The following is a 72,089-nucleotide window of genomic DNA, read 5'->3' on the forward strand; positions in this document are numbered from 1 at the left end:
ATGTTTTTGAAGTAGTGTTGGGAACTGAAGCATGAGTTAGTATAATATAATGACACTTGATCAACGTAATTATATTACAGTAAGTCATGCTGAGTTTCTAAATGGAACGTGATGATTCACAGATCATAACGTCATCATGTGCCAGGTTACACGACTCTTGTATTCTATTTAATTTATAAAAATATCAAGAAAATATTTTCTTGATGATTCGGTCTTTTCCGAGGTATTCTGGTAATTTGACAAATCAAGATCGTACCATTACAATTTTCTTCTTAGAACATTAACTATGTTCATTCCGAAATTCATATCTTCGAATTCTGGACCATTACAAGCGGTGCTTAATCGCAAGAAGAGGAAACGAAAGAATGAAACTCCGAAATAGAAATGGGAGTATAAATCACAGCAAATAGAAGAGAGCATTAACTGTGGATGACAATGATCATAGGAAACAAAAGCAGGGACCTCGAAATATAAGGGAAGATATAAAACCCAACAACAACGTAGAAACTACCAACCGTATATATCAATGCATATAGCAACATAAAGACACGGGAGAATAAAAAACACTATAAAACCAAGAGTATAGTAGAAGTAAATAGATTCTTTCGGCGGAAAATGAAAAAGAAGAATGACAGATATAAAGGTTAGGAGTATATCAAGAATCAGAACTGGATAGAGCATATTGACGAATGCTTTAAAGTATGTGTTGAGGGAGAAAGAATAGAAGGTGTAAATTATAAGGAAACGAATGGGGTGGATTTATAGTAAAATATCCGACAGAGCAATCAAAACAGATGATCGCATTGAAAGCGGATCCTAATTCCCTTGATTACCGAAGAATCAAATCTTATTACGAAGATTTTCTCCACATCTCTTGAACTTGGAAATCAATCCTATCTACGTCAACAGATATGACGAATTTACACCTACTCATTTCACTCTCTTATGATAGCTTCACTCGTACTCTTCACAAAATCAAAAGGTTTTACCCATATTACTCAATGATGATAAAACTCTATTTATTAACTCATATTTATCATGAAAACATTCTTATTATTATCCATGACGACCTCGATCAAATTTCGGGGACGAAATTTCTTTAACGGGTAGGTTCTGTGACGACCCGGAAAATTTCGACTAATTTTAAACCAAACTTTCGATACGATTTAATATTTTTGACACGATAAGCAAAGTCTGTTAGGCTGAGCCTCAAAAATTTTGAACTATTTCATATATTCAATTGACCTTCGACTGTTCTAGACGATTCACGAACAACTAATTGTAAATATATATGTGTGTATATGTGTGAGTGTGTGTGTATATATATATATATATATATATATATATATATATATATATATATATATATATATATATATATATATATATATGATAATTATAATTGTCATCGGGGTAACCCTTTACAAAAAAAATGATAATTAGAAATATTATATGTTGTTGTTATTAAAATTAATTATGTAAAATAAAATAAAAATAGGATATTATAATAATTATTATTAAAAACATATCTATAAAATATATTAAAAATACATATTAAATAATATTATTATATTATTACATTATATAGTTATGATCTTCTTGGGTTGAGCATATCTGTGAATTGAAAACATTGATTGAAAATGTCACTGTATTTGATTACCACTGTTTAACAACGAAAACCGAAATAATATCCGTATATATTTATGTCGTCAGATAAATATCTAGAATGATGGCTGCTAATATTTATGCACGTTTATTATAACATTATTAATATATCATATCCATGAATCCATATCCTCACCTTTTACCAACTTGTCACAACACGTTAGATTCGCATATACATGCATGATTCATCTCCACTAAATCACCAATCTCCTTTTTTTTTACCAATTAAAAAAACTCAACTTTTGTTTCTTGTCTTTTCACGAAACCAAAACCACCACGAACCTATTCTTCTTCTGTTTTGTGAATTAAATCATATCAACTAGCACTACCTCTACTATAGGATGCCTTACTATTTAGTTACTGTGTAAGTTAAATTATTACTCCGTATTATATCTTGAACATGATTCCAAATTCATATAGCTTTCTGTTTCCTTTCTTTATCAAACACCCCACCACTTTAATTAATTGATTCTTTCTGATTAAGATTTCAATCATCTGCGCGTTTCATGATATATTATTAATATTATTATATTTATTATTATACTATATATTATTATATATCTATATCTATATATCTATATCTATAAAAATATAGGAATATATGTATGTGATAGATAGAGAGGCTTCTTTACAGCTGCACTAAAATCAATCATCACCAATCATTCCACTCTCCTGTTCGTTTTAACTCGTTCATCATCACCAACATAATTTCCTTTTTCTAATTGTCGAGCCATAAACCACATTGCATCATTTAAACCTCATCACCATCGACTGCTGCTATGAACTTCAGCTACTATTACTACTTCTGTGGGAGTCTGGTCTGCTGCGAAAACCAAACCCAAATACCCTATGTACGCTACTACTACGCTACTTATATATTTCTGTTTGTGTGTTCCTGCCACCAACAAATGAAACACCTTCTTTATTTCGAATACCATCGACAGACACCACACATCACCATCACTTCACATCTGCCGGAATAGTTTCCACTCAAACAAGATCGTTGCTGTTTACTATTCAAACAGGCCATTACTTCGAAGTCTATGTAGCTGCTAATCTTCCTGTATTACAGCTTAAACGCTACCATCGAGCTACAAACACCACCACCTCACAACCATGTTATCAATCGTGAAACCCACCATCACCTCTGATCTTCTTCTTCGTGACAACCCACTTCCATCGACAATCACCATTACTTTTGATGATTCTGATTTCTTGTCTCAGCTGAGATCATCGTAGCCACCACTCTCACCACTTAAACCCACTTGTTAATCGATCACCAGGAAACCAAACCACTTACATTCGATTGCTACTGCGGTACGAGCATCACCAACATTCTTTCATTATTACTGTCATCGACCCCAATCAAAAATTCATCTGAGAGTACTACTCCTGCTATATTTTTTTTCTATTACTCGAAACCCACCTGCAATGATTTACATCGATTGTGAGTGAACTGAAGACTCCACTCATTTTTTTTTCTGTCGTGGATGCTGACCTATTCCTTAATCCATGAAAACAATTAATGGACTTGATAATTATTTGTGGGCCGTGGAACTAATTTAATTATAGGGCCGTTCGAATTGCTTATGTTATTGGGCCATGATATTGGCCAAGATCCAGCTTAAGTGTTGCCGTTGGGCTGTTAGGATTAAGATGAAGTGATCTGTGTTTTTTTTAAATGATGATAAGTAATATCATGAAGATGATACATGATATGGATGATGATGATGATGATCGTGATAACCGGATATGATTATGATTATGTTATGATTATGATATAAGTATGATCGTGTTATAATTACGATTGTGATGTGATTATGATTATGAGTATAGTAATGTTTTGACAAGTAGATGATGATGGTCTCGTATGGAAGTGAAGTAAATGGCGAGATAAATATATAGTTAGAAGATGATGGTGATCGGACTATGTTAATGCCGATGAACGAAGTAATAATAATGATTATGATCATGAATATGATTATGGTATTGTTTATGATGGAGGAGTGATTAAGGATGTTATCGGGTTAGCGGGAGGTCGCGGGTTCAAAACCCGGACTTGAGCATTTTAAAAGGGCTACTTCTTTGAGGTAGTATTACTATTACCATTATTATTATTATTGTTATTATTATTACTATTATTATTATTATTATTATTATTATTATTATTATTATTATTATTATTATTATTATTATTATTATTATTATTATTACTAGAATTATTAATATCATTATTAACATATGACAAATTTTTATCATTATTATTACTATAAGCATTATCATTTTTATTATTATTAGTAAAATTATTATTATTATAGTTATTATAATTATTATTATCACTACAAATAAAAAAGACTAATGTTATTATCAAAATTATTATTATCAATGTCATTATTAGTATTATTATCATTATTTTAGTATTACCATGATCATTATGTTAACAAATAAAAGATATTTATATAAAAATATAATTATTACATATATCATAAGTATATGTAATTTACTATATTAATATAAAAGAAACATATATAGATATATATAACATTTGAAATAGCAAATACATTATAATAAGTAATATATTATATAATTAATAGATATAAGCTGGTTTGATTATTATTACATGATAATTATATGTTTTAATACATATAACTGATATAGGTTCGTGAATCGGAGGCCAATCCTGCATTGTTCAGTTCCGTCGTATGCATATTTTTACTACGAAATATCGTATTGTGAGTTTTCATTTGCTCCCTTTTTAAATGCTTTTGCAATATATATTTTTGGGACTAAGAATACATGCGCTGCTTTTATAAACGTTTTACGAAATAGACACAAGTAATCGAAACTACATTCTATGGTTGGATTATCGAATCGAATATGCCCCTTTTTAGTCTGGTAATCTAAGAATTAGGGAACAGACACCCTAATTGACGCGAATCCTAAAGATAGATTTATTGGGCCCAACAAGCCTCATCCAAAGTACCAGATGCTTTAGTACTTCGAATTTATCATGTCCGAAGGGAGTCCCGGAATGATGGGGATATTCTATATGCATCTTGTTAAGGTCGATTACCAGGTGTTCAATCCATATGAATGATTTTTATCTCTATGTATGGGATGTATATTTATGAGAAATGGAAATGAAAATCTTATGGTCTATTAAAATGATGGAAATGAATATTGATGATAAACTAATGAACTCACCAACCTTTTGGTTGACACTTTAAAGCATGTTTATTCTCAGGATTGAAAGAAATCTTCCGCTGTGCATTTGCTCAGTTTAAAGATATTACTTGGAGTCATTCATGGCATATTTCAAAAGACGTTGCATTCAAGTCGCTGAGTTCAATAACAATTATGATTAAGTAAATGACAGATTAGGTCATTTATAGTTGGATATTATGAAATGGTATGCATGCCTGTCAACTTTCGATGAAATGAAAGTTTGTCTTTTAAAATGAATGCAATGTTTGTAAAATGTATCATATAGAGGTCCAATACCTCGCAATGTAATCATATGTCATTGTATTCGTCCTTATGGATTAGGACGGGTCGTTTCAATATTATAATAATAATAATAATAATAATAATAATAATAATAATAATAATAATAATAATAATAATAATATTAATAATAATTATTATTATTATTAGGTATGACGGTTTTATTAAGCGAGGCTTAGCAAGCGTCGATTGATTGGTGATTTGGCTACCGCTTAGAGCATAAATTGAACTCCAGGCACGATGTAAAACCCATGAAAATTTGATTCTACCATTTTCATGGCGTCTCTGTTTATTTTATTTTATTTTATTTTTTTTTCTTATTTATTATTACTATTTTTTATATATTTATCTATTTATTTCATGCTTTTTTTTCTATTTATTTAATTTATTTTTTTGTTTTTTTTCTCATTTTTTTATGGCCGGAGGTCCCCTCGAAAGCAATCTCTTTACCCGTCGAATAGAGAGAGGGAGGACTTTCTCCGCTCTTGTGAGTGTTTAACTCGAGGTGGATAAATGATTTCTCTTTATTCTAGGATAGAGGAAGGATTGTCTACATCCCACCTCCCCCATACCCCATTCATATGGGATTGGGTATTGTTGTTGTTGTTGTTGTTGTATTATTATTAGGTAATAATTATAACGATGATAATAACGACGATAGTAATAATAATCATTTTTAATATTAATACTAAAATTCGGTTGACCATATCTTTTAATCCGTTCATCGAAATCACACGAGTTCTAAATGAAAAGTTCTTAATTTTTCGCCAGCTTTCCAACGACATGCATATCATATACCTTATCTCAATCGCATATGTATCAAATTCGTGGTTTATCATAAACTATTTAACTACGAAACTAAACATACAAGCATGCATAATCATATATACTCGAGCACTAATCAGGGATACACTATTAATATATAAAAGATAAGTTATGAGTGCTCACGTATCAATATTGAGATTCAATATTGTAGGAAAGGTACGTAGACGCAACGAAGATGATAAACACTAGGTTTGACTCACGAGTAATACCCCCAAACAATACCCATAACTTCCATAGCTATAACCCATAATTTCCTTAGCTTTACCCCGCTAGAAGAACAATTTTAAAATCACTCGGACAGCACTCCGTCGTAATATTTTATGTATAATACTACTAATAATAATACTCCTAACCATAAGATTAATAATAATATTAATCTTAATAATAATAATAATAATAATAATAATAATAATAATAATAATAATAATAATAATTATAATATATATAGAGAGATATATACGAGAGATAGATGGATGAAGTGTTTCACAGAACCAGAAATCGATCGAGCTTTATACACAAATCCTGAAACTGACACCTCCACGATCACGGAGTTTTTGTGCCTATATTCTTCGAGATCGCGGAGCTTCTCTGTCCAGCTCATTCCCAATTATTTCATGGCTCCCGAGGATTTATATAATATATATATATATATATATATATATATATATATATATATATATATATATATATATATATATATATATATATATATATATATATATATATATATATATATATATAAAATATATTTAATTTATATAATTAATTATATATAATATTATATTCATGTGCATAGTTGACTTGTAAAATTAGTTTCGATGACTTGTACGTTGACGTTCGACTTATGTTTCAGTTCCGGTTTCTCGAACGCTATTTCGTACGCTTAGAAAACTAACACTTTACGTTTCGCGACGCGTACCTTTATTAATAAATTAGACTTAATCATAATTAAACTATATCACTCAAGGTATAATTCTTACATTTGAGTGTTGTGGTCATTTGCTTTTATAAATCAATGTCTCATTGTTTATCAAAATATATTATTTTAAATCAAACGTTTTATGACTAAGTTAATATTATATTTTATCACTTTGTAAAATATAAATATATTTTTATTTAAAAATAAATTTGTACATATATTTATTTAATAATATTTATTTTTTCAAAATCAATTATATTTCAAAGTTTATTTTAAAATCATAAATAATAGAAATTATTATAACACATCACGTTTACACTGTAAAGCTTAAATTGATAAAACTCCTTTATGCGCCAATGTTTATTTTAATTTCTCAAATGTTCTAATTAATATATTTAATTATCAGTCGAATCAATAAACAGTGTTACTATCGTTTACTTAACTAATTTGAAATCATATATATTCAATATAATACTCGTTGTGAGTTATTTAAATATCTAATTCCAATAGTTAATATCATAACTTATTGTATATATTCAAATTAAGTTATTCAAACAAAAACATTTTAATAATCAATTCCTATTGTATCGAAAAACGCACGTTTGAAAATAGATCAATCAAATATTATGAAATTCAATTCTCCACTAACGTTTGTCTAACTTTCGTTACTTGACACTTTGTGCCTACTCGTAGATCACTTTACCAATTATTCCGAATACCGTTAAAAAAAGAAAGGTTTCCTAAATCAAAGTGGACCTCTCAACAGAGACCCGTAATCATATTACAATGTATCTGATAATTCAACCATTTGATATAATCTTTTTAATTCCGTCGATAAATATATTAAACACATATTGAAACAAATACGTTTTTATAAAGTATTATATATCTAATACTTTGTTAACGTTTTCAATTAATATAACTATGTATATATATAAACATATCTATTTACACACAAATGTTTGTGAATCGTCGAGCACAGTCAAAGGGTAATTGATTACATGAACACAGTTCAAAGTTTTTGAGATTTCAACAATACAGACTTTGCTTATCGTGTCGGAACATATAAAGATTAAGTTTAAATTCAGTCAGAAATTTCCGGGTTGTCACATAATGTTATTTCTTATAGCCGTATATTCATAAGCAATACAATAACTTGGTTGCACAACTTGGACAACATCAACACTATCACCAATAGGCGACAACAGTTAACTCCAAAAATTAATGAACCACAACAATAAAAATCATAAAAACGCACCTTAACTTCGACATGAAGCTTCTTCTCCCATTCATATAGTATATCTGGGTCGAGTTCTAGGAGCATAAAAACAGGTTCAAAGACATCCTATAATCATTTAGTTTACCTAGTATCATGATTCCACAACATCAATTACAGCCTCAAGTTTCATATATAATAAAATTTACACTTTTGTAAGTAAATTTAAACAGTGTTAAATTAGATACATTCCACTGAAATTGCTTCAACAATCATTGATTGTCTACAAAAAATTAAATCAAAATAAAAGAAAATAATCATTATACAAATTGAAAAAACTGTTATTCATAAACGTTAACAGATAAATTCATTAGAATAATATAATTAGAAAAACGAACCTGTTTTCGCGTTGAACCCTAGATGCCAATCTGAAATATTAACCACCAGAAATCCCTTGATTTTTGGCAATCAAAAACATCGATCATGTTTCCATCAATACCATTGAGTGATTGTAACATTGGAGAACCATTTCAACTACGAAAATGACGGTCACGGCATAAACCGCCACATCGACGACCATAGAAGGTACGGTGTCATAGCCATCGTCGTCACCGACGTTGAATCAAAAAAGAAATTAGGGCAAAAAAATCAGATACAAAATTTATACCATTAGGTACGTAAAATTGTAACGGGTAAATTAGTAGTGGTGGCGTGGTCGATTGCGGCCGTATGCGGCCATAAACTCGAGCAAAAAGGGTTAGGGTTATTGAGTTTAGGAGAGAGATGAGTGTTCTGATGTACGGTTACAATTTTGAAGAGAGAGGTAAATGAGCGACGGTTGTGATACTCCGTATTAGTTTATTTTGAACTTGACTGGGACACGTGTAATTTTGTGATAATTAGTAATAATTAATTCAGATTAATGAGGAGATTAACAAGTGGAGGTGAGTAATTTGGGTTATTTTCGAGGTGACACGTCGGATGTATTCTTTACGCTCTATAAATTGTAGAGATAAGACCTAAGACGGCTTTATAAATACATAAATCAATTTTTTTCGAGCTAGATTTCATTTTATGTCATTAATCAACATACAAGATGTGAAAGTTACAAATTGATTCAACAGAGCAATAGGCAATGAAAACTGTAAAGGAAAGTGCCTTTGCCACTTTGCATAAGACCAATCCCACCGGAAAGTTATGGGATATGTCATCAACAAGCTTCCTCGAGGGCGCCGATGGCATTCTCGCCGCCATCCTCCTCCCTCGGCCGCCCTCGAGTCCGTCGCCCTCGCCATTTTCATTTCTAAGCATATTTGAGCACGGGCTTGTGTTTGTTTGTTTGAATATTTCGACCGTTAGACCAACAAAGCCGTTGGCTTTTATTTTATTTTATTTTTTTTATTACTTTTACAATATATAACTAATACACTCCAAACACACACAACACTCCCAAAAATTCTAACATAACACTCCCAACACTTTCATCCAACAAACATTTCATCAAAATAAATCATCTTCAAAACAAAAAAAAACCAAAAAAAACCGATCGGGCAAGTTGTCGATACTCAATGAAGTAACGATTGTTTTCAAACACTACTCGACTCCCAAATGTTAAACTCACCTTCCGGGGCATCTTCCAACCCGGCCATGTGCACCCGACTTGACGGAGGTACAACGCGCTTTGGTATTGAGAGCCCGAACAAAAATCACCAAGAAATACCAAAAAGCGTTTGAGTTATCCGATGACGACGAGTAGTTTTTAATGTTTTATGTACTTGTATTTGTTTTCAATTAAGTCGTTTTTTAAATGTATCTGTATGATTGTTATTTAATAAATGTGATGTTCAAAAACCAATATTTATTTGTTAGTTAATAATAATAATAATAATAATAATAATAATAATAATAATAATAATAATAATAATAATAATAATAATAATAATAATAATAAAATTTGAGAAAATATGTCATGGTTGGCAATGGTGTGTTATGTGAGTGTTATATGAGGAAGTGGTGAGAAAGGAAAAGAGAGAAAGCTAACGTGGTGTTGAAAAAGTGTTGAGCAAAGGCGTCATGGTTGTGATTGGTGTAATATTGTTTCAAAACATGTGTATCGGCAGGGACATGTTAGCCATGTGTTGACTTTGTCAACCCATCCAGCGGTCCCCGGTAGCCCACTGGAGTCTGGCGAAACACCATCACCCATTTCCCCACAGCATGCCAGGCCCGATAAACGAACCTGCATTGTCATTGTTTCAATCTTCGCAGACGTGGGAACAAGGGATCATTTGGGCCCGGTAAGAATGGTTTTTGATCCAATTATTTGAAAAATCTTCACCTAGTGGGAATCGAACCCTCACATCCCATAAGGAAGAGTGAGTCATTCACCACTAAGCTATTGGCCCATTCTTGTGATTGGTGTAATATGTCTATCAAATTTCATAACTTCGGCATTATATTTGAATATGTACTACTACTATTTGGATATTTGAATCTTATATGTATTAATGAATATAAATATAATATAAATAGTTATAGAAATCAAATTAATTGAAGCCCCTTCTATTCAACCTCATACCTGTCGTTTTACATTCCTTTATTATTAGTATCCTAATATAATATAATTAATTCTATTCCATTTAAATCCAATATTGATTGATTGGGGTATATATAAATATATATTATCTATATTATTACTACATATATCACAATTAAAATATTTTTTTTCTTTCTACCAACTTCACAACTTTACCAAAATCCTAATATTCGTGATCTTGAGTTTATCTGTCCAACTTAAACGATAAGAGTAATAGTTTATCTGTCCAACTTGACACGTTTATGTTGTAGCCTTTTAAGCTTCATATTCTTTAATTCTTTAAATTATAATAAGATAGCATGTCACCAACTTAAACGATAAGAGTAATAGTTATTGCAAATTCTTTGTATGTATCCGGTATCTCACCTAGTTAAGAGTATATAGGTCCTCAATTCCTTTCTTTTCCTTTCCTTTTCTTTCTTCTTTCTTTTCTTTTATTAAAAAAAAGTTATATATATTATTATTATTTATTATATAATAATAATAATAATAATAATAATAATAATAATAATAATAATAATAATAATAATTGATAGAAAAATGATAAACATAACTTACGTTTAAACATATCATATATAATCTAATTCTATATTTATCAAATCCGCCATAAATAATATTGTTACCAAAATTATTTACCAAAGTTGATAATAAAAAATGAATATTTATATTTTATAATTAATTAAATATAGTTTGTAAATTTAAATTGGTATTACACGTAGCTCTAAGAACTGCGTTTAATTAGAATTCTCCATAATAATATTATATTGCGGAGTATAATTTTTCAGTATCACCAACAAGTTCAATTAATTTTCATTATCCAAAAATGGTTGGAGTAGTTTTATACAACTTGGTGTGACAACTATCTGGAAAAAATAGTTTCTTCATAGACTCCGTATAAATATTTAAGTAACCTGAGGTTCTATTTATCTATTTTTTTTTTTTTTTTTTGAGAAATAAACAAAGGCAGAAAGCCGATACTAATTTTTCTTTTATATATATATATATATATATATATATATATATATATATATATATATATATATATATATATATATATATATATATATATATATATATAGTAAAAAGTTGATGTGAATGAAGAATCTTGTATTCTTGTACTAGAAAATTTGGAACAGCATATGGATCGGGCCGGCCCAACGTGCAATATTTGTATAATTGGACTGGACTTTACGTATAGACCTATTTATGAATTGTTCTTACTTAATTTTTTTTTTTTTTTTTTTTTTTACAAAAGTCTACGTCAGGGGTGTTCAATATTTGATTTAAAACTGTTTAAACCGAATATCGAATCGAAATCAAATATAAAAAAAAAATCAAACCAAATTTGAAAAATGGTTTTCGGATCGAGCAAAACCGAAACCGAATTAGAATCCAGTTTTTCGGTTAGGTTTTGAAATTCTGAACTTGGTTAACCGAATATACCCAAATATGCCTTACGTAAAGTTGTCATAGTACGATTAACCTTTGGATTTGTAATCACTGCTTATATACTCGGTATTCACCATAATTCACAAGAACATTCTGTAGTCTTATAAATGGGAAATGCCCTACCTTTGAGTGCGGTTTAAACTATTTTTTTACGTAATTGAAAGTAACCAATTAATAAATATATTAAGTTATTAATATTATTGTATAGATATACGAGTTATGACTTGAATAGATATTTTAACTTTTAAAGTCAAATTATGTTTACATGCATTTGAAATCATATTTGAATCGTTAATTTCATATACTTCCTAAGTTTATTCACTACACATTTGAAATCGTAACCAATTCAAGTAGATTTTTAATGTTCAAGTCAATATATTGGTATGGTATGTACTATGTATGTTGAATCAATAAAAGTTATGTACAATATTATTGAAAAAATATACAATATGACTAAGACGGAGATACTTTTGGTTTTTCTAGTGGTTATTGATTTTGTTTATTTTTTGATATAATATGTATTGTATTTTGATATTATATAAACTTATTATATTTTGTAAATTTGTATATATGTTTAATTATATACTAGTTTAGTGTAATACTTTACATAGTTAATAATATAATGTTTGTTTATCTAGTGGGGAAAAAGTGAAGTCGAATTCGATTATAACCGAAATTGAACCGAATTCGGTTTTGGTTTCGGTTCGGTTTTGATATATGAATTTGGTTTCAGTTCGTTTTTCGGTTTTGATTTTTGAAGTTTCAATAACGAGGAAACCGAACCGAATAAACCGACAAACCAAATCAATGAACACCCATACTCTACGCCTAAAATATATAAATAAATTAAATATTAATAATCTTTCGCTAGTTGGGTAGATTGGTCATTTTCTTTCGTGACCAGTAGCAAAACAAGAAATTTTTTCACTGGGGCAAAAATATTTTTTAAAGCATTCACACCTTTTTAGGTCGTGGATTTTTGGGATGGGGGCAAAAAATCTAGAGGCTTTTGGACAAAATACGAATGCTTTTGGAAGTAAAATCAAATTTTAAACTTAAATATTTCAAATTCACTTTGTGCAATATCAAAAAAAAAAAAAAAAAAAAAAAAAAAAAAAAAAAAAAATTCTAATTATACACTGAAAAATTCAAATCTAATGGGGGTGAGGTACCCCTTCCCCCTACGTAGTTTTGCTAGTGTGACTTGTAGTTTAGTTGTTTTTGTTCTTGTTACTTTGTTTTCTTTATCTTGTCGTGAGCTTTAGTTGTGGTTGTATTTTTAGTTTAACTCGAAAGTTGTATCGTTTTGAAAGTTCTGGGAATTTCATTTTTTTACTATAAAAATTTATCTGTTTTTCTGCTGAAAATAAATAAATAAATAAATAAAATATTTATTCTGTAATAATATATGGCTTAGATTTTGAGATGCGGAAATGATAATGAAGGTGAGTTTTTGGAAGGTAACGTAGAATTTCAACTAAAAAGGCCATTAAATTTTGAGGAACACATGACTTGATAATGACAACATCAAAATGAAATTTGTTGCTCCTTTTTCTTCATCTTCTTCTTTGATCTTTGCATCTTCTTCACCAATTGATATCAAAGTATTCAAATCAACAAATCTAAACAAACAATTCAATCTCACCCTCACTTCAAGAAACCTCAAACCAGTGAAGATATTCTGTAAAACAACACAGAATGATGTAAATGAACCCCCTCAAATTGAAAACTCAACAAGTCATAAAATGGAAGATTACAATACTGCTATGAAGAGAATGATGAGAAACCCTTATGAGTATCACCATGATCTTGGTTTGTATTTCTCTCTTTCTTCTAAATTTTAGATTTAATTAATTAATTATTTATTCAAGTAATGTAATGTGATGATTTGTGGCTATTATTGAATGTCCTTTTTTAGTTAAATTAACAGTGAATACCTTTGATAATAAAATCTGAACTCAAATTCTTATAGTATATATTTTTGGATATTTATTTATAAAGTTTGTGTTTGCCTTTTGCATAGGCTATTTGTAATCAGCAGTATATATAAAGTGCATTGGCTTTCTAGCATAAAGCTTTACCTTTGTTTATTGACTACCATAAGTCAACTGTCTTACTGATGTATAATTGAAAACTAGGAACTTCAATATTAAGATGTGGCTCTAGTTATTGTGTCGACAACAAGGGTCGATTTATTGGCGACTTAACTGACTCTTAGAGCCTAAAGTAAATTTCAGGCAGGATTTAAAACCCATGAAAATTTGATTTTATCATTTTCATGGCGTCTCAATTTTATTTTAAATTTATTAAAAAAAATTTCCTACTTATTGGCCGGAGGTCCACTCGGAAGCAATCTCTCTATCCGTCGAATAGAAAAATGGATGACTTTCTCTACTTTTTAGAGTGTTTTCACTCTGGGTTGAGAAATGACTTGTCTTTATTCTCGGATAGGGGAAGGATTATCTACATCTCACCTCCCCATACTTGTCTTTGTTGTTGTTGTTCAATATTAACAAGACTGATTGGGTCATTTCAGGCATGAACTATAATCTGATAACTGAAAACCTGATTGTTGGCTCTCAGCCTCAAAAACCTGAAGATATCGACCATCTTAAAGAAGAACAAAATGTTGCATATATTCTTAACTTGCAGCAGGACGGAGACGTTGCTTATTGGGGAATAGATTTGGAGTCTATAATCGAAAGATGTAAACAACTTGGAATACGCCACATGAGAAGGCCTGTGAGTAAACTTCTTCAATCTTCAACAATTAAATAACTGTCGATTGTTATTCTTTGATCAGTGAAGTTTCTGAAAATGTATCAAACTTTATCCAAAATTCTATGGTGATTCGGACAGGCAAGAGACTTTGATGGGGATTCTTTAAGGAGTATGTTACCGAAAGCTGTATCTTCACTAGAATGGGCAATTTCAGAAGGAAAAGTAAGAGTGTATGTACATTGCACGGCCGGATTAGGCCGGGCCCCAGCTGTAGCCATTGCTTACATGTTCTGGTTTTGTAATATGGATGTGAGTTACCTTTACTACCTTTGCATATTATCGCCATTGTCGTTGAATTTATAACAGTAATGCATTATATTAACACTTTCTCAAACCCTTGTGATGTGAAGCTGAATACAGCGTATGAAACGCTTACAGCAAAAAGACCGTGTGGGCCAAATAAAAAGGCGATAAGAGGGGCTACTTATGATTTGGCTAAAAACGACCCAGGAAAAGAACCTTTTGAAAGTCTTCCTGAAAACGCGTTTGGTGATGTTGCTGATTGGGAGAGGACACTGATTCAAGACCGAGTTCGCCATCTTCGTGGAACATGAAAGTTACGATCCTTGACAGATACATAAAATATGGCGAATATAGATTATTGATAAATAAGAGAAGTTGGCTTTTGTCATGAATAAATGTTATATTTTTGCAACCTGTCTCCGTTTCGTTCCAAAAAAATTAAATTATGTATTGACTTTTGAAAATCTGTGAACTCAAAACATAATAAAGATTATTCTAGGAGAACATATCTTCCATATATTGATAATATTGCATCTTTTTTTTTTGAACGGCGAATTTGAATCAGCGGATCATTTATTTAAACGACCCTCATCATTTTCACCCACACACGCTAGAAGAAAACTCCTACTCCTACCCATCATAGCATGAATAAACTCGAGTTTTACACCATACTTTTATGATTATGCATTAACAAATGGTACTATAATCCGGTAACCTTTCCAATCAAAAGGTTGTGGGTTCAAATCTAGGGGATGACATTTGTATACATTTAAGAGAACTGCTGGTGTAAATATCATTACCGAAAAAGAAAACTGATCACCTAAAGTTAATTGCCAATATAAGAAATAATAATATAATGAAATATTACAATTACAAGTCTTCAAAATGCTCATAAGCTTACCAAGTATTCTGCTACGTTAGAACAAAATGAGCTGGTGGAAAAGAGAGGTGTTTTCTTTTTAAATGGTATGTAAGATAATTGTCTGTGCAGTCGAACAAAGTGTACATTAAAAAGGTACAAAATGATGTTATAAGTAGAATTTACACCTAAGTGCTATTTGCATATTCACTTGTTTCGTTGGCAACTGTTCCCCACACGCTAGCCATCTTCTCTGCATATCCTGCCTGTAAACATAAGCACAATGCATATGTTTCAGATGTTTACACTCATGGACATAATACTTTTATGGGACGGATTTCTACCAAGTTGTACGTAAAATATGAATACCATTCCTATATTATAACAATTTTTATATGATTGTTCGCATCAGATGTCTTTTAGGGTGGTATGCATTTATAAACAATCTGATTGGATTTCAACCTGTCTTGTCTATTTCACCCGTTCCTTATTAGCTACCGTAAACGGGTAAACAGAAGCGCATACTTTTATTGACATGTATGCGGCCTAACCGGGTTATCCCATGACCGTTTCGGATCCTTTCCCTAATAGCTACTGTATTTTACTTTAAACATGACAAAATCAGCACACTCATAAGTACATGAATTGAATCATCACATTTACTAAGATTACTTGCTGAAGGTGAAAAAATGTACCTGGTTAACAACGAAACCTTTCAACATTCCAAAGAAATCATCATGCCTTTCTTTGTCCAGTCTCTCAAGCTCGCTCTTATTATTCTCCTGCATAACCATTCATTATTACATAATTCTCTAACTATTAAGTGACGATTGATAACAAAATCATAATTACAGATAAAATAATATCAAAACTATTTAACAGATGCTTACCTTAATGCGTTCATATTCTCTAACTGCACAGTTTTTAGCTTCATCGGTAACTCTCATTGTTTCTTTTAGCTCCTCAATTTTCTGAACTCTAGATCAGTGGCGGATCCAGGAATCGTAATCACTGGTAGCACATAATATTAAATAATTAGTTATTAATAATATAATAATAATAACAACAACAACAACAATGAGGGTTGGGGTTGCCCCGCGTTGCTTGGGCGAATCGTGATTGTTTTACGTGTGTTGTTTCGGGCAGTCTTTTACGTATAATTAAAATAACCAAAAAATGTAAAGAAAACACATAAGGTGCAGTGCAACTAAGTCTGCATATGTAGCCATCCAACTTTGTTCGGGTCTAAATAAGCAAGTGGGTATAAAGAGGCCGACCCATAAACTTATCTATTCATGGCCAACCTGTTTAAACATCAAAATTACAGGTATCTTTCTTCTCTACAATTTACAAAGCGCATGGGTTACTGCTGACATGTCACCTCGATATTCACCCTAATTACTCACCTCCATGTGTTAATCTCCTCATTAATCCGGATTAATTATTGCTAATTACTACAAAAATACACGTGTCCCAATCAGGCTTCAAAATAAACTATCACATTTACTGAAACGAATTGTAAGACCTAATCAAACACAACCGTCGCTCACTTACCCTCTCTCTTCAAAAATTGTAACCACCACAATCAGCACCGGCGATTATGGCCTCCGGCTCCCTTAATAAATATCGCCGCCGCCACCACATCATTAATCGCCACAACTGTACGAACATAACGGTACTACCTTTGTATAATTTGAAGACAGTCGTATTTCTGCATCTACAGATCTGATTAGATTAATTTCACCTTTCTTCAGGAAGCAATCATGGTTATTGTGTTTAAACAACCACAATCTGTTAATACATATGTGGTTTTTTGCTGCAATCCTGACGCGTAAGCTTAATCAAGGTATGTCACTTACAAAAGCATATGGTTTTGATTTGAATCCGATTAATCAACATAACAATGAAGTTTATTTCAATTTAAAGTCTTGAGATTTTCATGAATGAATTTGAAAATCTTAAGAGATTTTCATGACTCATTGAGATTTTCATGAATGAATATATCTATTTTCATGAATGAATTTCATTGAATCTGTAAGTCAAAAATAATAATATTATATAATATGATTCATTTATGTTTTGTGCTAATGTTGATGAAACCAGTTGCAATTTGGCTTCTTATTCAAATTAACTGAATTTATTATAAAATCCTGCACACCGGGTGTTAGATGTTTTGTCTCAATGAATTTATTGAATTATAAATGATAGGTTTATGCATATCTGTTTATGTTAGATACTGAGCTTATCAAAGGACCTTCTTAGTTCTTATTCACTTATTGTTTTCAACATTATTAATTTTTCATTGAAAATATCTTTAATCTTTTGTATGCATTTAAACAACTTAAGGTCATCAATGGTCAATTTTCCAATGGGCTGCACCATGATTGATAAGATATGTACTGTCAAGTAGCTACATTTGTATTTTTATGCCAAAATTTGATTTAGTTTATTAACCCATTAAGATAGATATTATATCTGCAGTTGGCTGGCACAAATGATAGTGTTGCAGTCCCAAACTCAAGTTTTATTCTTGAAAAACAGCTTGCAAAGATAGTGAATTCAAGATGGATGAACAACAATAAAAATTCCTAACACTTGCAATCGATCGATTTTTAACAAAGATAGTTTACACTGATTATCTACGTTGTTTACTAATATATCTTTATTGTCTTTTACGCTATATAACTTTCAGGTTCGTCAATTGGCAATGGAAGTTCGTCTCATGGTTTCTTCAACAGACATAACCATTCAGAATGTCGGTTCTGGTGGTATGTGCCTACTGTCTTTGCGTGTGTTTAGCATATATCAGTAGGTTTTCATTATATTATCATGCTTATATATGTAAATATGTACAGGTAATAGGTACCATAATTTTGAATTTGTAAATGCCATATAGTTTGGTGGACGGTCAATGATGCAATTATCTGACGTTCATGAAGGTATTTTGTTTATTGCTTTTCTTTTAGGTAATGTGTATTGTTGACTTTTACGATGGAGTAATGGCATACGTACAACTAGGAAGAGAATGGTACTAGTGAACGTGCAATGAGTGCCGAAAGAAAGTCATCCCGATTGGTTCAACGCTTCAGTGTGTAGACCACAGAGAGCAAACCAACTACAGACTCAGGTTCCAAATTTACACTGCACAACTCAGAATTTAATTTAATACTTACACACGTTTACAACAATTCTGTCAGGCCAAAAAACAATACCAACAGCTTATGATGTTTTCGTTTTGATTTCATTTTTCTGTATGCTGCAGTAGCTAACTTAAAGTTGTTGGTGTTTCGTTTTCGTTCCTTAGGGCATTTTTTTAATTTTTTTTCCATGTTGGACAGATATCTATATTTCTGTCTTTCGTAAGTGTTTAAATGCTTATTGTTAACTATTGGTGTTTGTTGGTGTAGGTGAGTCGGGTTTTTCATTGCCACAACTTTCAAGAGTATGTTATCTAAACTTTTCTAATATTTTTGGAATTTAACAAATTCATTCTTTGTTCTATATTATTATCTTCTCATGGCGACTAAGTATGGTATGCGAATGTTTATGGGGTTAATTGGTTTGAATTGCATTTAGTTATGTTGTTACATCGTAGGGTAAATTTAGTTAGTTTTTGTTAGAAATTCGAGATCAAAAAAGATTATTTATGAAAGATTGATAGAAAGTGAACATATATGGTTGATTAAGATAGATAGTTATGTGTATTTAGATTAATGTACAAGATGGGTACATAATGTGTTTTTGTGTTTAATACGATGATGCTAATACTTAGATAGAATCACACGTATCAACCTATATGAATTTTTTTGTATTAGTCTGGAAATGTACACAGTGATATGTGAGAATCAATTATACAAAATTATAAATTTGTTTCGACCTGTTTGGCCTCCTTGACTTTGCATACAACTTGGGTGTTGTCTCGACCAATTCTTTAGTGCTTATTTTGCAAACGCTATAAAAGATACAAGTACTTCTCTTATTTAATATGGAAAGAGGCCAAAAAACAAACAGTCTATGGTGGAGGAAATTGATAAGATAGTAGTTTAATTATTTTCTTAGATATTGTAGTGTTTCAATTTCATTATAGAATCATCTTTAAGGCCGTGTACTGATAATATATTGTTTGATAGGTGAATTTATAGTTTAATCATTTCATGTTAAATTTATAGTTTGATTTATAATGTGATTTTGATGGTTTATGTTAATGATTTTGAAGATCTTCATAGATGGCACCACTAGATAGAAATTCAGGATGGCTGAGGGGGAAGTAGATGTTGTTTGATTTTAAGATTCACCAAAGCCGAAATTCCACCGAATAAAACTGTCATTTTGGCTAATCTTTCGGATTCTAGATTAGTATGTTTACTTCAACATACAACTCCGTAAATTTCCTTATGATTATCATTAATTGAATATATGAAGTGGTGGCTCAAATTTCAGTATTTTATACGTATGCTTGCAGAGGTGGCAGGATAACCCCTTTTCATGGGATAGCAGAGAAGTTTTACTGTCATCCCATTGGTTTCTGTCGCTTAGTATTATAAATCTCATTACTTTATCTAATATTATCCATTTGATTATGATTATACCATCCCAAATTACTCTCAAGACCTTTACTGTTTTTTCATCGGTACAACCAATGTTGGGAATGAGGCTGTCTCCAATATGTACTTCCAGGGTAAGATTCCTAATGCTGAAATATTTGTTATATAGTTACATGTTGCACCGATTAACTCCCCAAAATATATCGATTCGTTGATTGTATGTGTGTTTGTTATTGGCAAATGCTTAAGTGAGTTTATTTAATTAGTAGGTATGATTCTTTCTTATTTTAGCAAAAACACATCATGATGATTCAATAATCAAAATTATTGAATTATACACAAATACAAGGTATGATTGTGATTAAATAAAGCACAAGGCTACATTTAGTGGCTTTTTTGTTTCAACATCGAACACGTGTATGATCCTGTTCACCTGGATGTAATCCAGAATCAAGTGAGAAACACCATCGAAAGGTATTGATATTTTGCTCCAATCACCAATAGTGTTTTACACGTCTTGGATGCCTAGGTGTTCGAATTAATGTTTATGTTTGTAGTGTCTAAAGTTTTTCAGGGTGGAATACATCCACATGGATTTGAATCGAAATCTCACAATTCATTCAATTTTCCTTTATTCTAGCAAGATGACAAGTTTCATGTGTGAACTTTTAAATTACCGTTTTTAAACAGAGATGGAAATCAATTTCAAAAGTTGTCAAGAATTCATACTACCAAACTCGCTTGTCACGATTTATACACTCTAAAACACATGATTGAAGCTTTTAGAATACAATACTGTTTCTTTTCAACTATAATTATAGATTATAATTACTAAATATTTTGTATAAAAGCAGCGAGTGTGTTTGACACAAACTGGATGGCCGTAGTAAACACACAAAATGTCGATTACATGCCAATACGCAGTGGGATCCTTGTGTAAGAGCCCGTGCAACAACTTGTGTTTCAAATTAAACATGGGTAATGGGTCAAGTTGTGTTTGGGTCACACAGTTTTTATGGTGAGTCAACATTTCACATCAAAATGTTCAGACATTATTAGATGGGTCATGACCCAGTTTTACCTTATACTTTTATGTCTTTCGCTTGGTTGTCATTTGTCAAATAATAAATTTTCATGCTATTCTTTCAACCTTTTACTTTTATGTTAATGTTTTAGGTTTTGTGATATGCCAAGATGCATAAGTGGCGAACCATGTTCTTTAATTCAGGATCTTAGTTAATGTTAGTGTCTAACTCATGTTTGTTCTTTTTGGTGCTGCAATGAAATTTAATATATTTCACTCATGCAAGCTAACTCTGTGAACTTTGCGTAGGACCGAGTACATGCTTTCCCATCAGATACTTCTGTTTCAATTATGAAAAACCTAACCAAATTATGTTTATTTCATCTACAACAATACTTGTGATACTCTCTTTATCATACCGTTAATTGATACCATAAACATTTACAGTTTGTTTGATTAAGAGTCGCCGTGCAACGCACGGGCTCTTAAAGGCTAGTAAATATATAATTCGACCCGTTAACCCATTTAAGAGTTGCGAAAACTAACATTTAAGAGGTATTGTGAAATAATTACGAACTGACATATTGTTTACTTGTTAGAAACAAATTTTATAGTGCCATTTCTTCTCTTTGCTTTCTTTAAATTAACAAACATGATAGCTTTGGGATTGGGCCTTTGGCAACTAATTACTTTACTAATAACAATAACAGTAATAACTAATACGGAGTAGTAATAATAATAATAATTAGTTATAACCCCCAATAAATAAGTTTTGACAAAATAATACTCCGTAAACCCTAAATTTATTGGGGATTAGAAATTTAAAACCTAACAATCCTCAAATGGTAAATTACAATTATAAGAATATAAGATATGATAGTATACCTGAAAGTTGTTCACTTGTTTGAGAGTTAAATTGTTGAAATTGAACGAACTGATGAGTTTGACGAGTGACGATACGTTAGATTCTTGTAATTGAACGAATTGTTGTAATTTGTCAACTGATGAGTTGAATTCTTCGCTTCTTTCTTAGTTTGTTTAGAGACTTATATTGGGCTTTTCAAAACTAGGTTTAGAGGTTGCACACACAAAAATTCAATGGTTGCACTACTTAAAGTACTAAAGAAATTTACACTAAATGGGCTCATTTGACCGGTAGCATGTGCTACCAGTCCATTAGCAATACATCCGCCCCTGCTCTAGACCTGTCACCACCAAATATCTTGGATGCAGCTGCTTCAAGCTTCTCAATCCTATTACTAAGATTTGACAGCTCATATACAAGAGTCTGTACGGTCAATAAAGCATTTGACCGATCTGCATACGCATTATTGACAGCTAACATCACTCCAAGATATTCATGAAGCTTATCCTGCAGTAAGTTAAGCAAGAAACAGATTATAAAACTCACAAAGGCTTAAAGAAACATATTAATACTGCAATAAGCATGTGAGAAGCACAATAGATTACCAAATGTCTAACAGTTTGCGCATTTAACCCCGGATACAATCTGCTGGCTTTAACAGCAGAAGTAGCCACATTTTTCATATCTTCAGCTCTTACTCTTTGAGAGTCAAACAAAGCTTACTCTGACTCAAACTTGGTTAGTTTGACAAATGCCAATCCCAACTGTCCCAATGTCTCTCCAACGTCTTGCTGACCTTTAACAAGAGATTCAGCCTGCAAAATAGTATTAGCCAGTAATCAATTATACGAATTTCGTAAGCAATAAACAACAAACTTTAAAAATTTTAAAAAAATAAACAACAAACCTGCTGAGACACATTACTCAACTCCAGCTCAAAATCCTGCAACTTCTTCCTCTTCTCTAAAAACTCCTTATCCTCTTCCATAACTGCAGGTTTCGTTCCACCCCAATCATTCGTAACTGACTGTCTCAATTCCTTAAATATCCTCAACAGATCCCTCCCACCTTTCGCCGGCTGTGACACATCGTTTGGATCATCAGCAGCGGACACCACAGACTCCTTAAACAACTGCTTAGGCAACCTCACAGCTCCATCGAGCATTCTCGACGCAACGTCATTCGTCTTCATCAAAGGCAATTTACCTTGCACCTGCAAAAACACTCTCAATTCCTCACTTCTTCTAATCACGGGATGCATAGCTAACTTCCATAAATACTGCTCTAAAGCCATTCATCTATGTTCAACAAACTCTTGTTTTTGCATCACTTGACTCTCAAGTCTCAACTAAACTCTTATCAGGCCTTAACGGAATAAAATAACCACGATATGAATCCGATAACCGGTACGATAAAGTGACCACGTCTTTAAACCGTCTCCGGACGCTAAATTCCGTTCCGTTAAACTCCGGTAAGTTTGTTCATGTCGTAATCAAGTACGTCACAAATGTATTTCCACCAGGCACAAGCGAATTGTTTAGATCTTGGTCTTTCTGCGAATCTGTAATAGAAATCTTAAGGTAATCGGAACTGGACGACGTAGATGAAGTGGACACACCACCGTGACCGTTAATTTACTTGCCGTGATCACCATCGAATGATCTGAATACTACATCAGCACGGTGGTTCAAGAAACGAATTGAACGAGTTAGGGTTTCGGTGAGGTGACGATGAAGATAACAGTGAACCGTCATCTTCAGTTGTCGGGATTTCTGCAAACGGCGACGGTGAAGATAACGGATGGTGATAGATCTAGACGAAGGAATGTTATCGTGGCCGTTACTGTTATTATCGTCATCGTTAAGAACAAGTAATTCCATTTCTTCGGGAGATGTATATAATCAGGCTTCTTCAATGCTCTGATTCTCAAATTCCATCATCGATTAATATACTTGTTTAATCGATTTGATATAATTAAATAAGTGTTACCAAGCTCACCTTCGAGTCTGTGGTCCTACACTTTGCTACTGGCAGGTGCAGGTATATAATAAAATCGATCCGGTTTACGTAAGTGCGAAGATTCGAGAGCGGGTTCCTTCTAACGTGTGTGGGGTGACTAACTATCTAACCGGCCGTTAAAAAAAAAAGGGCACGAGATTTAAATAGAGTATTGAGTGAATTAAGGATCGCATGTGAATTTGAGATTTTAGTTTGGATTAGAGTTCGCCGGTGACGGAGAACAGTAAAGGAGGAGGTGGTGGTTGTTCACGTAGTTCACTTTACGTGGTAAGGATGGCCGATGGGGGTGTTCGTTACTTGACTTGTACATGTGTCAAGTAGATTAGTAAAGACGGACCCACTCATCCTGTGTTGTGCAGGTGACCACCAACACCCGTGCTAGTAGTACATGTGAAGCTCCAAATAGGACTGGATTCAGAGCAAGCATGAATAATGAATCTTTCGTGCTCCTATCAAACTTCTCTGTGTTGCAACTCACTTGCAAGCTCATCACCATGGTGTCCCTGGATATTCACTACGTAGCTAAGCCTACAGTAGCCTTTGATTACACTGGTAACGTAATAAACCGGTTTATATGGCAATCTATTTGTGGCACCAACAATGAAGATTCCAGAGTTAAAATGCAATGGGGTCTCGAATTTTTTTAACTTCTAATTATATTTTAATGCTATTTTAGAGGTAATTTACTTTTAAAAAACTACAAACTCGGAAAATATATAAAATTTTATGTTGTCGGAGTAGTGAAATTTAGTGGTGTTCTAAACAATTTAAAAGAAAACTATAAATTTATAAAATATATGGGGTCATACGGTTAAATTTAGTAGTGTCCTATAAAATTTAAATAGTATTTTCTACTAAAAATTTTCAAACGAGTGGTGTCACGTGACCCTACTGATATACACTTAAGAGTCTGGGCACCAAGGTCTACAACCTGAATACGGAATGAAGGTGCATATACTACTTCAAGGTACAAGCATCTTCACAACTGAAAATCACCAAATACATCTTAATGGATAGGATTTCTACGTATACTTGCAGAAGGATTTGGAAACTTTAATATACTAACACGTCGAAATTCAACCTCGTGGATCCACCACTAAGAAACACTGCCAGTTTACCTGTTAATGGGTGAGCCGTCATCAGATTTGTTGCTGACTAATTTGACGTCACTTTTCGCCCTCAGGTGCCTAAATTATGCAATATCACTTGGACATTCTTTTGTTTTGCTTTTCTGATATCCGTTTAACTAAAGCAGGTGAAAAGCTTGGAAAATCAAACAAATTTTGTACTTTAGTTTCAACGAAAAACCATATTTTTTGAGCTGATTCGTTTCTAATCTAATGCAATAAAAAGATCATATTAATTTTGGCATTATATTTTTATAATCAATTTCAATTGATAAAATGAGTAATAAAAATACTTTATGTTAGAAGCTTTGACGAGCCCAACACACCCAATATAGAGGACCTAGATTATTCTACACTCACTACACCAACACTTTGACGTTGATTAGCTTTTAATTTTATGAATCCTTAGTGCACAATAATACTTAGGCGTCAGTGTCGACCATATATCATTCAAGTGGTATAACCGACCATATATCACTTAGGCGGCAGAGCCAACCATATGATAGATACAATAGAAGTGCACTAAGAACTTAAACACAAACTGAGGCTTAACCGAAAAACTTAACAAAGAACACTTTTATTAATACAAGGAAACAATTACAATATTATGAACACAACTCACACTCTTCTTTACTTCTTCACAACTTCTTCTTTAACTCTGCTTCACTTCTTACTTCTTCTCTACTTCTTCTTCTAACTCTTCTTCACCCCTCTCAAATGAAAACTCCACCCATATTTATATTACTCCGTGGAACTTTCTAGACACTAGATATTTTCATGGATATATAAATATCTAGATATTTCCTACACATGAAAATATCTAGATTTTTCTACCATATACAACTATCTAGATTTTTCTTTTACATTATAATATCTAGAATTTTCTTTTATATATTTAATAATTCTATATTATTAAATTTGCATTGTATTTTAACACTCCCCCTCAATGTAAATTTTCTTCCATCGGTGACTTGCAGACCATTCGAAGTGTTTCTCTAAATTTTACAAACTTTGGTTTACTTAAACTCTTGGTAAATATATCTGCAACTGGTTCATCTGTCTTTGTTGGCACCATCTTGATTTTTCCTCAAGGACCTTCTCGCGGACATAGTGATAATGCACTTCTATATGTTTTGTTCTTGCATGAAAGACTGGATTCTCTGCTAGTTGTATAGCTGACAGGTTATCGCAAAGAAGATTTACTTGATAATCTGTTGATTGATGAAGATCTTCCATTAGTTGCTTCAACCAAGTAATTTCTTGTGTTGTTGATGTTGTCGATCGATATTCTGCTTCAGTGCTTGATAAGGATACAGTTGGTTGTCTCTTGCTGCACCATGATATTACTCCTGATCCAATACTAAACATGTATCCAGTTGTTGATCGTCGTGTATCATAGTCTCCAGCACAATCGGCATCACAATATGTGACGACCCGAAAATTTCCAACCAAATTTAAACTTGATCTTTATAAGATTCTGATACGATAAGCAAAGTTTATTAAATCGAGTCTCAAATGTTTGAACTATTTTTCATGAATGCATTTGACCTTGACTATTCCCGACGATTCACGAACCTTTGATCGTAAAGTTAAATGTATATATAAATAATTATATATTAAATATAGTAATAATCTACAATGTAATTTAGTAACATAACTAAAACTTGCTATTTAGATATATACAGTAAATTGAATATGAATAATTTCGAACATAAATTGTTTCAACGATAACAAAGTATTAAATATATAAAGTTATAATTTGAGTTTAATTGTTTTGATTTATATAAGTAATGCATAATTAATGAAATGTAAGGTTAATATATTATATGTGATTACAAATAAAAATATAAATGTTATATTAATGTTATGATTATTACATTCATTAATATTATTAATATTATTATTAAAATAAATATTTGTATTATCAATATTATTATTTCAAATATATATATATATATATATATATATATATATATATATATATATATATGTATATGTATATATATATATATATATATATATATATATATATATAATTAGATATGTATAATTAATTATATTATTGTTATTAACATTATTATTATAATTGATAATATTAATATCATTATAACCAACAAGATTAGTATTATTACTCTTATTTATTATTTTAATATTATCGTTAGTATTATTATTAGAAATCCCATATTATCATTATTAATAAATTATTGTATTAACAATAACATTATCAATATTAAAATTTATGAATTTATATATATAGATATAATCAAATATATAAACAGATATATATATAAATACATATATAAATATATTATTATACAGAAATATATATAAAGAAATACATATACAGATTATATATATATATATATATATATATATATATATATATATATATATATATATATATATATATATATATATATATATATATATATATATATATATATATATATATATATAAACATAAATATATGATTAATCATATATATATTATATACAAGAAATCAAATAACTGAATCTGAATCAGTTTCATATAGCTTTCATACTATGTTTGATTGTTCTTTTACATCTAGCTAGTACCAATCACGAATCCAAATCAGTAGAATAATCCAAAAACCGTTAGCCATCTATTTCACTTTTATTTTTTTATTTAATTCTGTCCTGAAGAATAATCTTCCTGTCGACTTAATTTAGTTATATAATCAGTCGAGATACACCCTTATATTGTGGAGGTACTCATTATACATCTGCTTTTTCATTTAAAAACCCTTCACAGCTTTTATTTCTGTTTAAATTTAATGAAATTAGATGAATAACCCAAGAACTGCTATGTTCTTCATTCTTTAGCCAAGTCTAAAAATCAAATCGATTTTAAAAAAACTAACAATGCAGTTCTGTTTAAAACCCTTCATTCAAACTTTCTGGAAGATTTCAAATCCCAATTTTTACTATCGAGCAAGAATTTTCGAGTCAAAGTTTTTAAATAAAAAAAGTCAACATTAGTTCTTTAATCAAATTCGAGTTTTATGTTATGTTTTAAGTATAATTGACAACCCAGAAAGTTTCTAAGAGGCATTTACAACTTAATTTGTGTTGTAATCATGAGCTAAAACATTTTTAAATCCGAGATGTGAATCTGAGTTTATACGCGTGTTCTTGCAGCAGACTTTTTAATTTATTTTCTTTTATGTTATGTTTAATCAAAACCACTAATACAGGTCAATTAAGTTTCGTTTACAAGTCGTAATTAAAATCTTTAAATCACTGGAAATAGGTGTTGTTTGATTTGGCCGATTAAATTTAAGAAGAAGGAAGAAGATGAATAATAGTAAACGGGTTATATTTATTTGGGCATATTATAAATCAGAAAACTAGAAATGGAGTATTGGTTAGGAGTGTTTCGGTTTATCGAGAAGTCTCAGGTTCGAGTCCCACTTGGGGCATTTTTTTAAGAGAAGTCTCTAAGGTAGTTTTTATTATTAATTTTATTATTATTATTGTTATTATTAGTATTATTATATTATTATTATTATTATTATTATTATTGTTGTTGTTATTATTACTATTATTATTAATTATTGTTATTTTTACAAGTATTAGAATTGTTATTATTATTATTATCACAATTATAAGTATCATATCTATTATTATTATACGTATTAATTATGATATTACTGTTAAACTTAAAACTTTAATATTATTATCATGAACATGTTTATTATTATTATTATTATTATTATTATTATTATTATTATTATTATTATTATTATTATTATTATTATTATTATTATTATTATTATTATTATTATTATTATGAAAGTAATATAAATCATTATCATTTTCGTAAATATTAGTATTAATATCTTTTAATAAATAATAGAATTATTAATATTGACATAAGTAATATTATTATCACGAGTATTATTATTATGTAATTACTAAAATCAGTATCATGACTATCATTAACAGTAAAATCAATATTGTTACAAGTATTATTATTAACATCACTATTGTTATTACTATGATTTTTATTATAATTATAAGTAATATTATTATTACAATTAATATTATGATTATCATTAATATCATTATTATTATCACTAATAGAATTATTAACGTTATTACTTTTCTTAGAAATCTTAAGTATTATAATTATCATAATATTATTTTTACTATCTTCATTAACAAACAAATTATATATATATATATATATATATATATATATATATATATATATATATATATATATATATATATATATATATATATATATATATATATATATATATATATATATATTTAGTACATATAACATGACAAAAATTAATATTTTTATATACAAAATGAATATATGAAACACATATATATTACTAATATGGATATGATATAACTAATAAATGCACATATAAATAATTGTTCGATTACAAATATGTGTATTAATATATATACAAATGATATAGGTTCGTGAATTCGAGGCCAACCATGCATTGTTCAATATCGTCATATGTATTTTTACTACAAAATACAGTATTGTGAGTTTCATTTGCTCCCTTTTTAAATGCTTTTGCAATATATATTTTTGGAAATGAGAATACATGCGTTGCTTTTATAACTGTTTTACGAAATAGACACAAGTAAATGAAACTACATTCTATGGCTGGATTATTAAACCGAATATGCCCCTTTTTAGTCTGGTAATCTAAGAATTAGGGAACAGACACCCTAATTGACGCAAATCCTAAAGATAGATCTATTGGGCCCAACAAGCCCCATCCAAAGTACCGGATGCTTTAGTACTTTGAATTTATCATGTCCGAAGGGAGTCCCGGAATGATGGTGATATTCTATATGCATCTTGTGAATGTCGATTACCAGGTGTTCAATCCATATGAATGATTTTTGTCTCTATGTATGGGACGTATATTTATGAGAAATGGAAATGAAAATCTTGTGGTCTATTAAAATGATGGAAATGATCGATTATGATAAACTAATGAACTCTCCAATCTTTTGGTTGACACTTTAAAGCATGTTTATTCTCAGGTATGAAAGAAATCTTCCGCTGTGCATTTGCTTATTTTAGAGATATTACTTGGAGTCATTCATGACATATTTCAAAAGACGTTGCATTCGAGTCGTTGAGTTCATCAAGAATATTTTTAAGTCAATTATAGTTGGATATATTATTAAATGGTATGCATGCTGTCAACTTTCGATGAAATGAAAGTTTATCTTTCAAAAGCGAATGCAATATTTGTAAAATGTATCATATAGAGGTCAAGTACCTCGCGATGTAACCAAATGTAATGTATTCGTCCAGATGGATTCGGACGGGTCATTATACAATATCTATTCACATGACATTCTTTTGTTTTCTTGTATAAAAGGCCAAAGTTAATTATGCCTTTAACATACCTTAAGATGCGTCAAACAGCATCAAGGTGAGGCTTCTTTGGATTGCTCATGTACCGACTAGCCACTCCAGCTGCATAAGATATGTCTGGTCTTCTTAGTGTGAGATAAATAAGACTTCTGACCAACTTTCGATACATGGTAACATCTTCTAGACATTTTCCTTCATCTGCTCGTAGATTTGTATTCGGATCCATAGGAGTTGAGATAGGTTTGCAATTAAGTATCATGTACTTTTGTAAAAGATCTTGCGCATATTTTTGTTGTCCAAGAAATAATCCTTCTCTTTTCGGCTCTATTTCGAGTCCAAGAAAAAATTTGAGTTCTTCAAGCTCCTTCATATGAAATCTGATAGAAATATTATTCCTTGTGCTTTGGATCTCCTCTTAATGATCTCCCGTGATGATTAAGTCATCCACATATACTAGCACTATAGCTAGTTTTCCTTGTTCTTGTTTTACAAATAAACTAGAGTCTGAAGGAGCAACTGTGAAACAACTTTGTACTAATAACTCGCCAATCTTCCCGTACCAAGCTCTTGGAGCCTGCTTCAAGTCATATAGTGCCTTCTTTAATGAGGTATATAACGAGGATATATAAATCTACATATAAAGCTTATAAATTTTATGTAGATATTAAAATAAACTAATATGTTATTATGTTGTTGAAGTTTCTTTGGCTTCTGTAAAGAACAATTATCAACCGTCTACCCGCTGAGTGTAGAGCTGATGTTAACTTGTGGACATACCGTGGCGCTATTCTATTTTGGGCTATGATTGAGATGCATCTCCCAGATCGGGTATGCAGACAGTTCGGATGGATTCAGGATATTTCGCCGTCGGACTTGTTGTTCAAACCGCAACAGCATCATGCCATACACGGCACAACCCTACGGTCAAGAGCAAACGCGAATATAAGGCTAACTAACCCGCAAGTTGACTACATAGGCCAGTGGTATGAACGAGCTCAGAGGGGCTGTATTCCTACGGCGGGGGTGGGCACGGGCACGACTGCTCGTTACTTTTCGTGGACTACGCACGTACACTAGTTACTATACGTGATATTAGGAAACCACAACCCGCCAACTAGGGATGGAAATGGCCACCCTATCCGATGGATATCCACCCGATCCACCCGCTTCTTGATGGATATGGATGAACCTAAATGGATATGAATACGGATATGGATATGGATATGGATGAAAAGTTTCATCCATGTATATATCTATTACCACCAGAAATACATATACAAATATATATATATATATATATATATATATATATATATATATATATATATATATATATATAGAGAGAGAGAGAGAGAGAGAGAGAGAGAGATAGAGAGAGATTTAATCAAGAGGGAAGCACTTTTTTAGGGGGGAGTGGGGGGAAGTAATTTTTTTTTCATTTTTTAAAAAAACTTTGTTCACGAACATTATAGATTAGATGAAAATATGAACATTTAAAAAAGACACTTTATGATGAATGTCATTATTTTGGCGGGAAAACGCTCGAAGAAAAAAATAAAAACATTCAATGCTTTGAATGTTTTGCTGCTGAGTTTTTCTTAAGGGGTTAGAAATTAGGGGGTTATAAATTAGGGTTTAGCTATTAGGGTTTAGAAATTAGGGTTTTGGGTTTAGAAATTAGGGTTTAGATTGAATATTTTAACACGAACGGTTTAGAGTTTAGGGTTTAGGGTTTAGAGTTTAGGGTTTTGGGTTGAGGGTTTACGGAGTAAACCCGAAAAACCTAAACCCTAAACTTTAAATCGGGCTAAATTAAAAAAAAAAAACATTCATAAACATTCATTGCATTGAATGTTTTTATTTTTTTCTTCGAGCGTTTTCCCTCCAAAATAATGACATTCATCACAAAGTATCTTTTTTAAATGTTCATATTTTTATCTAATCTATAATGTTCGTGAACAAAGTTTTTTTAAAAAACGAAAAAAAAAATTTGCTTCCCCCTTCCCCCCTAAAAAGTGCTTCTCTCTTGATTATGACCCTATATATATATATATATATATATATATATATATATATATATATATATATATATATATATATATATATATATATATATATATATATATATATATTGTTGGTTGAATGTGGGTTAATACACTAAACGATAAACTTAAGTATGATTAACTAAAGTGTAATTAACCAAAGAATATGTTTTGATGATAACACACACACATACACATAAGTGATGACTGACATCTTAACATAAAACACGCAAGGTCATAAATCCATACTTTATCTTGCAAACGACCAAGTCAAACATAGGTTAAAGAATGAAATTAAAAGTTCAGGCAAACACACGATCGAGGTACGGTCGACCGCATAGTCAACCGTGAAACCCCAAACTGAATTGCAACGAAGTTTTGTGAAAACAAGTTGCACGGTCGCCACCACGGTCAACCGCAGTGCGACCGCAGTTTCTTCTCTCTCAAATTTTGACCAAATAAAGTTTGACTAGTTTTCGACATCTATAATTCATGAAACCTTTCTAAACATACTTAGGATAGATGCTCTCTACATACTCAATTGAGTCTTGGTCATAAAAACACTAATTGTGATTAATTACACCTAATGACATCTTAATGACAAGTTAACCAAGATTAGGCATAACACATAAGTATTAATCAACAACTTGTGATCTTAATTCTTATCTAGATATTTTTATTATGATCATCAAGTATCAACACACGCAAGTCAATATCACTAGAACAATGATTGTTATTAAAAAGGACTTAGTGATTAATTAAGGCTAAATGAAGAACAATGATCTCAAGGTTAAACTAGAAATGACTTGTAATCCTAAAACACACTTAGATACATTTAGGATGGTCACCAAGTCCCAACTATAGATTGCTCTTCCCTTGTACATGTGTTGGATATTAATGTGTGCTTACACATTAATCATGAAATGTGTTATATTGCACATTATACTTATTAAGTGCTTGAATTATAAGTTATACAAGTATCTATATGATTGATCTTAGAATAACTATCTCTTGCTATGTGAGTATTACTTACTACTTGCTAATATGCTTAATACTCATAAACTTGTCAACTTAATATGTTTGCCATGTGCTCATTAGTTAGAATTTAAGTAACTAACTTACTCCAATAGATTAAGTGTAAAATGGTTCACAATAGTTAATTGTCTATTTGGTCTAGTCTAAGTAACTAAGTATGATTGCTTGTTCAATAATAACTTAATCTTAATGTCTCTACATACTTCATGATTATCCTATAGAGACATTATTCAATTAATCCCTAACTAAACTCAAATAAAACATGACTTGAGATTAATTGGAACTAGGAAGTTAATGATATAGTGACTAGCCTTTAGAATTGAACCAAGAGCATTAAAGTGACTAACTAAGCCTTGACCAATCTGAAATTTCCCTAAATATCAATCAAGACTCTTCAAGAATGTTGGGTTTGCCACTTTTGGAATGATTAGTCACTTTCATGCAATAAGACCAAATCTCACACACTTAATGCATATAGTACTTGTATAGGTGTTTGGTTTCTTTTGCAGGTGCTAGAAGGAGTAAAGGTGCCAAAAAATGGTGTTCAAATCTGAGTCAAACGGCTATACAACGGATACCAATTTTGGACTGAAGCACGCACGGTCGCACCACGGTCGACCGTGCTGGGAACCGTGTGTCAACGGCTATTTTTTGAATCTCACTATAAAAGGCAAACATTTGAGTTCATTTGAAGTAGACCCTCTTGCACATTTAAAAGGCATATCTCTAGTGATCACAAGTGCATCAATTACTACTCAAATGTGATCAAGCAAGAGAAGATTCTATGATCTTATAGATATAGAATTGGGTTGTTGTAAACTTACTAATCAAATTTATTTATCTTGTGATTTTACTTAATGTAATGTATGTCCTAGTATTGTGTTAGGATCATCATTGCAGAGTGTATAGGTCTTGTAACTTCAATTAGTGGAAGCATAGGCTAGCTTAGTGATCTACTTCCTTAAAGGGACTTAGGAAGTTGATTAATCTTATTTGGAGATTAATACTTGTCCAAGGTGAAGACAAGTTGATCTAGGTTAGAGTTGATCTTTCGAAGGGATAGAAATATTAGGTTTGTTGTCTACTAAAGAAGATTGAAGACTTGTAAATCGGATCTCCACCGGGTTTGGAGAAAAGTGCTTAGTGAAGCAACAAATCCCGATTAGTGTAATCGGGGAGTGAATTAAGGTGGATTAGTTAACATCCACCCGAACCATTATAAATCCTTGTGTCTATGTTCTTTACATTACTTCATTTATTATTTTGAACATATACACCACAAACATCAAGTTTGAGTTGAATTGGTTGATCAAAGTAAAATTGAATTTGGTGATCAATCGAAAAATTGTCAAAAACGTATTAAGTAACTATTCACCCCCTCTAGTTACTTACAATTGGTATCAGAGCTGTTGCTCAAATCATTGCGCTACAAACGATCGCAAAAGCATCACAATTCGTTTCGTGCAAAAACTTGAGTCAACGATTCTCGGATCAACTCAAACGATGGGATACTTGGAAGAATTGGTGAAAGAAGCACCAATCTTTGATAAATATTGATGTGTGGAAATCAAGATTTGAGTCTTACCTCAAATCTAAGGATTACTACTTGTAGAGAATAATCAAAGTATGAGACTTTGTACCACAAGCTAGTTCAAGACTAGTGAAGCCAACTTTTCAAAACTATGATGTTTTGAAACAATTTGATGCAATTTCACTACTTCATGAAATTCTTCCTAGTGAAGAAAGATTAAAGATAATCTCATGTGAAAGTGCAAAAGAATGTTGGGACTCACTATGTTCTCAAGAAGATTTAAACTCTAAAAGTTTAAAGGGTAAAGGATTAGAGAAGGGCTTTGAAAGGGTTGGTGTTTTTCGAGCAAAAGGGTTGAATGAAAATGAAGACTTTTGCCTCATGAGCTCTTGGAATGACATGGATCAAGATGGTCAAAGTAAAGAAGAGGTTGAATCTCCGTTCAAAGAAGATGATGTCTCCAACATGGATTGCAATGAGGTACATGTATTCTATCCTTCTAATTATGAAGAATTGTTAGATGATTACAAGATTATTAAATTTGTGTATGATCGTAGTCGTGACAAAGTAAAACTTTTGGAGAAAGAATTACACAAAGTTACACAACTTAACAAAGCTCTAATTGATGAAAATAACACTTTGAAAAGAAAACTTGATTCGTCAAGAGGAAAACATGAAATTAATGTATGCCACGACTCTAACAAACACAAATCTTGTAATCAAAGTCCATTATCTATTATTAGGAAAATTGAAAATATGGGAAAAATGGACCAAGCTAGCAATTCCATGGTAGGGATAAGTCAAGGATTGGGTAATCTTAAAATCAATCAAAATCAATGATCAAAATGCTAATGAGAATAACCTTCTCAAAAGACTTTGTATAAAAGAAAGGTTTTTCTTACAAATGCAAATTGTTTTTGAAAAATGATTTTAAAAGATTAAGTGTAGGAAGGTTACTTGCCTTAGGATTGTGTGTTTTTGTGAAAACATGTATTGCATGCTAAATACTAGGTTGATGCATTTTGTGTATACTATGTGTGATTGAACATATATATATATATATATATATATATATATATATATATATATATATATATATATATATATATAGTATATTACGTGTCATTAATGATTAAACATCAGAAGGATGTAATCACTCAATGTTAAGAAAAGAAAACTTGTCCTCAAGTATTCTATAGAACCTAAGAATCATCAAAACGTGCTTGAAGAAAGATGAAGTGAAGAAACGAGTGATCAGAAGGATCTACGGCAGCACAACGGCTGACCGTGTACTCAACCGCATACCCCTACCCTATTCGTGGAAAAATATCTACACGGCTAACACCACGGTCGACCGTGCTTCGACCGTGCGTGGTCTGATTCAGTTTTAATTTAAACTAAACCCTCACTCTTATTTCTTTTTAACCTACTTCAAAACACACACACCTACACACGGCTGAGGAGATCGACCGCACGAAGAAAAATGCGTATTCCTTCAAATTCAAATCCTACATTCGGTATGATTAATCCTTGCTTTCCTAACATTCAATTCTGTTTGTATAATGAATTAGGGTTATGAAGAAACCCTAACTAGAATGAATCAAAACCTAAATTGATGCAAACAATTGAAATTGCTCTTGAAGAACAATTTGAAAACAATTGTAGTAATGATCATCTTGTATCTATGCATTGATTTAACATTGAACGATTCTAGGGTTCACTATACATCTAGATTAGATTTTCATAGAAGCTTTGTTCATATGATATGAATAACATTGTTGCTAATTGAGTGTAATAATGTTGAATGTCAAAACATGTGTTGATGATGATTTCAAAAGTCTAGAACACATATGAACTTTGTGAAAAACCTAATCTAGTTGCAAACTCATTAATACTAATGAAGAGTGAAAATGTGAAGAATATTAACATCAAAACACCTAAGTATTGATGATAATTAAAGTTTGCAAAACATGTTGCCTACAATTGAATTATGCACTTTGAATTAATTAAAAGTGTCATTGTGTAGAAAATGGCAAGAGGAGATGAACCAAAAAGAAAGGACTCATACAACCCACCTTCAGATCCTACAGAGAGAATTAGGTACAACGCTTGGTTTCTCTCTAGACGTCCTATCACTGAAGGAAGAAAGGTTGCCCACGACCAAATGCCGAAACTTGTAAGACAATTCAAAACTCTTAAATGGGAAGTATTTCTCACTCTTGATGGTCCCATTTACCCATCTCTCATTCGCGAATTTTATGCAAACTACAATTTCGTGAATGATGAAGTCTCCTTCAGTCTCCAAGGCACCAACTACTTCTACTCACTTGAGGATTTCGGACGCATTCTCCAAGTTCCAACAAGTGGTGAAAAGTTCTTCAGTTCGCATAATGGACTGGCATATCTTTCAAGTTTTATCTCCAACAGAATGGCAGTAATAGATGCACTATGCAAAGACAGTGTTTCTCGCTCTGAAATCGAGAGATCTGGAGTAATGAGTAGACATCTCTCTCCTGAGTATGAAGCTTGGAACAAAGTCATTGACTACAACATCTATTGAAAATCAAGAAATCACTCAAACATTCATGCTACTCAAGTTGCTCTCTTATGGTGTTTAGAAAATGGAATCGAGGTAAATATTGCCTATCTGATGGCAACTAAAATGAGTGGACTCATCACCGAAACAACTCGAGGATTGCCTTATGGAATGCATCTAAACAAACTATTTAGGCACCTCAAAATCACAAGTGATGACTCTCTTCCACTCACTCACAAACCAATCCTACCATCAAAAGTAACAGGAGTATCAACCTCCAAACGAAGAAGAACCACCAATGAGGCAGGAACAAGCAGAGGAGCTATTGAGATTTCAGAAGGTGAAAATGAAGAAGAAAATGAACCAGTGAGGGATCTTGGGGTAAATGCCAAGATGGATAAGATCTATCAAACTCAAATCAAAAGTCTGAAAAAGGAATCAAAAATGAAGAAGTTACTTAAAGGAGTGTTCAGAAGTTTGACATATAGGTCAGGAAATGAGGAGGATGATGAATCAAGTGAAGAATTCTAACAAATTCTCATAAAAACCTTTTGTGGATGAATGGTTGAATGTTGTGTTTTGAGAACTTTAATATGTGTGTTTAATAAAGTATTTGTGTGTGCTTATTATATGCCTTTATTCAAAAAATCCAAGCATGTCAGATTTGTACACGGCTGATCTACGGTCGACCGTGAGTCTAACCGTGTGTGTTCTGTACCAGCAACGAGGTTAAAAAAATTTTTAAACAATTAATCCACTGCTTACATCACGGATGACTGAAGCCCTACTGCAAAATAAACCTTGCAAATCATTTTTTGTCCTATTAGGCTAAATAACTTTCCTCAATAAAGAATTGACTAGTCAACCAAAAGACTTTACTCATTTAACCTACCTTACTTATGGAAAAGTAAAAGTACTCCCTAGTAGCTCTCTATAAATACTAGCATACTCAACCAAAACTCATACCCACCTTCACTAACCCTAAAAACCCACAACCAAATCATGAGACAAATTGTCGAAGGAAGAGAAGTGTCAACACATCAACTCTCAACCTATTCGCTGGCCAACTTCTCTAATGTGAATTGGAATGTCTTTCTCAATCTTCGAGGACCTCTATATCCTCTTCATGTGAATGAGTTCTATGCAAACTTCCAATTCCATAATGATATGAAGATATCATTCACTCTCTATGGCAAAAGCTATTCCTTGACACTTGAAGAATTTGGAAACATCATGGATGTTCCAAGTAACGGGATCAAATTTTTCCTCAACCCAAACTCATTTGATGAGTTTCCTAAATGGTTGGAAAAAGAATGTGTTCTTGAAACACTGAGTGAAGGACCACTCAAATTTGAGTCCATCAACAAAGAGGGTTTCTTAGTGCATCACCTCGCTTCAGCATATGATCTATGGAAACAGATCATCTCCATAAATGTATATGGAAAGGGTGAATTACTTTGGAGAATGAATGCAAATGAGGTTACTCTTTTGTGGTGTCTCATACACTCACTTAAGGTAAACAATGCATTTCTAATGGCATCTATAATGCAACAGGCAGCTCGAGAACCACTCTTGAAACTACCTTATGGTCTCCACTTAACTAAACTCTTTGCTCATCTCAAATTGACGACCTCCTATCACCATGCTGCTCAATTATCGTCATACCCGATTTGCAGAGCTTCAACCAGAACATTTGTTTAACCTTCTCTTGATAACCCTCCAAACTTTAACCTCCTTGCCACCTCAGGACAAATCAGTATCATTCATGAAAATGTTCTAAAAATCGAACGATATCTAAACAAGCTAGAAGGAATTATAAGAGACACTCATCACTATATTCACTTCAAGAAATAGGCTAAGGCAATTTGAAGAATGCCTACATATGCTTCCAATTTATGTGTCTTCCATGCATTTCTTCATATATGCATTACTATGTTTCGTGTTTAATTTGAATAAAATGAGTGCTTGTTGTGTTTTAATATATATGTTTTTTCAACGTGCACAATTTAAGGGGGAGTTTTGTTCTAAGGGCGAGCTTAGTTCCAGGGGGAGCTAACCTTTTTGCTTCGACAAAAGGGGGAGAAAGATGGATACAAGTGATTGTTAACATTTGCAGATTTATAGCAAAATGTCCCTCATCACTTGTATAGTTTGTCATCATCAAAAAGGGGGAGAATGTTGGTTGAATGTGGGTTAATACACTAAACGATAAACCTAAGTATGATTAACCAAAGTGTAATTAACCAAAGAATATGTTTTGATGATGAAACACACACATACACATAAGTTACGACTGACATCTTAACATAAAACACGCAAGGTCACTAATCCATACTTTATCGTGCAAACGACCAAGTCAAACATAGGTTAAAGAATGAAATTAAAAGTTCAGGCAAACACACGGTCGAGGTACGGTGGACCGCATAGTAAACCGTGAAACCCCAAACTGAATTGCAACGAAGTTTTGTGAAAACAAGTTGAACGGTCGCCACCACGGTCAACCGCAGTGCGACCGCAGTTTCTTCTGTCTCAAATTTTGACCAAATAAAGTTTGACTAGTTCCCGAAATCTATAATTCATGAAACATTTCTAAACATACTTAGGATAGATGCTCTCTCCATACTCAATTGAGTCTTGGTCATAAAAACACTAATTGTGGTTAATTACGCCTAATGACATATTAATGACAAGTTAACCAAGATTAGGCATAACACATAAGTATTAATCAACAACTTGTGATCTTAATTCTTATCTAGATATTTTTATTATGCTATTAAAAAGGACGTGGTGATTAATTAAGGCTAAATGAAGAACAATGATCTCAAGGTTAAACTAGAAATGACTTGTAATCCTAAAACACACTTAGATACATTTAGGATGGTCACCAAGTCCCAACTAGAGATTGCTCTTCCCTTTTGCATGTGTTAGATATTAATGTGTGCTTACACATTAATCATGAAATGTGTTATATTGCACATTATACTTATTAAGTGCTTGAATTATAAGTTGTACAAGTATCTATATGATTGATCTTAGAATAACTATCTCTTGCTATGTGAGTATTACTTGCTACTTGCTAATATGCTTAATACTCACAAACTTGTCAACTTAATATGTTTGCCATGTGCTCATTAGTTAGAATTTAAGTAACTAACTTACTCTAATAGATTAAGTGTAAAATGGTTCACAATAGTTAATTGTCTATTTGGTCTAGTCTAAGTAACTAAGTATGATTTCTTGTTCAATAATAACTTAACCTTAATGTCTCTACATACTTCATGATTATCCTATAGAGACATTATTCAATTAATCCCTAACTAAACTCAAATAAAACATGACTTGAGATTAATTGGAACTACGAAGTTAATGATATAGTGACTAGCCTTTAGAATTGAACCAAGAGCATTAAAGTGACTAAATAAGTCTTGACCAATCTGAAATTTCCCTAAATATCAATCAAGACACTTCTCCAAGAATGTTGGGTTTGCCACTTTTGGAATGATTAGTCACTTTCATGCAATAAGACCAAATCTCACACACTTAATGCATATAGTACTTGTATAGGTGTTTGGTTTCTTTTGCAGGTGCTAGAAGGAGTAAAGGTGTCAAAAAATGGTGTTCAAATCTGAGTCAAACGGCTATACAACGGATACCAATTTTGGACTGGAGCACACACGGTCACACCACGGTCGACCGTGCTGGGAACCGTGTGTCAACGGCTATTTTTTGAATCTCACTATAAAAGGCAAACATTTGACTTCATTTGAAGTAGACCCTCTTGTACATTTAAAAGGCATATCTCCAGTGATCACAAGTGCATCAGTTACTACTCAATTGTGATCAAGCAAGAGAAGATTCTATGATCTTATAGATATAGAATTGGGTTGTTGTAAACTTACTAATCAAATTTATTTATCTTGTGAGTTTACTTAATGTAATGTATGTCCTAGTATTGTGTTAGGATCATCATTGCTGAGTGTAAAAGTCTTGTAACTTCAATTAGTGGAAGCATAGGCTAGCTTAGTGATCTACTTCCTTAAAGGGACTTAGGAAGTTGATTAATCTTATTTGGAGATTAATACTTGTCCAAGGTGAAGACAAGTTGATCTAGGTTAGAGTTGATCTTTCGAAGGGATAGAAAGATTAGGTTTGTTGTCTACTAAAGAAGATTGAAGACTTGTAAATCGGATCTCCACCGGGTTTGGGGAAAAGTGCTTAGTGAAGCAACAAATCCCGATTAGTGTAATCGGGGAGTGGATTAAGGTAGATTAGTTAACATCCACCCGAACCACTATAAATTCTTGTGTCTATGTTTTTTACATTACTTCATTTATCATTTTGAACATATACACCACACACATCAAGTTTGAGTTGAATTGGTTGATCAAAGTAAAATCGAATTTGGTGATCAATCGAAAAATTGTTAAAAACGTATTAAGTAACTATTCACCCCCCTCTAGTTACTTATATATATATATATATATATATATATATATATATATATATATATATATATATATATATATGCATACATATTTACGATTACAAGTTTAATTACCCTTAAATTTATATTTTTCTTTCAATCTATAATGAAATAACTATAATATATTATAATAAAACACGTATGTCTAATAAAATAAACTTACAATTTTTATACTTAGTTTTACATAATCCATGTTTTATAGTAAAAATAAAAAAATTTGTTATATCTTCGACAAGGATTACACATTCTTATGGATATATTTTAATTATATCATGTCATATTTATTTTTACTATACTACATTTTTATTTTAATCAAATATTATAACATTTTTTTAACATCCATTGGATATCCATTAACCCGCTAAATCCATTGGATATGGATATGGATGGATGACCTGAAACTAAATGGATATGGATATGGAAGAACAAAATCTAAATGGATATGGATATGGATACGACATCACCCGATCCATATCCGATCCATTGCCATCCCTACCGCCAACCAATATCGTGATTTGGCAACCGAATAGAATTTTTATGTAAGTAAATTAATTATTTTATAGCATATGTGTGAAATGAATTAGTTTTAATATTTGTTTACATTTACCTATTGTGCAGGAGGAGGTTTTAGCAAGGATAAGCGCGATGGCTACATCTCAAATGCAACCAAATAGTCAACCAAACCTGCAGGCTTTTGTTGACTTTTTGCGTCATTTGATGGGCGTCACACATCAAACTCAGCATGATCCGGGGTTCCAGTTCTATGGTACAGAAACTACCAATGGCCGAATTATGGTTTCCCTCAATATACAAATCAGGGCTAATCATCCAGTGCCACCCCGAACCATAACGTGTCTGTAGGGGATTATGGTTATGGTAGTACCCCTCATCAAACACCAAAGAACTCTACGTTTGATATGAGAAGTCCACCATATGTACATCGAAGTCCAAGGAACTATGTGTCTAATTTGGGATCTCAACGAACTCAATCATATGTTCGGAGAAACTCTCCCTTGGCATTCCGAATATGGGAGGTACATCACAAGTTGATCAGAATGTACATGATGCGGTGGATCTAGGAGATGATGAGCCCGACCCACAACCACAGCAACTCTGAAGGAGTGACCGGGTTTCAAATCCACCACGATGTGGTACCGGTGGACACAAACATGGGCATAGACGTGGACGTTGATTGAGCGTATTATTAATGATTGTAATTGTATGTTTTTTTAATGAGAACTCGTTATTATCTTCTATTATAATGAATGTATTGATATTATATTTTATTATAATGAATAATTTAATTAATAATTGAAAACTCGTTTTACAAACTAAAAATTATTATAATTAAATAATAAAAACATAACATAATATGAAAAACAAAAAATAAACTAATAAATAATTTTATAAAAATCATAATATTTAATACAAACATAACATAATATGAAAAAAAATACAAACCGGCATTTCGAAGACCGGTTTGATCTGTTAGAGCCAAACCGGCAAACCAAACACCGGTTTGTCCCCAAAACAGCCAAACCGGCAAATGAAAGGCCGGTTTATCTATGTTTATAAATTTTTTTTTTGAAAAACTATTTCTGTAAAACCTATAAATATATTACCATTTTTAAAAAAAAATTCTACTCCAATACTAAGAACTGTATGCACGTATAGTATTAACTATAAGTATCGTTGTACAACAGCAGTACCAAAGCTATGCAAACTAGATACATTTTGGTACTACTCCGGTACTAATCTTAATCTATTAGAAGTACAAACTAACTATAAGTACCACCTTGTATTGACAATTACAAGCTAAGCATTTTGTCAAACACTTGCCATGCAACAATATATGGGGAAATAATTGTTTACTCCAATATCTCCTTTATTTTTTTGTGTGTGATTGAATTGTAACTTATAATCTAGCAGGTGCACTCACTATATAGTAAGAAAACTTAGGGTTTATAGTCATATCGTAGATCATACTAGTAACGTAATCAACTCGGTACACATTGCTCAAAATCTCAAATTGACAATTTACAACTTAAAAGATCATAATAGTGTATGAATCGTGAGAATGGACGCGTAACGCGTGCAATAATTAAGCCCTATTACCGGACACCTATTAAACCCAATAACTTTGGTGTTTTCAGCCCATTAATCTCAACTCAAATAATTTGTACATTTTGAGTTTTGATCAATAATAATTATGGAGTATATACGATACAAACTACTCCAATAGAAAGTAAAATATGTTCCTCATGTAAAAAGGTCATATATATTTTTCTCTCTTTTTGTTTTTTTTTTTTGTATATTTCATTTTTGTTTTCTTTGTATTAGCCCTTAAATTCATACCACACTATTTCAAATTTTTTGAATTGTATCGAAGTAATAGTTCAATTTTATAATTAAATAAGAGTAATAAAGTAAAATTATCTCTTAACGTTTACATATAAAACAAAAAACTATATAAAAAGTAATAGATAAAACTGTAAAGTAAGAAAAATATACAATGTAATAATAAAATTTCTTAAACTGTGTATTTTTATTTGAGACTATTAATATGCAACGGGAAGTATTAAATTGTTACTAATTCTCACTCAAATTATATATAATTTAACACATACACAGATACACTATGCATTTTATCTTTTCTCACCTTATCACCTAGCTACGATTATAATCATCATCTTGTACAAACCATATTATTTAATCACGAGTTTAATTTATTCATAAATTTCAATACAAAACAGTAGTATTATTTTGTTTTTTTTTGTTTTCTTTAATGTTAATGTAAGTTGATTACTCCGTAGTCCGTATATACAATACTTTATGAGGTGTTCCGTGTAGACTTTAGACTTGTGTAACATCATCCTCTTCGTCATGCACCGTTTCTATATTATCATTATCTCACCTCCTTTATAACCTTCTCAATAAAACATTAGACATGTGGGCATCGTACCGTACATCTCTGAGATCATTTCTAATCATAACATCCTTTTACAGTGTCACATCAGTGCTACATCATCTTTCTCTCTTCATTTCCTCCCATCACGTTCTCATAACAACATACTACTAACCATGACATCCTTCATCTCTGTTATTGAATTATTGTTATTGTTATTGTTATCGTTATCGTTATTATTCTAACGACTACATTTATTCCAAAACAAACTTTAATCCAAAACACAAGTACGATTGCATTTTTTCAAACTACGATATAATTAAACTAAAACGCAATAAAATAAGAATTTGCGGGCATAGCCCAACGGTTCTCCCATGTATTTTGTGTCATGGGATAGGGAGAGGTCATGGGTTCGATCCTTAGGGATGACATGGTTTTCTTTAAACCAATTGAACACCAATAATGGTGGTATATATTGACCCTATTGTAATAACCCGACCTTTTTCATTAACTTTCCATTAAAAACCTAACAACCATTTGTTAGATTCAATGATTTTTTCACTCCATTTTTTTAGAATATACTATTTATAAATTAAACACTGCGATTAGTGAAAACGAAAAAAAATATATTTTAAGACAACAAAGTGTATGATTATTAGTTTAAATAATTGATTGAAATTAAATATAAAAGGTTTCGAACAATATATATATATATATATATATATATATATATATATATATATATATATATATATATGTATTTTTTTATAAATATAAAATTTATAAATTATTGAATCATATTAAGATAGGATACATTGGATTTTAACTAACGGATAAAAACTTAATTATCACCCTTGACTATATATTATATCTATATTTTCTTACTATTAAACCCGTGACTACTAAAATTATAACCCGTGTTTATTTAATTATTACACCCGTGAATATCTATACCCATGACTACACACTAATACCCGTGTTTACCTAACTTAAACCCGTGACTCTATCTTATCTATATTATATCCCGATCCAATTCATTTCATTTCATTTCATTTATCATAACACACACCGACACTTCAAACCTCAAGAACACCCATATACTATTCATCATCATCATCGATCTTCAAACCTCAAGAACACCTTCAATACTTGCTTGATCATAAAATTGTTTACATATTCGGATTCCTCTCGAAGAGTTCTACACATCCATACCAACAATTTCTTGATTAGGGTAAGTTTTAAAAACTCTAATTTTTAGGTTTTCATGTTTTTGTTACATATTAGGGAAGATATAGTGTCTAGTGCTCAAGTCCTTGTATGTATGCATGATATTATTCGTTAATTTGATCGTTTTATGACTTTTTGATGAATCACGAATTTGTTTTGTGTGAGATCAGAAACTTGAACTTGTTGAATGTATAATATTATGAGATAATCAGAATCCTCTTGAAAAACTAATAAGTTTGGGCTTTGGAATTTCGAATTTTTGTTACCGTATGCTCATGTTATGTTTAATTGAAGTTTTAACTCGTTTTTATGAATGATCACGAATTTTAATGGTATGCTACTGATATGAAGATATTTTTAGTTTATGATATGTGTATAAATGTATTGCTCTTGAAAAATTAATAACTTTTGGTTTAAGAATCGTTTGATTTCGATTAACGGATCAAAAACTATGCGTAAATAGATTTTGATATAAAAATTCATAACTGTTTATCTGATTCTGAGCAGGTAAATCTTAGTAACTGATTATGATAAGTTGTTAGATGAATTACTCTCGAAAAGTAGTTAAATTTTCATATAGATATTGCGTAAATTGGGCGAACGGGTCAAAAGTTAGGATTAAAATAAGGTATTATATCAAAGTTGGTGGGACCCGGAATCAGCTGCAAAATACCTAAAAATACATATATGTAAATAATATTTTTTTTCTAAGTAAAAATAGATAACTTAAGTTTGACTTATGTTTGACTATTTGACCAACTTGGGTAATATTATGAGATTGTTTATTTGTGTTGACCATGTTGACTGTGTTTGACTTGCGTTTGACTTACTTTGACTTTTGTTGACTTTTGCTAAATTTTGCTAAATTTATGAGTCGGACTTGAGCAATAGGACTATACGAACCCTATGGACCGACCTAGCTTATTAGACACTTATTGACCAACATGTGTTCTCTAGGTTAAGGTCTACGGTTACTTGCATTCCGATTTTCGGTCACATCTCTGTGATTTATTTCTGAAGTTGTCAGGTGAGTTTCATTTGCTCCCTTTTTAAATGCTTTTGCAATCTATATTTTTGGGCTGAGAATACATGCACTTTATTTTAAACGCAATGGATACAAGTACATACTTAATTCTACATTGAGTTTGAACCGAAAATCCCTTAGCTTTGGTAACTAGTAACTACCGGTTATAAGAACTGGTGGGCACGAGTAGTTGTATATAGATCCATAGGGCTTGACATCCCCATCTGTTCCAGGTATAGAAACCCTAGCCTGAACTATAAAACAGACGTATGCTATTTGAGGTTAGTACACGTTGGTTTGCGTGTATTGTACATGTTGGTTGCATGTATGTTAAAACAAGGGTACTTATTATATAGCGTTAAAGTTTAGTTATCAGGGTGCTCAATTTCGTAGAATATTTTGATAAACGTTTCTGGATAAAATAACTGAAATCTTGTGATCCACCTTTATATACAGAGTATGCGCAATATTAAAACTATGAACTCACCAACCTTTGTGTTGACACTTTTAGCATGTTTATTCTTAGGTCCCTAGAAGTCTTTCGCTGTTTGCTTATACGTTATACAAGTTATGTGCATGGAGTCATACATGCTTTATTCGAGAAAACTTTGCATTCACAAAATCATCACCATGTATCTTATTTTGACTGCATTGTCAACGGATGTATTATTGTAAACTATTATTTACGGTGATTGTCTATATGTATAAATCATCAGATGTCGAAAACCTTGGATTTAGATATTCATTTATGGTGTGGCTTTTCAAAAGAATGCAATGTTTACAATGTAAAGACCCGTCCTAATCCATGAGAACGAATACAATAACATTTGGTTACATCGCGAGGTATTTGACCTCTATATGATACATTTTACAAACATTGCATTCGTTTTTAAATGACAAACTTTCTTTACATCGAAAATTGATGGCAAGCATACTATTTCATAATACTCCCAACTATAATTGACTTAATAATAATCTTGATAAACTCAACGACTTGAATGCAACGTCTTTCGAAATATGTCATGAATGACTCCAAGTAATATCTTTAAAATGAGCAAATGCACAACGGAAAATTTCTTTCATACCTGAGAATAAACATGCTTTAAAGTGTCAACCAAAATGTTGGTGAGTTCATTAGTTTAACATAAATAATCATTTCCATCATTTTAATAGACCACAAAAATTTCATTTCCAGTTCTCATAAATATACGTCCCATGCATAGAGACAAAAATCATTCATATGGATTAAACACCTGGAAACCGACATTAACAAGATGCATATAAGAATATCCCTATCATTCCGGGAAATCCTTCGGACATGATAAAACAACATCGAAGTACTAAAGCATCCGGTACTTTGGATGGGGTTCGTCGGGCCCATAGATCTATCTTTAGGATTCGCGTCAATTAGGCGTGCACTAATTCTCAAAATTAGTGATGTTCCCTAATTCTTAGGCTACCAAGCTAAAAGGGGCATATTCGGCTTCGATCATTCAACCATATAATGAAGTTTCGATTACTTGTGTCTATTTCGTAAAACATTTATAAAAATTGCGCATGTATTCTCAGCCCAAAAATATAAAGGGTAAAAAGGCAAATGTAACTCACCTAATGTATTTTGTAGTAAAAATACATTTGACAACACTGAACAATGAAGGGTTGGCCTCAGATTCACGAACCTATATCATTTGTATATTTATTAATATACATAGTTGTAATCGAACATATATATATATATATATATATATATATATATATATATATATATATATATAAATTTATTAGTTATATCCTTTTTATATTAATAATATTTATATGTTTCATTTATTCATTTTGCTATACAAAAATATTAATTTTCATTATGTTCTATGTATTTAATATATACATCGTTTGTTTGTTAAAATATAGTAACTAATATATTATTAATAATGGAAAAAAATGATAATAACTACGATACTTAATATTACTAATAAAGATATTAAACTTATCAATTTTCGTTAATAATAATGTTGATGATAGTTTTTAATTATAAATTTCATAATGACAATAACTGTAGTAAAATGAATAATTTAGTAATAATGGTAGTGAAAATAATAATTTTTAATATTAGTACATAATACCTAATAATAATAATTATAACAATCTTATTACTAATGGTATTTTTAATATTAATACTTTTGTTAATAACAATAATAATTCCTAAATGTTTTTAATACTAATATTAATGATAAAGATACTTTATGATATTCATAATAGGAATGATAATAACAACCATACATATGATATTAATGTTAATATTAATGATGATAATAACCATTTTTATGATAATATTACTAATACATAATGATTTTACATATTAATAACTATATTGATAATAACATTAATTAATACTTAAAGTCATACTAATAATCTTAAAATTCGTCATACTTAATAATAATACTAACAACAATGATAATACTTACTAATACTTAGTTATAGTAATAATAATAATAATAATAATAATAATTATAATTATAATACTAATAATAACAATAATCATATTCATAGTAAAATCAATAATAATCATCGTCATAATAATACAAGTAAAAATAATAATAGTAATAATAATAATAATAGTAATAACAATAATAATAATAATCAGTGGTAATAATGATAATAACATAACAATAACTATAACAATAACAATGACAATGACAATGACAATAATAATAATAATAATAATAATAATAATAATAATAATAATAATAATAATAATAATAATAATAATAATTTTATTAAATTATACCTTTGTAGCATAAAAAGAATTAAACTGCCCGAGACGGGACTCGAACCCGCGACCTCCCGCTCACCCCTCATGAACCTAACCATTCTTCCATGCCTATTTTTCTGATCAGTACTACCCCCATAAATGTAAGGACCCGTCCTAATCCATCCGGACGAAGTCCATATTAATTATAAACGATTCACAACAGTTGATTACATCGCGAGGTACCTGACCTCTATATGATACATTTTACAACATTGCATTCGTTTTTGAAAAGACAATCTTTCATTTCAACGAAAATTGATGGCATGCATACCATTTCATAATATATCTAACTATAGTTGACTTAATAATAATCTTGATGAACTCAACGACTCGAATGCAACGTCTTTTGAAATATGTCATGAATGACTCCAAGTAATATCTTTAAATGAGCAAACGTACAGCGGAAGATTTCTTTCGTACCTGAGAATAAACATGCTTTAAAGTGTCAACCAAAAGGTTGGTGAGTTCATTAGTTTAACATAAATAATCATTTCATAATTTTAATAGACCACAAGATTTCATATTTCCATTTCTCATAAACATACGTCCCATGCATAGAGACAAAAATATCATTCATATGGATTGAACACCTGGTAACCGAAATTCACAATATGCATATAAGAATATTCCCATCATTCCAGGATCCTCCTTCGGACATGATATAAATTTCAAAGTACTAAAGCATCCGGTACTTTGGATGGGGCTTGTTGGGCCCGATAGATCTATCTTTAGGATTCGCATCAATTAGGGTGTCTGTTCCCTAATTCTTAGATTACCAGACTTAATAAAAAGGGGCATATTCGATTTCGATAATTCAACCATAGAATGTAATTTCAATTACTTGTGTCTATTTCGTAAAACAGTTATAAAAGCGCATGTATTCTCAGTCCCAAAAATATATATTGCAAAAGCATTTAAAAGGGGAGCAAATGAAACTCACAATACTGTATTTTGTAGTAAAATACATATGACGATATTGAACAACAGAACAATGCAGAGTTGGCCTCGGATTCACGAACCTATATCAATTGTATATCTATTAATACATATAGTGTAAATCACAAAATTTCATTTATTATTATGTATTATTTATATATTTATAATTATATAGAATTTATACTAAATTTCATTTTGAAACATATACGTACATTATGTTTTATATTGTATTGTATATTTATTGATTTTATGTATATAATATTATAATGGTTAATATTTAGTTATAATAATATACCTATTTACTTATATATGTGATTAATATTGTATTCATGAAATATCATTTGTTATATAAAATATTAATGTAATCCTAGTATATGTAATAAGTACATATGATATACAAAAGATTTATTTGTTAAAAAGATAGTTTCACTAGTAATTATAAAGTAATAAAGATAGTTTTAGTAATAATAATATTTTTAATAATAGTAGTATGTTTAATAATGATTTTAATCTTATTAGATATTTTAAATGATCATTTAAATAAATAAAAAATAAGATTATGACGAAAACAATATTAGTAGCAACATTAATAATGATATTAGTCATATTTGTAAAGATTATTATGATAATAACAATAAATGATAACTAATACTTATTTGATAATAATAATAATAATAATTTTAATACTTGTACTAGTAACACTAACAATCTTTAATAATAACAATAACAATGATAATAATAATAATAATACTAGTAACAATAATAATAAAAATGATGATAATAATAATAAAAATAATAATATAAAAGGTTTATACCCTTTTAAAGCTTGTGTAAAAAGAATTGCCCACTACGAGGCTCGAACCCGCGACCTCAAGAAACCCGTCACTACCTCTTAACCATTCCTCCAATTGTGTTTCTCTGAATATTATGAGATTCTAATTTTCTTAACTCATATATCTGTTTTCTCCCTCTTCTTCTTCTTCTTCTTCTTCTTCTTCATGAATTAGTCAACCAGAGCACTTACCACTTCTCATTTTATTTGTTTTAAATTTGTAATAAAAACAGGAAAACGATTTCTATTAGTATTTTAATTTAACTGATTCAAAAAAAATAAAAAAAATAAAACAGAACCTGTCGTCGCTGTTTACTAAAAAAAAATTGAATTTTGATTTTTGATCGCGTATTAGCCAATGATTTTAACATGAAATAGTTCTTGAATCATTAATAGAAACTATTGGAAACATCAATTGAATCTTAAACATAACAGAAAAGTTGAATTTTACTAAGAACATATTGGTTGACTTTTTGAAATTGAAAGTTTGACCTTCAAATTCGAACTCATTATGTAAAATTGAAGATTGAGGTTTTACAAAAATTTTGTTTAGCAATTTACTAACAGAACAGCATTAACACAATTTGAAATTTGTTACAAAATTGATTAATTTGAAAAATGGGTTGTAAACAGGGATACGTACCTCCTTTTTTTTATATTTTCTATCCAATTAACTTGATAAAATGGTTGTAGTTGTGATTGATAATTGAGAATAAAGGTGAAGCATTCGGATGATTGGAGTCTGATAACGAGATTTTGATTTATTGAATTATGAGGAGATGAAGTCGACATATACACAAAGTAAACAGAAAGAGAAGAAAATAAAAACATTGATAATGATAGATAACAATTCCATACGTGTAAAAGAATATATCTGCTGTTATATTATATATAATTAATATTAAAGAATAATAATAATAATACATATTAAATAATAATAATACATATTAATATTTAAAATACTAAGGATAATAATAATATGTTTTAAATAATTTTAATAAAATACTAATACTAATAATAATAGAAATATAATAATAATATTAATAATAATTATATCAAAATTATACTAATATTCATAATAAGAATAAAAGTAAATATAAAATGATAATAATAATAATATTGATGGTACTAATAATAATACTAATTACAACAATAATAATAATATAACAATTGTATTATTTCTAATAATAATAATAATAATAATAATAACACTAGTATAATCAATCACATGTATTACATTATATTTCATCATTTACATATTCATAATAGATTCTATTGTTAATATCAGTATTTATTTTGATAAAAGTAATACTAACATTTTTAATATTATTTTATTTTATTTTTAACTTTTAATTACATTTATAATTTATGAATTTTGTAATATCATGAATACATCCTTTGAATTTTTAACATTTATATATTCTATATATGTTTCAACCTAATAATTATTAATAGAAATCATATATATATATATATATATATATATATATATATATATATATATATATATCTTATAAGGATTCATAATAATACTTTATATATATATTTTTATGTATTCATTTTAATAACAACTTAATTATTCTATTTATTATTTTATATTTTTAATTTCAAATTATTATATATATATTTACATTTACATATATACATATTTATTTATAAACAATTGTTCGTGAATCGTCGGGATTAGTCAAAGGTCAAATGTATATATAAATATGAACACAGTTCAAAATTTTTGAGACTCAATCTTATAGACTTTGCTTAACGTGTCGAATTCATATAAAGATTAAGTTTAAATTTGGTCGTAAATTTCCGGGTCGTCACAGTACCTACCCGTTAAAGAAATTTCGTCCCGAAATTTGAGTGAGGTGGTCATGGCTAACAATAAAAATGTTTTCATGACAAATAAGAGTTGATAAATGGAGTTTTATAATTATTGACTAATATAGATAAAACGATTCGATTAGGTGAAGCGTACGAATGAAGCTGTCGCAACAGATTGAGATAGAGATTTATCTTTTGACGTAGTCACGGTGGAATTTAGAAACTAAGGTGCGTCTTAACTTTTGACGTCATCTTGGTTGAATTCCAGAATTCAAGGGATTTAAAAGAAAATCTTGGAAATCTATAAGATCTGATTCTTCGGCGAATAAGGAAATTAAGATCTCTCTAATTAAATACGGTGACCTGCTTCGATTACTCTGTCTGATATTTTCATTATAAATTAAACTCTTCCGTTACATTATTCTCACCATTCCTATACTTTCCTTCTTGTTTCATACATCCAAAAAAAAAAAAAAAATCTGAAATGCTTAATCCAGTTCTGACCCTTGTCCTCATCCTTACTATCGCAACAATCATTCTCCTTTTCCAACTTCCACCAGAGGAATCTGCTTTCTTCTACTTCGCCCTTGGGATTATAATGTTTTTAATTCTCCCGTGTCTTTATGTTGCGATAAACATTGATATACACAGTTTGTAATTTATGTGTTGTTATCGGGCTTTATATTCTCCCTTGTATTTCAAAGTCCCTATTTCTGTTTCCTATAATCATTGTTATCCACAGTTAATACTCCCTCCTATTTGCTGCGATTTATACTCCACTTTTTATTTCGGAGCTTTGTCCTCTTCAGTACACTTATTTATGGCAAACACCGATTCGACCTTCTCGGTCCACCGTTTCAATCCGATCAGTCCTTCGGTTCCATCAAATTCCAAAGGTTTGCAGGCAGTGAATTCTTTGTAGGTGCATCCTACACGATTTCCTGTATTGCTAGATCCAAGGTTATTGTTGGTATGTAGCGCAGCCTGTACTACGGCTATGTTTGAAGCTAGAAAAGTACGGAATTCCTCTTCATTCATATTCACGGTGTGTCGAGTAGTCGGTGCCATTTCCTTCAAAATAGTCAAATGGAACAAGTTAATCATACAGAATATTAAGAGTAGTTAATAGTATTTCGTAGCATAATATGAACTCATTTATAAAAGCTTTTTCTTCATATTAGCGTTTTATAAGTTTAAATTCGGGTAGTACCTACCCGTTAAGTTCATACTTAGTAGCTAATATACAATTCAACTACTACAATTCTATATGAAAAACTGATTATAATAAGATTTCGCGTTCAAACATTTATCCAATATTTTACAAACTTACAATACCGCTTATTTTACATAAAACATGGAATATAGCACACGATAACTTTGATACAAGATAGTTGTGAAGATAATTCTAGCTAGTACACAAGTCGTTCAGCAAAGGCAATAAAGACACGTAATTCATACGTCCAGAAATAAGTCATGCATTCTGGTTTTACTAGGACTACTTCCCATCCTTGGTCTTGTGGAACATAACTGTTATGGCCATTGATAAGACAGCGTGTTGTAACGTCGTCAAAGGGACGAGGGTTACGTAATGACCAACAGTCTCGTAATAACCTAAAAACCTCATTTCTTACCCCAATTACCGACTCCGTCACTTGTGGGAACGTTTTATTTAATAGTTGTAGCCCGATGTTCTTTTTCTCACTTTGGTGAGAAGCGAACATTACTAACCCGTAAGCATAGCATGCTTCTTTATGTTGCATGTTAGTCGCTTTTTCTAAATCATGAAGTCCTATATTCGGATACATTGAGTCAAAATAATTTCTTAACCCGTTGCGTAAAATAGCATTTGGGTTCCCCGCAATATATGCGTCAAAGTAAACACATCGTAACTTATGGGTTTTCCAATGTGATATCCCCCATCTTTCAAACGAAAGCCTTTTATAAACTAAGACATTCTTGGAACATTCTTCGAATGTCTTACAAACTGATTTTGCCATAAATAGTTGTGTCGAGGAATTCTGACCGACTCTAGGCAAGATTTCATCAATCATGTCTCCGGGTAAGTCTTCTAAAATATTGGGTTGTCTATCCATTTTGTGTTTTTATACTGTAAAATAGACAAGAGTTAGATTCATAAAAAAAATACTTATTAATACAAGCAATTTTTACATATATCGTAAAGCATAAGCATACTATATTACATATATTACACCGCACAAATACAACTATCTTATTCCGACTCACTCGTTTCTTTTTTTTCGAACTTGGTTCTTTTTGCTAAGTTTTTAGGGATATATGATGTTCCCCTAATACGAACCGTCGTTTTCCACATTGGTCTAGAAAAACCTGGTGGTTTAGAGGTTCCCGGGTTATTGTTACAACTTAAGGACTTCGGGGGTTGACGATACATATAAAGTTCATCGGGGTTAGAATCAGATTTCTCTATTTTTATGCCCTTTCCCTTATTGTTCTCTTTTGCCTTTTTAAATTTAGTTGGGGTAATTTCTATAACATCATCGGAATTCTCGTCGGAATCTGATTCATCGGAGAATTGGTAATCCTCCCAATATTTTGCTTCCTTGGCGGAAACACCATTGACCATAATTAACCTTGGTCGGTTGGTTGAGGATTTTCTTTTACTTAACCGTTTTATTATTTCCCCCACCGGTTCTATTTCCTCCTCCAGTTCCTCCTCTTCCGGTTCTGATTCTTCTTCCGGTTCCGACTCTTCTTCCGGTTCCTCTTCGGGAACTTGTGAATCAGTCCAATATATATACGACTCTTCGTTATTATTAGGTGAGTCAATGGGATTTGTGCTAGAGGTAGACATCTATCACACAATATCCAACATGTTAAGAGATTAATATATCACATAATATATACATGTTAATAATATATAGTTTCCAACAAAAATGTTAAGCAATCATTTTTAAAGAAAATACGGTCGAAGTCCAGACTCACTAATGCATCCTAACAAACTCGATAAGACACACTAATGCAATTTTTTTGGTTCTCTAAGACCAACGCTCGGATACCAACTGAAATGTCCCGTTCTTATTGATTAAAAACGTTCCATATTAATTGATTTCGTTGCGAGGTTTTGACCTCTATATGAGACGTTTTTTAAAGACTGCATTCATTTTTAAAACAAACCATAACCTTTATTTCATAAATAAAGGTTTAAAAAGCTTTACGTAGATTATCAAATAATGATAATCTAAAATATCCTGTTTACACACGACCATTACATAATGGTTTACAATACAAATATGTTACATCGAAATCAGTTTCTTGAATGCAGTTTTTACACAATATCATACAAACATGAACTCCAAATCTTGTCCTTATTTTAGTATGCAACAGCGGAAGCTCTTAGTATTCACCTGAGAATAAACATGCTTTCAACGTCAACCAAAATGTTGGTGAGTTATAGGTTTAACCTATATATATCAAATCGTAACAATAGACCACAAGATTTCATATTTCAATACACATCCCATACATAGAGATAAAAATCATTCATATGGTGAACACCTGGTAACCGACATTAACAAGATGCATATATAAGAATATCCCCATCATTCCGGGACACCCTTCGGATATGATATAAATTTCAAAGTACTAAAGCATCCGGTACTTTGGATGGGGTTTGTTATGTAGTGACCCGAACTTTTCCATGTTTATATATATTAATTGAGATTGATATTTACTTGATTAAATGTTTCCAACATGTTAAGCAATCAAACTTGTTAAGACTTGATTAATTGAAATATGTTTCATATAGACAATTGACCACCCAAGTTGACCGGTGATTCACGAACGTTAAAACTTGTAAAAACTATATGATGACATATATATGGATATATATATAGTTAACATGATACTATGATAAGTAAACATATCATTAAGTATATTAACAATGAACTACATATGTAAAAACAAGACTACTAACTTAATGATTTTTAAACGAGACATATATGTAACGATTATCGTTGTAAAGACATTTAATGTATATATATCATATTAAGAGATATTCATACATGATAATATCAAGATAATATAATAATTTAAAATCTCATTTGATATTATAAACATTGGGTTAACAACATTTAACAAGATCGTTAACCTAAAGGTTTCAAAACAACACTTACATGTAACGACTAACGATGACTTAACGACTCAGTTAAAATGTATATACATGTAGTGTTTTAATATGTATTTATACACTTTTTAAAGACTTCAATACACTTATCAAAATACTTCTACTTAACAAAAATGCTTACAATTACATCCTCATTCAGTTTCGTCAACAATTCTACTCGTATGCACCCGTATTCGTACTCGTACAATACACAGCTTTTAGATGTATGTACTATTGGTATATACACTCCAATGATCAGCTCTTAGCAGCCCATGTGAGTCACCTAACACATGTGGGAACCATAATTTGGCAACTAGCATGAAATATCTCATAAAATTACAAAAATATGAGTAATCATTCATGACTTATTTACATGAAAACAAAATTACATATCCTTTATATCTAATCCATACACCAACGACCAAAAACACCTACAAACACTTTCATTCTTCAATTTTCTTCATCTAATTGATCTCTCTCAAGTTCTATCTTCAAGTTCTAAGTGTTCTTCATAAATTCTACAAGTTCTAGTTACATAAAATCAAGAATACTTTCAAGTTTGCTAGCTCACTTCCAATCTTGTAAGGTGATCATCCAACCTCAAGAAATCTTTGTTTCTTATAGTAGGTTATCATTCTAATACAAGTTAATAATCATATTCAAACTTTGGTTCAATTTCTATAACTATAACAATCTTATTTCAAGTGATGATCTTACTTGAACTTGTTTTCGTGTCATGATTCTGCTTCAAGAACTTCGAGCCATCCAAGGATCCGTTGAAGCTAGATCCATTTTTCTCTTTTCCAGTAGGTTTATCCAAGGAACTTAAGGTAGTAATGATGTTCATAACATCATTCGATTCATACATAAAAAGCTATCTTATTCGAAGGTTTAAACTTGTAATCACTAGAACATAGTTTAGTTAATTCTAAACTTGTTCGTAAACAAAAGTTAATCCTTCTAACTTGACTTTTAAAATCAACTAAACACATGTTCTATATCTATATGATATGCTAACTTAATGATTTAAAACCTGGAAACACGAAAAATACCGTAAAACCGGATTTACGCCGTCGTAGTAACACCGCGGGCTGTTTTGGGTTAGTTAATTAAAAACTATGATAAACTTTGATTTAAAAGTTGTTACTATGATAAAATGATTTTTATTATGAATATGAAACTATATCCAAAAATTATGGTTAAACTCAAAGTGGAAGTATGTTTTCTAAAATGGTCATCTAGACGTCGTTCTTTCGACTGAAATGACTACCTTTACAAAAACGACTTGTAACTTATTTTTCCGACTATAAACCTATACTTTTTCTTTTTAGATTCATAAAATAGAGTTCAATATGAAACCATAGCAATTTGATTCACTCAAAACGGATTTAAAATGAAGAAGTTATGGGTAAAACAAGATTGGATAATTTTTCTCATTTTAGCTACGTGAAAATTGGTAACAAATCTATTCCAACCATAACTTAATCAACTTGTATTATATATTATGTAATCTTGAGATACCATAGACACGTATACAATGTTTCAACCTATCATGTCGACACATCTATATATATTTCGGAACAACCATAGACACTCTATATGTGAATGTTGGAGTTAGCTATACAGGGTTGAGGTTGATTCCAAAATATATATAGTTTGAGTTGTGATCAATACTGAGATACGTATACTCTGGGTCGTGGATTGATTCAAGATAATATTTATCGATTTATTTCTGTACATCTAACTATGGACAACTAGTTGTAGGTTACTAACGAGGACAGCTGACTTAATAAACTTAAAACATCACAATGTATTAAAAGTGTTGTAAATATATTTTGAACATACTTTGATATATATGTACATATTGGTTATAGGCTTGTGAATCGACCAGTGGCCAAGTCTTACTTCCCGACGAAGTAAAAAATCTGTGAAAGTGAGTTATAGTCCCACTTTTAAAATCTAATATTTTTGGGATGAGAATACATGCAGGTTTTATAAATGATTTACAAAATAGACACAAGTACGTGAAACTACATTCTATGGTTGAATTATCGAAATCGAATATGCCCATTTTTATTAAGTCTGGTAATCTAAGAATTAGGGAACAGACACCCTAATTGACGCGAATCCTAAAGATAGATCTATTGGGCCTAACAAATACCATCCAAAGTACCGGATGCTTTAGTACTTCGAAATTTATATCATATCCGAAGGGTGTCCCGGAATGATGGGGATATTCTTATATATGCATCTTGTTAATGTCGGTTACTAGGTGTTCACCATATGAATGATTTTTATCTCTATGTATGGGATGTGTATTGAAATATGAAATCTTGTGGTCTATTGTTACGATTTGATATATATAGGTTAAACCTATAACTCACCAACATTTTTGTTGACGTTTAAAGCATGTTTATTCTCAGGTGAATACTAAGAGCTTCCGTTGTTGCATACTAAAATAAGGACAAGATTTGGAGTCCATGTTTGTAAGATATTGTGTAAAAACTGCATTCAAGAAACTGATTTCGATGTAACATATTTGTATTGTAAACCATTATGTAATGGTCGTGTGTAAACATGATATTTTAGATTATCATTTAATCTACGTAAAGCTTTTTAAACCTTTATTTATGAAATAAAGGTTATGGTTTGTTTTAAAAATGAATGCAGTCTTTGAAAAACGTCTCATATAGAGGTCAAAACCTCGCAACGAAATCAATTAATATGAAACGTTTTTAATCAATAAGAACGGGACATTTCAGTTAGTAACCGAGCGTTGGTCTTAGAGAACCAGAATTTTGCATTAGTGTGTCTTATCGAGTTTGTTAGGATGCATTAGTGAGTCTGGACTTCGACCGTGTTTACTTGAAAAATGATTGCTTAACAAATTTTGTTGGAAACTATATATTTTTAACATGTGAATATTATGTGATATATTAATCTCTTAACGCGTTTGATATTATGTGATAGATGTCTACCTCTAGAACAAGTCCCATTGACTCACCTAATAATAATGAAGAGTCAAATGTAAATTGGAATGATTCGTGGACTGATTCACAAGTTCCCGAAGAAGAACCGGAAGAAGTGTCGGAACCGGAAGAAGAATCGGAACCGGAAGAAGAATCGGAACTGGATGAAGAAATAGAACCGGTGGGGGAAATAATAAAACGGTTAAGTAAAAGAAAATCCTCAACCAACCGACCAAGGTTAATTATGGTCAATGGTGTTTCCGCCAAGGAAGCAAAATATTGGGAGGATTACCAATTCTCCGATGAATCGGATTCCGACGAGAATTCCGGTGATGTTATAGAAATTACCCCAACTGAATTTAAAAAGGCAAAAGAAAATAATAAGGGAAAGTGCATAAAAATAGAGAAATCTAATTCCAACCCCGATGAACTTTATATGTATCGTCAACACCCGTATTTCTTAAGTTGTGACAATAACCCGGGAACCTCTAAACCACCAGGTTTTTCTAAACCAATGTGGAAAACGACGGCTCGTATTAGGAGAACATCATATATCCCTAGAAACTTGGCAAAACGAACCAAAACCGAAGAAGAAGAAACGAGCGAGTCGGAATAAGATAGTTGTATTCGTGTGGTGTAATATATGTAATATAGTGTGCTTATGCTTTATGATATATGTAAAAATTGCTTGTATTAATAAGTATTTTTTTTTATGAATCTAACTCTTGTCTATTTTACAGTATAAAAACACAAAATGGATAGACAACCCAATATTTTAACCATGATTTTTGGATATAGTTTCACGTTCACAAGAAAAATCATTTTTCCAGAAGTATAGCTTTTAAATCAAAGTTCTTCTTAGCTTTTAATTATCCCAACCAAAACAGCCCCCGGTTTTACTACGACGGCGTATATCCAGTTTTATGGTGTTTATCGTGTTTCCGGGTTTTAAATCATTAAGTTAGCATATCATATAGATATAGAACATGTGTTTAGTTGATTTTAAAAGTCTAGTTAGAAGGATTAACTTTATTTACGAACAAGTTTAGAATTAACTAAACTATGTTCTAGTGATTACAAGTTTATAACGTTGAATAAGACAGCTTTTTATGTAAGAATTGAATGATGTTATGAACATCATTACTACCTCAAGTTCCTTGGATAAACCTACTGGAAATGAGAAAAATGGATCTAGCTTCAAAGGATCCTTGGATGGCTTGAAAGTTCTTGAAGCAGAATCATGACACGAAAACAATTTCAAGTAAGATTTCCACTCGAAATAAGATTGTTATAGTTATAGAAATTGAATTAAAGTTTGAATATGATTATTACCTTGTATTAGAAAGATAACCTACTGTAAGTAACAAAGGTTTCTTGATCTCGGATGATTAATTGGAATGGATTTAGAAAACTTGGAAGTAAACTTGCAATCTTGGAAGTATTCTTGATTTTATGAAACTAGAACTTTTAGAATTTATGAAGAACACTTAGAACTTGAAGATAGAACTTGAGAGAGATCAATTAGATGAAGAAAATTGAAAAATTAAAGTGTTTGTAGGTGTTTTTGGTCGTTGGTGTATGGATTAGATATAAAGGATATGTAATTTTGTTTTCATGTAAATAAGTCATTAATGATTACTCATATTTTTGTAATTTTATGAGATATTTCATGCTAGTTGCCAAATGATGGTTCCCACATGTGTTAGGTGACTCACATGGGCTACTAAGAGCTGATCATTGGAGTGTATATACCAATAGTACATACATCTAAAAGCTGTGTATTGTACGAGTACGAATACGGGTGCATACGAGTAGAATTGTTGATGAAACTGAACGAGGATGTAATTGTAAGCATTTTTGTTAAGTAGAAGTATTTTGATAAGTGTCTTGAAGTCTTTAAAAATTGTATGAATACATATTAAAACACTACATGTATATACATTTTAACTGAGTCGTTAAGTCATCGTTAGTCGTTACATGTAAATGTTGTTTTGAAACCTTTAAGTTAACGATCTTGTTGAATGTTGTTAACCTATTGTTTATTATAACAAATGAGATGTTAAATTGTTATATTATCATGATATTATGATATATAATATATCTTAGTATGATATATATACAGTTAAATGTCGTTACAATGATAATCGTTACATATATGTCTCGTTTCGAAATCATTAAGTTAGTAGTCTTATTTTTACATATGTATTTCATTGTTAATACACTTAATAATATATTTACTTATCATTTAACATGATTAACCAAGTGTATCAATATCTTAATATGATTCATATGTACCTAGTAAGACGTTGTTATAACGATAATCGTTATATATATCGTTTTCGAGTTTCTTAAATTAATAGTCTCATTTTTATGTATATAACTCATTGTTAAAATACCTAATGAGATACATACTTATAATAAAATCATGTTAACTATATATATAACCATATATATGTCATCGTATAGTTTTTACAAGTTTTAACGTTCGTGAATCACCGGTCAACTTGGGTGGTCAATTGTCTATATGAAACCTATTTCAATTAATCAAGTCTTAACAAGTTTGATTGCTTAACATGTTGGAAACACTTAATCATGTAAATAACAATTTCATTTAATATATATATAAACATGGAAAAGTTCGGGTCACTACAGTACCTACCCGTTAAATAAATTTCGTCCCGAAATTTTAAGCAGTTGGAGGTGTTGACGTATCTTCTGGAAATAAATGCGGGTATTTCTTCTTCATCTGATCTTCACGCTCCCAGGTGAACTCGGGTCCTCTACGAGCATTCCATCGAACCTTAACAATCGGTATCTTATTTTGTTTAAGTCTCTTAACCTCACGATCCATTATTTCGACGGGTTCTTCAATGAATTGAAGTTTTTCATTGATTTGGATTTCGTCCAACGGAATAGTGAGATCTTCTTTAGCAAAACATTTCTTCAAATTTGAGATGTGGAAAGTGTTATGTACAGCCGCGAGTTGTTGAGGTAGCTCCAGTTGGTAAGCTACTGGTCCGACACGATCTATAATCTTGAATGGTCCAATGTACCTTGGATTTAGTTTTCCTCGTTTACCAAATCGAACAACGCCTTTCCAAGGTGAAACCTTAAGCATGACCATTTCTCCAATTTCAAACTCTATATCTTTTCTTTTACTATCCGCGTAGCTCTTTTGTCGACTCGGGGCGGTTTTCAATCTTTGTTGAATTTGGATGATTTTCTCGGTAGTTTCTTGTATTATCTCCGGACCCGTAATCTGTCTATCCCCCACTTCACTCCAACAAATCGGAGACCTGCACTTTCTACCATAAAGTGCTTCAAACGGCGCCATCTCAATGCTTGAATGGTAGCTGTTGTTGTAGGAAAATTCTGCTAACGGTAGATGTCGATCCCAACTGTTTCCGAAATCAATAACACATGCTCGTAGCATGTCTTCAAGCGTTTGTATCGTCCTTTCACTCTGCCCATTAGTTTGTGGATGATAGGCAGTACTCATGTCTAGACGAGTTCCTAATGCTTGCTGTAATGTCTGCCAGAATCTTGAAATAAATCTGCCATCCCTATCAGAGATAATAGAGATTGGTATTCCATGTCTGGAGACGACTTCCTTCAAATACAGTTGTGCTAACTTCTCCATCTTGTCATCTTCTCTTATTGGCAGGAAGTGTGCTGATTTGGTGAGACGATCAACTATTACCCAAATAGTATCAAAACCACTTGCAGTCCTTGGCAATTTAGTGATGAAATCCATGGTAATGTTTTCCCATTTCCATTCCGGGATTTCGGGTTGTTGAAGTAGACCTGATGGTTTCTGATGCTCAGCTTTGACCTTAGAACACGTCAAACATTCTCCTACGTATTTAGCAACATCGGCTTTCATACCCGGCCACCAAAAATGTTTCTTGAGATCCTTGTACATCTTCCCCATTCCAGGATGTATTGAGTATCTGGTTTTATGAGCTTCTCTAAGTACCATTTCTCTCATATCTCCAAATTTTGGTACCCAAATCCTTTCAGCCCTATACCGAGTTCCGTCTTCCCGAATATTAAGATGCTTCTCCGATCCTTTGGGTATTTCATCCTTTAAATTTTCCTCTTTTAAAACTCCTTGTTGCGCCTCCTTTATTTGAGTAGTAAGGTTATTGTGAATCGTTATATTCATAGATTTTACTCGAATGGGTTCTCTGTCCTTTCTGCTCAAGGCATCGGCTACCACATTTGCCTTCCCCGGGTGGTAACGAATCTCAAAGTCGTAATCATTCAACAATTCAATCCACCTACACTGCCTCATATTCAGTTGTTTCTGATTAAATATGTGTTGAAGACTTTTGTGGTCGGTATATATAATACTTTTGACCCCATATAAGTAGTGCCTCCAAGTCTTTAATGCAAAAACAACCGCGCCTAATTCCAAATCATGCGTCGTATAATTTTGCTCGTGGATCTTCAATTGTCTAGACGCATAAGCAATCACCTTCGTCCGTTGCATTAATACACAACCGAGACCTTGCTTTGATGCGTCACAATAAATCACAAAATCATCATTCCCTTCAGGCAATGACAATATAGGTGCCGTAGTTAGCTTTTTCTTCAATAATTGAAACGCCTTCTCTTGTTCATCCTTCCATTCAAATTTCTTCCCTTTATGCATTAATGCAGTCAAGGGTTTTGCTATTTTGGAGAAATCTTGGATGAATCTTCTGTAGTAACCAGCCAATCCTAAAAATTAAAGTATATGCTTCGGAGTTTTTGGGGTTTCCCACTTTTCAACGGTTTCGATCTTTGCCGGGTCCACCTGGATACCTTCTTTGTTCACTATGTGACCGAAGAATTGAACTTCTTCCAACCAAAATGCACACTTTGAAAACTTAGCGTACAGTTTTTCTTTCCTCAATACTTCTAGCACTTTTCTCAAATGTTCTTCGTGCTCTTGATCATTCTTTGAGTAAATAAGTATGTCATCGATGAAAACAATGACAAACTTGTCAAGATATGGCCCACACACTCGGTTCATACGGTCCATGAACACAGCTGGTGCGTTAGTCAATCCAAACGGCATAACCATAAACTCGTAATGACCATAACGCGTCCTAAACGCAGTTTTTGGAATATCATCTTCTTTCACCCGCATTTGATGATACCCAGAATGTAAAACAATCTTTGAATAAATAGACGAGCCTTGTAGTTGATCAAATAAGTCGTCAATTCTCGGTAGTGGGTAGCGGTTCTTGATGGTAAGTTTGTTCAACTCTCGGTAGTCGATACATAATCTGAATGTACCATCTTTATTCTTGACAAACAAAACAGGAGCTCCCCACGGTGATGTGCTTGGTCGAATGAAACCACGCTCTAAAAGTTCTTGTAATTGGCTTTGCAGTTCTTTCATCTCGCTGGGTGCGAGTCTGTAAGGATCACGAGCTATTGGTGCAGCTCCTGGTACAAGATCTATTTGAAATTCAACGGATCGATGTGGGGGTAATCCCGGTAATTCTTTCAGAAATACATCGGGAAATTCTTTTGCGACGGGAACATCATTGATGCTCTTTTCTTCGGTTTGTACTTTCTCGACGTGTGCTAGAACAGCATAGCAACCTTTTCTTATTAGTTTTTGTGCCTTCAAATTACTAATAAGATGTAGCTTCATGTTGCCCTTTTCTCCGTACACCATTAAGGGTTCTCCTTCTTCTCGTACAATGCGAATTGCATTTTTATAACATACGATCTCTGCTTTCACCTTCTTCAACCAGTCCATGCCAACTATTACATCAAAACTCCCTAACTCTACTGGTATCAAATCAATCTTAAATATTTCGCTACCCAGTTTAATTTCTCGATTCCGGCATATATTATCTGCTGAAATTAATTTACCGTTTGCTAATTCGAGTAAAAATTTACTATCCAACGGCGTCAATGGAAAACTTAATTTAGCACAAAAATCTCTACTCATATAGCTTCTATCCGCACCCGAATCAAATAAAACGTAAGCAAATTTATTGTCAATAAGAAATGTACCCATAACAAGCTCCGGGTCTTCCTGTGCCTCTGTCGCATTAATATTGAAAACTCTTCCGCGGCCTTGTCCATTCGTGTTCTCCTGGTTCGGGCAATTTCTAATAATGTGGCCCGGTTTTCCACATTTATAACAAACTACATTGGCATAACTTGCTCCGACACTACTTGCTCCGCCATTACTCGTTTTGACACCATTTGTTCCTTTCGTTCTGTTAACCCCTGGTCCGTAGACCTCACACTTCCCCGCGCTATGACCATTTCTTTTACACTTGTTGCAAAATTTGGTGCAGAACCCCGAGTGATACTTTTCACACCTTTGGCATAGCTGCTTCTGATTGTTGTTGTTGTTACGGTTATTATTGTTGTTGGGATGATTGTTGTAGTTGCTGTTGTTGTTGTTGTTGTTGTTGTTGTTATTGTTATTGTTGTTGTTGTCGTTGTTGTTGTTGTTGTTGGGCCATTTGTTGTATTTGCGATTGATGTTGCGATTGTTGGGATAGTTGTTGCGATTATTGTTGTAATTGCTGTTGTTGTTGTATTGGTGATTCTTATCATCGTTTTCCTCCCACTTTCTTTTGACTTGCTTCACATTGGCCTCTTCAGCCGTCTGTTCTTTAATTCTTTCCTCAATCTGGTTCACTAGTTTGTGAGCCATTCTACATGCCTGTTGTCACACCCCCAAAATGGACCAGGGGTAATTGTGACCCATCATATCATAACACAGTTGTATAAGCGAGAACGACTCTAAATGAGACGTTTTATTTATTAAATAAACAGCGGAAGCATTATTCAAAGTTTTACATCATAAGAGTACAGTAAATGGAAAATGTCTTAAACAAAATGATAAATATGAATGATGGACTCCATGCAAGCAGCAAAGCATACATCAATCATCTAGTAGCAAGTAGCAGCTAGCTCAATCATCACCTGAGACAAAACACGCTTAAAGTGTCAACCAAAAAGGTTGAGTGAAATTCATAGGTTTATAAATAATATCCAAAGTTTTAGACCACAAGATTTAGTTTAAAGTTGATTGATATAGAAATATCAATCTAAAAGTGTTGCTGCATTTTGTAATATCGCTACTAAACAAGTTTACCCTATGACACCTTGTACTGTCAGTGTCGTGAAATCATTATTATGTAACCAAATACCAACGGTCGAATGGTTAGAGACGTTACTCTCAATAGGCCTACTCACAATAATTAAGTTTGCATTTAAACGTAGCAATTAACGATATTACGGTAGGGATTTAGCATGAATCAAAGCATGACAGCATAGTTAACAATTTAGTACTTGTGTCTAAGCGTAAAACAGTTATAAAGCAAGCATGTGTCTCACCCCAAAAGTTATAAAACAGTTATGAAACAGTAAAAATTGGGGCTATGAAGTTCACCTTAGTGGCACACGAAAGAATTGAACGGAAGGACGTGACCGAGATCTCAACCTAGAGATAGAACGTATGATCAGACATTGCCTAACAGACAATAGTATATAGTACTATATTGATAGTAATGGTTCACTAAAGAATTTCCATTTCGGAAGGTTACTATTTATGGAAAGTTTCCACTTATAGTAATTTTCCAATTTTAGAAAGTTCGGGTTAATCTTTAGCAAGATGTTGTACAACTCTACTCAAACTTCGTTGCTATCAAATAAGTCAGGAATGACCAGATGTAACCGGGGGCCCAGGATTCTTGACCAGAATCTAAGTCATGGCATTCGAGGTCCACAAGCTTACCCATAAATGGCAACCTAGACATCATTCACTTACGACCGTGAGTAGCGATGAAGTTCACATGAATTATACATTATCTTTGATTAACCTTCACTTTAGGTGTATACACACAACGAATTATTAATGTACTTAATAATTATATATGTGATAATATAACCTAAGTTTTATTTAATATTTAGTTATTATACCTTAGTATGTCTTATATATATTAAATATAATTACCTTTAAATAAATACCTAAATTACTTCAAAAATAATAGTGTTTTATTAATAGAACATTATTCAAAAATGGCTAAATAATAAATTAAATATCTAAAAATTACATACATAATTTTTATAGTCTTAATTAATCATATAGATTAGTAGAAAAATTTAAGAAAACATTTTTATTATATTTTTGTATTTATTTTTGTTTTTACCCTTAATGTATTCACAAAACAATTTTAATTCTACATAATTACTAAATAAACCCAAATAATTATTTTTATATTTTTTATAAGTTTCAATCAGTCTAATAACCTGTAGAAAAATATTTAAAAAAATATTTTTTTTATTATTTTATATTTATTCTTAATTTACCTTCGAATTACATAATAATAGAGTTTAATTATATAATAAATACCAATTCGACCCAAGTAATTATTTTTATAATTTTTTCAGATTTATATAAGTTTTAAAAACTCAGAAAAAAATTATATATATTTTATTTTTGGTTAAAAGTATTTATTACGAATTTTACATTATTTTTACGTTTAAACACTACATAATTCGTATTTAATTATAAATAATATTCCATAAATTATCAAAATTATTTTTATGCATCATAATACTTATAATACTAATTATAACATATAAACATAATTAATTTCGAATTTTACAAAGAATATACAATAAATATAAATATAAATGACAATATTGAAAAAAATTAATAAAAATAGAAAGTACCTCAAATTTTCTTCAAGGTTTTGAGAGAATAACTTAAGTTTTTGTGTTTGGCAAGAAAAAATGAATGAGGAGTCATGTATTTATAGGTAAAAATGGTTGGTGAAAAGAAAAAAAAAATAATAAAATAAAGGTGCCAATTTTGACAAAATAATAAAAACATGTTAAAAATGTTTTTAATATGTTTTTGTTTTTTAAAATATTTAGTCAAAATTCATGGGCTCATTATTTAATTGATTAAAAAAATCTTATTTATTTTTATTTTTATTTTTTTTATAAGCTAAAAATATATATAATGATTAAAATAACTTATCAGTTAATTAATAATTATGTTACATATAGTTTTAAATATAATACGCATTAATATTAACTAAAGTTATTTTATATAATTAGTGTAAACTTTAGTTAACAAAAAGTGTCGACTAAAAATAAATATTTGATCAATGTCAAATTTAATTATATATTACGTATGGATAACAACCCTATAGTCAAATTAGTCAATTCAGGCATGGAAATATGAGGATTGTTATAGTACCTACCCGTTAAAAGAAATTTCGTCCCGAAATTTAGTTGTTGCCATTAATCGGTGTTGTTCGTACATAGACGAGGATATTTACGTTTTATTTGGTTTTCACGTTCCCAGGTATGCTCGGGGCCTTGCGTGAATTCCAACGGATAGAATATTGTTCTGTTTCAAGAATTAAAATCATACAAACCATAATTTCTACAAGTTCTTCTACGAAGTGCATTTTATTATTAATGCGGAGATCATTCAAAATGATGATGTTATACAATTCATTTCAGTAAATTGGATATATAAAATGTGTTATGAATAATATCGAGCTCGTTTAAACCTTGAGCGTTTATGCCACCACGCTAGGGTAGACAAAATAGAAAGGAGTTCATGAAAATCATAGTCGTGAAATTTGATAGAGATTGTCATTCTTTACAACAAGAATGATGAATATGAGTTGAAAATATTGTTTTATCAACATTGGGTAATATGGATAAAACGGTTCGATTATAGGAAGAGTATAAATGAAGTTATCTTAAAAGTTTGAAATAAGGAAATATCAGTTTGCCTTAACTTTTGACATAATTAAAGGTGATTTCCGGAATTCAAGGGATTAAAGGAAATCTTCGTAATCTATAAGATTTGATTATCCGGTATTTACGGAATTTTGGGATTTCTTTGATTAAATGCGATGAATTGCCTCGATTGCTGTGTTTGGAAATTTTGCTATAAATTAGCTTCTTCCGTTTCATTATCTTCACCACTTCTATACTTTCTTCCTAGATTCATACTTCCAAAAGATTTGTTAATATGCTCAATCCCGTATTGATATTTGTTATTATATTGACCATATATGCAGTCATGCTTCTTTTTCTTTTACCACCAGAGGAATCTGTTTACTTCTACTATGCTCTTGGGGTTATAGTGTTTTTAATTCTCCCGTGTCTTTATGTTGCTATACGCATTGATATACACGATTTGTAATTTTCGTGTTGTTATCGGGCTTTGTATTTTCCCTTATATGTCGGAGCTCTTTACCTTTTTATTCTGCTCTCGACTCTAAGTTAAGCGAGTAATGGTCCAGAATTTGTAGGTATGAAGTTTCGAATGAACCTAATGTTCTAAGCGTAATATCACGATTTGATTTGGTAAATTACCAGAATTACTGATGATAGAACTATCAAGAATATATGTTCTTGATATGTTCAGAGATTAAGTAGAATGTAAGAGTCGTGTAACATGGCAAATAATGATTATAAAGTCTATGAATCATCATCTTCCATTAAAATTTTAGCATGACTTACTGTAATATAATCACGTTGGCCTGACGTCATTATATTATACTAACTCATGCTTCAATTTTCAACATTTCTTCAAAACATTTATAATTTAAACTTGAATTTTACTGAATATAGAAACTAAAATAGTTTCCTTTATAAAGATATCGCAAAGAGATACTTAATTGTGGACAAGAATCGTTATGAAAATATCTTCAGAAATATAGAGGATATTTATAACGACATTTTGGAATTTCTAAGTTCAAAGGTTGATGAAGAAAAATTTTCCGCAAACTT

The 72,089-nt window shown here is 31.3% G+C and overlaps 1 protein-coding gene, 1 long non-coding RNA gene and 1 pseudogene across 4 annotated transcripts; 2 read left to right on the forward strand and 1 right to left on the reverse strand.

Moving 5' to 3' along the window:
• The first annotated feature begins 13,664 nt into the window (after positions 1–13,664).
• LOC139895748 (phosphoglucan phosphatase LSF2, chloroplastic) lies at positions 13,665–15,702 on the forward strand. The gene is made up of 4 exons (XM_071878284.1): positions 13,665–13,986; positions 14,711–14,916; positions 15,034–15,204; positions 15,306–15,702. The coding sequence occupies exons 1-4, from the start codon at positions 13,707–13,709 to the stop codon at positions 15,507–15,509; spliced, it is 861 nt and encodes a 286-aa protein (XP_071734385.1). The 5' UTR covers positions 13,665–13,706; the 3' UTR covers positions 15,510–15,702.
• Positions 15,703–16,118: 416 nt separating this feature from the next.
• On the reverse strand, positions 16,119–24,430 carry LOC139895750 (sorting nexin 2A-like; annotated as a pseudogene).
• Positions 17,542–20,785, forward strand: LOC139895749 (uncharacterized). Of its 3 annotated transcripts, none has more exons than XR_011776009.1 (6): positions 17,542–17,903; positions 18,750–18,825; positions 19,024–19,184; positions 19,465–19,499; positions 20,274–20,413; positions 20,520–20,785. It is a non-coding gene; the product is annotated as an uncharacterized lncRNA (long non-coding RNA). The 3 variants fall into 3 exon arrangements; XR_011776008.1 differs by having other exon boundaries at positions 17,542–17,732; positions 17,812–17,903; positions 20,274–20,785; XR_011776007.1 differs by having other exon boundaries at positions 20,274–20,785.
• Positions 24,431–72,089: the final 47,659 nt, after the last annotated feature.

Source organism: Rutidosis leptorrhynchoides, chromosome 3, assembly GCF_046630445.1.
Source record: "Rutidosis leptorrhynchoides isolate AG116_Rl617_1_P2 chromosome 3, CSIRO_AGI_Rlap_v1, whole genome shotgun sequence".
In the NCBI taxonomy this organism is placed as follows: Eukaryota; Viridiplantae; Streptophyta; class Magnoliopsida; order Asterales; family Asteraceae; genus Rutidosis; species Rutidosis leptorrhynchoides.

Bases quoted from the DNA above. Each gene is read 5' to 3' on its own strand.
- LOC139895748 (XM_071878284.1), top strand. From the start codon at position 13,707: ATGAAATTTGTTGCTCCTTTTTCTTCATCTTCTTCTTTGATCTTTGCA. The intron at 13,987-14,710 runs GTTTGTATTTCT...GGGTCATTTCAG, and splicing joins TGAGTATCACCATGATCTTG to GCATGAACTATAATCTGATA. The intron at 15,205-15,305 runs GTGAGTTACCTT...TGTGATGTGAAG, and splicing joins TCTGGTTTTGTAATATGGAT to CTGAATACAGCGTATGAAAC.